The 67,314-nt window shown below is 40.3% G+C and overlaps 1 protein-coding gene and 3 long non-coding RNA genes across 4 annotated transcripts; 2 read left to right on the top strand and 2 right to left on the bottom strand.

Annotated features, from left to right (window-relative positions):
• Window positions 1-18,703: 18,703 nt before the first annotated feature.
• LOC115278113 lies at window positions 18,704-20,844 on the top strand. Its single transcript, XR_003902705.1, has 3 exons — window positions 18,704-18,905; window positions 19,664-19,737; window positions 20,645-20,844. It is a non-coding gene; the product is annotated as an uncharacterized LOC115278113 (long non-coding RNA).
• LOC115278115 lies at window positions 19,840-23,384 on the bottom strand. The gene is made up of 3 exons (XR_003902707.1): window positions 23,297-23,384; window positions 20,848-20,898; window positions 19,840-19,872 (listed from the first exon to the last, which is right to left on the bottom strand). It is a non-coding gene; the product is annotated as an uncharacterized LOC115278115 (long non-coding RNA).
• LOC115278114 lies at window positions 22,150-25,564 on the top strand. The gene is made up of 3 exons (XR_003902706.1): window positions 22,150-22,626; window positions 23,268-23,393; window positions 25,502-25,564. It is a non-coding gene; the product is annotated as an uncharacterized LOC115278114 (long non-coding RNA).
• Window positions 25,565-36,170: 10,606 nt separating this feature from the next.
• LOC115278000 (serpin B7-like) lies at window positions 36,171-60,383 on the bottom strand. The gene is made up of 8 exons (XM_029922422.1): window positions 60,363-60,383; window positions 55,133-55,318; window positions 51,854-51,904; window positions 51,156-51,272; window positions 45,767-45,884; window positions 41,557-41,699; window positions 39,334-39,480; window positions 36,171-36,569 (listed from the first exon to the last, which is right to left on the bottom strand). The coding sequence occupies exons 2-8, from the start codon at window positions 55,298-55,300 to the stop codon at window positions 36,171-36,173; spliced, it is 1,143 nt and encodes a 380-aa protein (XP_029778282.1). The 5' UTR covers window positions 55,301-55,318; window positions 60,363-60,383.
• Between the last annotated feature and the right edge of the window lie 6,931 nt (window positions 60,384-67,314).

Consider the following 67,314-nt stretch of genomic DNA (forward strand, 5'->3'; position numbering starts at 1 on the left):
AACAGAAATCAATGCGTATCATGGCCCATGTGGACACAATGTGGAAAATAGAATTATAGAGGCAGTTGGCCACACAAACCCCGAAACATAAAAAGGTAAAACAAACGTTTTGCTCCGGTAACAATCTCCATCTCCGAGGAAAAGTTTGAAGCATTTTGTTTTGGCTTACAAAAGTGAAATCAGCCACTTAGGTGGCTCAGTTCATTAAGCCTTCAACCTCGGCTCAGGTCTATGAGTTCGACCCCAGCATGGAGCTCTCTGCTGTCAGCTCAGAGCCTGGAGTCTGCTTTGAATTCTGTGTCTCCCTCTTTTTCTGCCCCTCCTCTGCTCATGTTCTGCCTCTCTCTTTCTCAAAAATAAACATTAATTTTTTTTAAGAGTGAAATTAGTGACAAAGGAGTGTACCTGGGTGGCTCAGGTCATGATCTTGCAGTTCATGAGTTTGAGCCTCACGTCAGGCTCAGTGCTGACAGCTCAGAGCCTGGAGCCTACTTCAGATTCTGTGTCTCCCTCTCTCTCTGCCCCTCCCCTGCTCATGCTCTATCTCTCTGTCTCTCAAAAATAAATAAACACTAAAAAAAATTTTTTTAAAACAGAAATCAGTGACAAAGGATGTTTCCCTACAACACTCTCCCACATACCTGTATGGCAAGTGATTCCCTGTCTTACATTTTGCATTGCTGTTCATTCCTGGCTCTTCGTGCAGTTTTCTTTTGTTTAATGTTTGTTGTTGTTCTTGTTGTTTGTAGCCTTGGCCCACTTCACTTCATTGCTAATTATTCTTTCATGCTTTTATAATAGACTATGAAAGCTCATTGGTACAGAGCTTTCCTTGCTTCCCATGGGATTCAGCACCTCGCATGCAAGGAGAAACAGATTGCATCCTGAGATCATTAATAATCAGACCTGGGGATGGTCCCTCAAAGAACAGAACCCTGAGTAAACCTGGACGCCTTAGGAGAACCGTTGCCATGTTAACATGTGAAGCCCGGCTCCTGAGCAGCACAGGTCTGTGAAGGCTGTTTCCTCACTATGAGTGGATTCACGTAAATTCGGAAACCATGGTGATTTCGCATATTATTTCCTTGGGAAGCCTAAAGCCAACTTTTTCTCTCCTCTTCCGAATGCTTGTCCTCTGGGTCTTTCTCGGATGCTTATTCCCTAAGGTTCCGCTCAGATAAAGCTGACCTAAGTTAAACACTTACCGCCAGGAGCATATGACCCGCAGTGTGCCTTGTCCTGACAGTGCAGAGACAGAAATAATCAAGCAATTCCACCCTTTACTTTCATCTCCTAGGATATTATGAAAGGGTTTCCAGTTGGGAACCCAGGGCACCACCTGGTAAGTCCCTTTGCCATTCTTTTTTTTTTTTAATGTTTACTTATCTTTGAGTGGGGGGAAGGGGCAGAGAGAGAGGAGGACAGACAGAGGATCCAAAGTGGGCTCTGCACCAACAGGAGAGAGCCTGAGCCCCATGTGGGTCTCAAACTCATGAACCGAACAGTGAGATCATGACCTGAGCAGAAGTCATCAGATGCTTAACAGTCTGAGTCACCCAGGCACCCCTGCCAGTATTTTCCCAGTCCAGCCTTCGAATGGCCCAAGCTCCCCCCAACTCCTTGCTGTCTTTCTTTCAGCCAGGACCCCTCACTGGTCCCTGTCCTCACCTCTGTTTTATCAGCCCTAAAGGACTGAATCAGTTCAGTTTAGCCTTCAGCCTCTTTTCATTTCCTCTTTGTGATATGCATTACTCAGCTTCTCCTGCCTGGAAGCAAGTCCATGAAGCAAGAAATCTCCCCACTTAGCAGGAGCAGAGAGAGTAGACGGAAGCAGGGGTGGAGGGAAGTCGTGAACACTCATTCATTAACAATCAATTATTGTAATTTCTATGAAATTATTGTTACTTTATTATTTAATTTATGTATTTAATCGATAAATCATTAAACAGTTTTAATCCAACTTAAAATGAAGATTTACATTATTTTCATGGAGAGTGTTTTATTACTGTCGTAAAACTCTCCCATGGGCACAAACAGCTCTGGAAAGTATCCGCCACTCCCGACTCCCGACTTCACCCCACCCACCTACCCGCGCAACTTGTTCAAACATGTTAATTCCTTCCTGACTCTCAGTTTCTGCTTCCATGTCCCACTTTGTGTCATTGCTTTTGGCCTCCTTTGGCATTGACAAATCTTTTTTTTAATGTTTTTTATTTATTTTTGAGAGACAGAGAGAGACAGTGTGAGCAGGGGAGGGTCAGAGAGAGAGGGAGACACAGAATTCAAAGCAGACTCCATGCTCTGAGCTGTCAGCACAGAGCCCAACACGGGGCTCGAACCCACAAACCGTGAGATCATGACCTGAGCCAAAGCCAGACGCTTAACCAACTGAGCCACCCAGGTGTCCCTGGCATTGACAATTCTTAAAGTTCCCTTTTTGCTTTTTTGGAAGAGGGGGGGAGAGGGGGCGGGGGGGGGGGGTTGGAAAAAAGTTCCACATCTGACTTCTAGTGCATCTTGCTCCTTGTTCTTTCTATAACCTTTTCCAGGGCTGAGAACATCCCCTAACCCTCACCACATACTTGGTTCCTTCTGTCTTGCTTTCTAGGCTACGATTTTATAGTACATCGTATTTATCTTTGTTTTGAGTAAAGCAAGCATTCGGTGAATATTGAATGAATTTAATTCAATTGAACTATTTTTCTCGGTCCTCACGCAAGCCTCCCAGCCACCCAAAGCCATCCTCCACATCCTGTGCACCTCAATTCCAGCACTTACTCTGTGAGCACTTTAGGGACCACCGCTACTTCCTTCCCACTTCTGCCCACAACCGTCTTCCATCGATGCTGTGCTGAAGTACCCGCCTCACGTATGCTTCCCCTATTTTCGTACTTATATGCAGACAGTATGTTTTTCCAGTGAAAAGAACACAAGCTTTGATTTGATTAATAACAATAACAATAATGCCACAGTGATAAATAACAGTTGTAGAGTAGCTACCATATGCACTCACTGTACTAAGTGATTAGCATGTCATCTAATTTAATCCATACAGTAATAAATGCATTTAGTACTATTGTTATTCTGTTTTAGAGGAGAAAACAAGCTTAAAAGACATTAAAGCCACACAGATAATAACGATCAGAGCTGGAACTCTCGTACTCTCTGGGCACAAAGTTAAAGATGTTCAGATGCCTGGATTGGGGCTTGGGGGGTGGTAGGTGTTAGGAGACACCCTTGAGAGCCCATGCTCAGCAGGGGATGAGGATCCAGGCCCCAAGGGCAAGCGCAGCACACGACGCACCATCGAGTTCAGTTCTCCTCTACTCTGTTGTCTCCACCACCTTTAGTGAAGTCTCATTAACTCCTCTGAAAATCCACCATCAATGTAATAATAAAAGAACAAAGTGATAGCTACTCCCATGGGCTCTACAGGAAGATAGTGGATTCCAAGCCTGGTTTTGTCACTTACTACCTGCGTGACTTTGGGCAAGCTACTTAAACCCACTGAGCTGCGGGGCACCTGGATGGCCCAGTCAGTTAAGTAACCAGTTCTTGACTTCGGCTCAGGTCATGATCTCGTAGTTCATGGGATGGAGCCCCACACTGAACTCTGCACTGACAGTGCTGAGTCTACTTGGGATTCATTTAGGTCTTTAATCCATATCTGAGTTTATTTTTTTGTGTAGAATGTAAGAAAGTGGTCCAGTTTCATTCTTTTGCATGTTACTGTCCAGTTTTCCCAACACCAGCTGTTGAAGAGACTGTTTTTCCAACTGGATATTTTTTCTTGCTTTGTTGAACATTAATTGACTGTATAGGTGTGGGTTCATTTTGGGTTTTCTATTCAATTCCACTGATCTATATGTCTATTTTTGTATCACTACCATATTGTTTTGATCACTACAGCTTTGTAATATAACTTGAAGTCCAGAACTGTGATGTCTCCAGCTTTGTTTTTCTTTTTTAAGGTTGCTTTGGCTATTTAGAGTCTATACAAGTTTAGTATTATTTGTTCTAGCTCTGGGGAAAATGCTGCTGGTATTTTGGTAGGGATTACATTAAGTGTGTAGATTGCTTTGGCTAGTATAGACATTTTAACAATATTTGTTCTTCCAATCCATGGCCATTGAATGTCTAAAGGAGTTTGTAACCACTAAACCAGCCCTGCAAGAAATATTAAAGGGGCCTCTTGGAGTGGAGAGACTGAAAGTGAAAAAGACAAGAAATGATCAGAGAAAATCCCCCAAAACAATGACAAAACAAGTAACAAAATAAATATATATCTCTCAATAATTACTCCAAATGCAAATAGACTAAATGCTCCAATCAAAAAGACACAGGATTTCATAATGGACAAAAAACCATGGCTCACCTATATTCTGCCTCCAAGAGACTCATTTTAGACCTAAAGTCACCTGAAGATTGAAAGTAAGGGGATGGAGTGATATTTAATGTGTAAATGGATGGCAAAACAAAGTTGGAATAGCAATACTTATATCAGACAAACTAGATTTTAGTAAGAGATAAAGAAGGGCACTGTATCATAATAAAGGGGACAATCCAAAAAGAAGATATAGCTATTAGAAATATTTATGCCCCCAACATGGAACACCCAGATACATAAAACAATTAATAACAGACATGTAGAAACTAATTGATAATAATACAATAATAGTAAAGGACTTTAACACCCCACTGACATCAATGGACAGATCATCTAATAGAAAATAAACAAAGAAACAATGGATTTGAATGATATAATGAACCGGATGGTCTTCACAGACATATACAGAGCATTCCATCCTAAAACAACAGAATACACATTCTTTTCAAGTGCACATGAGACACTCTCTAGACTAGATCAATACTAGGTCATAAATCAGGCCTCAACAAATACAGAAAGATTGAAATAATACCATGAATCTTTTCTGACTGCAATGTCATGAAACTTTCAAGTCAACCACAAGAAAATGTGGAAAGCCCATAAATACATAAAGGTTACACAACATGCTGCTAAACAGCAAATGGGTCAACGAGGAAATCAAAGAAGAAATTTTTTTTAAATACATGGAAATAAATGAAAATGATAAAACAATCATCCAAAGCCTTTGGGATACAGCAAAAGGGGTCTTAAGAGGGAAGTATATAGCAATATTGACCTACCTTAAGAAACAAGAAAAATCTCAGTAAAAAGCTAACCTTACACCTAACAGAGTTAAAAAGGAACAACAAATGAAGCCTAAATCCAGCAGGAAGGAGGAAATAATAAAGATTAGAGCAAAAATAAATGATATTGGAACTAAAAAATAAAATAAAGTAAAACAAACAAACAAAAAAACAGTAGAACAGATAAACGAAACCAGGAGCTGGTTCTTTGAAAAAAATAATAAAATTGATAACCCTCTAGCTAGGCTTACTAAAATGAAAAGAGAAAGGATGCAAATAAAATCACAAATGAGAGAGGAGAAATCACAATCAACAACACAGAAATACAATTATAAGAGAACATTATGAAAAACTATATACCAACAAATTGGACAATCTGGAAGAAACATGAAGAAATAGAAAACTTGAACAGATCAGTAACGAGCAAAGAAATTGAATCACTATTCAAAAAAACTCCTAACAAACAAAATCCCAGGGCCAAATAACTTCACAGGCAAATTCTACCAGACATTTAAAGGAGAGCATATACCTATTGTTCTCAAATTCTTCCAAAAAGTAGAAAAGGAAGGAAAATTTCCAAACTCATTCTACAAGGTCAGCATATCCTGATACCAAAACCAGATAAAGATTCCACTAAGAATTAGAACTACACTCCAAAGTCCCTGATGAACATGGATGTACAACTCTCAATAAAATACTAACAAACTGAATCCAACAACACATTTTTAAAAATCACTCATCATGATCAAGTGGGATTTATTCCTGGGTTGCAAGTGTGGTTCAACTGTTTTAAATCAGCAACATGATACACCACATTAATAAAAGAATGAATTAGAACGATACAATCATTTCAATAGATCGAGAAAAAGCATTTAACAAAGTACAACATCCATTCATGATAAAAAAAAAAAGAAAAGAAAAGAAAAGCCCTCAACAAAGTAGGTAGGTTTAGAGGGAATAGACCTCAACATAATAAAGCCCATATATGAAAAGCCTGAAGCTAATATTTTCCTCAATGGGGAAAAACAGAGCTTTTCCTCTACAGTCAGGAATTCGACAGGGACATCCCCACTCCCAACTGTTATTTAACTTAACACTGGAAGGCCCAGCTACAGCAATCAGACAACAAAAAGGAGTAAAAGTCATCCAAATCACATGGAAGAAGTAAAACTTTCACTATCTGCAGATGATATGATACTGTATGTAGAAAACCCCAAAACACCAAAAAACTGATACACAAATTCAGTAAAATTCCAGGATGCAAAATCAACATACAGAATCCTGATGCATTCCTATATACCACTAATAAAGCAACAGAAAAAGAAATTAAGGAATTGATCCCATTTACAATTGCACCAAAAACAATAAGATACCTGGAAATCAGCCTAACCAAAGAGGTGAAAGACCTGTCCTCTGAAAACTTACAAAACACTGATGAAAGGAATTGAAGATGACACAAAGAAATGGCAAGACATTCCATGCTCATGGATTGGAAGAACAAATATTGTTAAAATGCAGCTCATTGTACATAACATGTCAATAACGTTATAAAAATTATACATTTGAGATCAAGGAGATATGAAATTTTTCTCATTAGTTAGTGCAGAATTAAGATGTTCATTCACACCCCGCCAATTCCAGCATCTGTCCGACTCCTTCTACCACACAGAAGTCTGTAACTTAACCAAAAGCTGACGTTGGCTTTTGGTAGCTTTAATGCAACACCTGTCCTCTAGGAGTCAGTCTTGTGCCAGAAAAATAATTCAAACCAGTAAATGCATTACCTCACTTTGACTGTGAAAAGTAGCCTTAAGGTGTATTGGATGGTGTGTGTGTGTGTGTGTGTGTGTGTGTGTGTGTGTGTGTGTGTATTTAGTTTTGCATCATATAAAAAAAAACTGGTGTTTCAGTATGACACCCTCCTGCCCTATCACCCTCAAAAAAAAAAAAAAAAGCATTCCTTAGAGTGAGTATGGTGACAGTTAACATTGGACGAAAGAACTCTTTGGAGAAGTCTAAGAGGGATCTTAAATTAGGAACTCCTGGTTCCATGCAGATGTTAAACCAGAAGTACTTTGGAAAAAACAGGCACGCCTGGCTATTCAGGCTATTTTCTGCCAGAGGGGAAGGTTGGAACAACTTAGGGAAGGACACGCTTTCACGCAACATCTACCGTGTACCCGGGACTGTGGTAGGTACGTTATACGTGCCGCCATATTAATCCTAAGTGCTCCAAAGCTGCCGCCAGCCTTTCCTATTTTCACTGGAGAAGCAGAGAGCCAGAGAGGCAAAGTAAGTCTCCAAATTCCCATGGCAGTGGAGCCTGGCTTCGATCTCTGGTCCTGCTACCTTCAAAATGTCATCGATTACCACTGAATGATATTACATTTTTATTTTAACAAATCTTCTCAGGTATAGTTCATTTTTATGAATTTCTGGCCATGGCTGAAGTTTTCGGTACAGGGTTTTCAAGGGCCACTCATATCACATGAAAGGGCAAACAGAGTCATTGGATACGTTATTTAATGACTTTACCAAAAGCAGTAATGACCAGTTGTTTGAATTTGTAGATGAACCTAAGAGGAAATACATTCCTCTTAGGTCTGTAAGATAATGCATTTAGGATGTATCAAATCCAAAAATATGAAATTTAATAGAGATAGATTTTTTAAAACCTTGCAGAGATTTGCAAGAGCAATATGGAGGGATGATTTAAGCATTTGAAAATGGGGCAATATTTTTGAGGGTGTGGGTCTGTGATTCCCATGTCCTGTTGGAGATTGCTGCCCCAGACTAGCAAGGGAGTTACCCAGGACTCCCAATGAAGCTATTTGGAGGAAGCAGGAAAAGGGATAATTCAGAGTAAATATTCTCTCGGACCCCCATCCTACAAGAATACCCAGGATAAGTGATTGAAACTGGAACCAACTGAGACCCTAATCAACCAGGTGAGACCCAGATCAACACAGAGGGCCTGCGTATCAATAAAGGCACCTAGGATCCTCGAAGGCTTACTTCTCAGTTCCGCATGAGGCCATGCTGATGTTAAATTGCCAGTCACTTAGTCAGTCAGCTACATATACTTTATACAGCTTAGGATCATAACGCTCAGATAATCTGATCGAATTATCTAATTCTTCTCAGGTCAGTCTACAGATAGTATGTTCTAGTCACGAAAAGCCCCCTTACTGGATCAGCCTACCCTCTAAAATCTTGATTCCTGAGTTGAGGGCTTTGCCCTCAATGATCTTAATCCCTTTATTCCTTTTTTTTAATCCTCAGTCTTGGAAGTACTTCCATCCCTTCTCTGAGGCAAAGATGGCATTGGGGTTAACTAGAAATTTAAGAACAGTAGGGGTTGTTAGCAATGTGTGGGGACATTGCTGACTGTCACAACTTGGCAGGAAGTGGTGCTATTTGGTTATGGAGGGGCAATGGATGCTACTATAGCTGTATATCTCTCAATTCACAGGACAGTCAACCACAACAAAAATTCGTCTGGCAGAAAATGCCATTAATGTTGAGCGTGAAAATAGAACCGGCAACCCTTTTATGGAAAACCATTTGAGAAACTACAGAAGCAGCGAAGAAAACACTAGGGGGCAGTAAGAACTCATGAAATGTCACTTCCTAGATAGTCTGCAACCTGTTAATAAAGAGTTTCAAACTGATGCTAAAACATTTCTTGTAGGTATTATAAGAAGTAAGTAAACATATCAACATTTCTGAGAAGCATGTCTTTCACTGTGGGAGAATGATTTACGAGTAAAAAATGGAGCAGGGTGAGGCCCAGCCGTGCAGGTCTGGATTTGACATGTGGCTACCAGTGTAAATACACAACATATATTATATACTATACATCACATTATATATATTATATTTGTTATTATATCATATTTCTTATATTATGTTTGTTATAGTATGCTTATTATATTACATTTATTATATATATCATGTCATATCATGTTAATTTTCTCTCCCAAGTCTTCTAACTACCATTCTCTACTAAAAGGAACTAGAGCTTCTCAAAGAACTGGCTGGTTTCAGAAATTAGACCGGGAAAGTACAGAGTAGTCCTGGGATATCTTGTTGGACCAAAGAGTAAGGAAGTGCTCCAAACATGATGGAAACATGTCAGAATAACTTGGGACCTGCCTTGAGGGGCCTTCCAGTGGTTGCATGTAGGGCTGTTCGTGCATGACAAAGAATAACAAGCTAATGGATATAATATCTTAAACTAATTTAAACATGGTACAAATTAATGAAACAGAGAAGGTATTATCATAAGGAAAGCAACTCCTTTTTATAAGTATTTGTTGGTGTGCCTGGGTGACTCAGTGAAGCATCTTCAGCTCAGGTCATGATCTCATGGTGCGTGAGTTCGAGTCCTGCATCCATTGGGTGAGCTCTAACCTGCTTCAGGTAAACACAAGTCCAGCTTGGGGTAAGCCCCACTTCTCTCTCTCTCTCTCTTTCTCTCTCTCTCTCTCTCTCTCTCTCTCTCTCTCTCTCTCTGCCACCTCACTCATTTGTGCCTTCTCTCTGTCTCTCAAAAAAAAGTATTTGTAGAATAGTCACAGCGATAGAGGGAGGGCTTTTCTCTAGAAAAGTATATATTTTTCAATAAGGAAAAATAAGATATTGTACAAGTTATAGTCCATAGCTTTTATGGTTCTCTGTTCTGGAAACATTTCCTAATAGAATACTTGCTTGCAAACAGCAATTTAGAAAACCATTTAGATTATATTTCTCAAATAATATTACTTTCCATATGGAAATACATGGTTTTCTGCTCTGAAATTTTAATTACTCCCATAAAATTATTTACAAGTGTTTACTCCTGATCTTTTGGCCTAGATGTCTTGGTCTAAGACAGAGCCAGGTGAAGCTTCTTTTAAGTATTCAGCTCAATGATTTATTCATCATTTTGACAGATTTGCTCCCTTCATTCCTTGTTTTCGATTTTTCAATGTCAAGATCAAAGAGACTAATTCATAAGACATTTCATTTCAAATTTTATCTTTAATCTCATGCCAAATTTTTCTTAACACAGCAGCACATCTCTCCTAGGAGAGAGCTGTGCAGAGAACGGCCCTCAGGCATTCTGCTCTGGAAGGACAGCCGTGTGCGGGAGCTGAGGTTCTCTTGGGCGCCGGAGTCTCCTTGTCGCTGTGCTGAAGGTTGCCGGAGTCCAGCTCCAGCGGGTCCAGGGGTCCCTGGAAGGATGGACGGTGTCGGCACGAGAGAGTGCTGAGAGAGCCACAGATTTTATTCTTTGTTGTCACCAGGCAGACATCTCTGTTCAGTCTGGTTTGGTGTCTTTTTTATCGATCAAGCAATAACATGACATCAGAAAATAGAAATTGTTTACAGTTTCTAACTCTTAGTGATAAGGTGTTTCAATCATCAAAGGTGTACAGAGACAAGGTTTACAGAAGTATTTTTGTAGAACCATCCCAACTTATTCTTGGCATCAGTCCCCACATTTAAGAAAGTAACAAATCCATCTTATTTTGTACGGGTTGGGTTTTGGCCAATAATTATGACTTTGTTTTTAATTAACATGTTATAACCAAGTCATGTAATACACTTACAGTAAGGTTAAGTAAATTTTACAATCAAGAAAATAACAAGATGTTTTTAGTAAAAAACAGGATAATATACATATTATTTAAGTTAGTAATGCTGAAATTTAAACATAGGTTAAATTGTATATAGACAGGCTGGGAGTATTTTATCTAGCTCATCAACCACAAAAGAAAGAATGTTTGTTAACAAGTTGCTAGAGAAAGCCCTTTCTTTGATGTAGGCATAATGGGGGCCTGTGTGTGTTGACCTTGCACCTGGGCTTCTAGTTTCTTATCCATCCTCATAGCTGAAGTCAGTACAAGGGAGGGTACTTGTGACTCCAGTAGCAAAGGTATATGCATCAACTGATGTCCGGTCCTTGTCTGTTTCTTATCTCTAAGTTAGGCTCTTCTCCAGGCCAGAGTTAATCATAACTCTCTTGTTCCTAGCCCCCCTTATGTTTTGGGTCTGCAAGGCTCATTAGAAGAGCCTTTTGGCAAACATCTGTAACACTTTGATCTAAAATCCATTATGCAAGGGCAGGAATATGCCTTTTCTTATGGGGTAACTGTGTGGGGAACATCGGCCTGATTTGGAACATTCTGAGGCCTAATCAATAGCAACAGGCTTAACTTCACATGAGCAGTCGTAGCAGAAGGAGATGCCAGTTCCGCCTCTCATGGCAGGAGCCTTGCAATGTCTGCCATTTCCTTACTGTGACTGCGTCATCCAGCCAGGCCGGTGCGGCTCCCGGCAGGAGGTGGAAGGGGACATTTTTGGGGGGCACCATGTTCCCTAAGGATGTTCAAGCAACTGGAGGTGCTGGCTTATTGACTAAGTTCATTAATATTCTCAATGTATAGATCCAAGTATAGCTATACCTTAAGGGAGTGAGTTAGCTATACACAAGGTGAAGCATATAAGATACAAATTTTGATAAATAGAAATAAAGTACTTTTTATCAAGTATGAAGTAAGGGATTTCTTTGAACCCATTGTCTGTCCTATCACGCAGCTCCCTGGTCACTTTTGTCTGTCTGTGTATATTCCGCACCCGTTCCAGACTCTTTTGAAACAGATCTTTATTTGAAGTAAAGGCGTTTTTCTTTAATCCAGCTTATCTACCGGAAGCCGTTGTTAAGTTTTTTTTAAAACACATTTATTTTTTAAAATTAATGCTTGTTAAGACTAATTCAAAATAATACTTAGGTTCCTAATTTTTAAAACTTAGTAATTGATTTTTGGATGTGTCCTTTTTTCTTTTACACAGATGTTTTCTCCTCTTAATGGGTTGATAATTTTCTGTTTTATTTTGATTTGTCCTCTTTAGGCAGCTGGAGTTCACATAATTTTATTTATAATTTCCATCATTGGATGTTAAGAAATGTAGTGTATTCATGAGTGGTAGTTAATGCATATGATTCTCAGTGTGTCCTGTATGCAACGTGCTTATCTATCTATATCTCTTTTCAGGAAATAGAAATTGCAATCTAATTTGTAAAAAGTTTTTTTACGTTTACTTTTGAGAGAGGTGGAGACAGCACAAGTGGGGAGGGGCAGAGAGAGAAGGAGACAGAGAGTCTCAAGCCGACACCACGCTGTTATCACAGAGCCCAATGCGGGAATCAAATTCACGAAACTGTGGGGTCATGACCTGAGCTGCAACCTAGAGCCGGATGCTTAACTGTCTGAGCCACCCAGGTTCCCCACGATCTAATTTTGATTGTATTGTGTTTCCTTCTATCAAATGGGTCTTATCTGTTTAAAACAAAATATACTGGGACCCTGGGTGGCTCAGTTGGTTGAGCGACCAACTTCGGCTTAGGTCATGATCTCACGGTTCGTGGGTTCAAGCACAGCATCTTGTCAGGCTCCGTGCTGACCGCTGGCTCAGAGCCTGGAACTGGCTTCAGATTTTGTGTCTCGTTCTCTCTCTGCCCCTCCCCTGTTCACTCTCTGTCTCTCAAAAATAAATAAATGTAAAAAAATTTTTAATAATAAAATAAAACAAAACATATTAATTGAAGGTATCAAACTACTTATGTATTCAGTTATGATTTTGTGATTAAAGTTAAGCTCTCACACATGATAGTGGAAAGAAAAATGTCTTATTCTCACATTATGTTTGACATCATTTAGTATCAGCTTGGGGAGAGAGAGAGGTAAGTCTATATGGGAATTAGTAATATTCTAGTAGACCCAGAAAACATTTACTTCCCCCAGAGAAAAACAGAAAGAAACATGCTGACAAAATAAAAATGAAAGAGCAGAAAATGGCGGAAGAATCTCAGGACATGAAGAGTATGGAAATGCGTGTGTGTGAGGGGTGCAGTGGTGTAGTTTGGAGAAGGCAGAAATTTTGGAGGAATAAAATAATGTGTACAGAAAAGACCCAATTATAGGCCCCTATTATCTAAACAATTTCTTAATGCAAGTCTAATGATAAAGATCAAAATGGTTTGGATTTAGAGAAAAACACACTAATGCACCAGGGCACCTGGTCAGGTAAGTGACGATATAAGGCAATGGAGAATTCAGAAACTATAATCAATGGACTCATTTGTGAATAAATCCACACATTTGGCAAATTCATTTATGAGAGAGATGCCAAAATTATTTCAATACCTCTTCTTTTTATCAATAACACTTTTTCGTGAGTAGAACCAAAGCCACCATATTTTTTTTTAATGGCCAATTAGGCTTCTTGATTCTATTCATTGGGAGAGGAAGGGTTGCCACTCCATAACCAGAGCAGAGCTGGCTGCTGCCCCTCCAGAAGCACGTCCCTGGCAGCAAAAGGCTTGGTGAGGGGACTTGCCTCTCTCGTTTCCATTCCAGTTCTAAGGCTCGATACTCAGCCTCCGTCATTCTGTTTGAAGTAAAAGTGAGACTCCTAGAATGTTACAGTGTTACGTTTGTAGAAAATAGTTCACAAAACTGTGGGAGTCCCTCTTTCCCTGGTTGCATTTTCTTTTCCTTATTCTTTCCTTTTTTCTTTTCTTTTTTCTTTTCCTTTCTTTTTTTTATTTTTCCTTTCTTTCCTTTTCTTTTCTTTTCTTTTCTTTTCTCTTCCTCCCCCTGGATAACTAACTGATTAGGGCCATGAATATAAAAGTTGAAAAAAGAAAAAAAAAAAACCCCAGCATTAAAAAAAGGAAAGAACATAGTTAAAATGTTCCAACATACTGTGTACTTTGCTCCCCACCTTTGATTTTTTACTTCCTTGGCTTCTTTGGCATTAATTGTCTTCCTGTACCTCTTTGGCTGCCTCTGATAGTACTTCATAGGGAAACTCTGAGGACTCAAAGGCCAGCTTAAAAAATGGAAGCTGTTTACAGCAAACTCTGGGAATGTGTTATTAGCGTGTGCCAACCCCCATGGGTGTGCAAAGTGACTCACTGGAAAACAGTAAATTTTAATAGTGCAGCATCATCAATATTTCCTCAGTGGTTATACATTGCAGAATTTTTATTCAGTCCTGTCAAAGTATAATTGCTATATCCAACCTAAAGCAATTAAAATCTAAATTGTGAGGTGGCGGACATTGAGAAACAACCGCATTACAATGAATCAGCATCACTCAAATGACTCACCTTATGCAAAATTAGCCATCAAAGGGGTTAAGGGAAGTGGTTAATATTAGGTTATTATATCAGTAAATTTAAAGTAAATGGCACAACAAGAAAATAATCTTCTGTCGTAAACAAAAGGATCAAACTAGTTGTGAGTTGGAATGTGTCCCCAGCTCACTTAAAAGTGAGATACAACTCGAATTTTAAAAACCTGAGAAAAGTGCTCCAAACTGTTTCTCTGAAGCCTTCCCACCAGACAAAACTAGAAATTCAGAATGAAAAATGACACCACCAGAGTAAGTCAGGAATCAGCATTAGATGATCAAGCCTGCAGACAACATGGAGAAGGAGAAAGCAGAGAGGGACATAGGGAGAGAAACAACAAAAGATAAGATGAGCCAAAAAGCATTCTTTGGGGCCCTGGTACAGGGCCCCAGACAGCTATGCCCTTTGGCCGCCTGTAATTTTTTTATTATTTATGATAGAATTTTTTATTTTATTTTAAAATTTTAAATTCAAGTTAGTTAACATACAGTGTTATAATGATTTCAGGAGTAATTTAGTGATTCGTCACTTACACACAATACCCAGTGCTCATCCCACATGCCCTCCTTAATGCCCATCACCCATTTAGCCCATCCCCCTACCCAACACCCTGCCAGCAACCCTCAGTTTGTTCTCTGGATTTATGGTTTGCCCCCTCTCTGTTTTAATTTTATTTTTCCATCCCTTCCCCTATGTTCATTCATTTTGTTTCTTATATTCCACAGATGAGTAAAATCACATACTTGTCTTTCTCTAATTGACTTATTATGGCTTAGCATAATATAGTCTAGTTCCATCCACGTTGTTGCAAATGGCAAGATTTCATTCTTTTTTATTGTCTAATAGTATTCCATTATGTGTGTGTGTGTGAGTGTGTGTGTGTGTGTGTAGTGTGTGTAATATATATATACACACCACATCTTCTTAATCCACTCATCAGTCAACAGACATTTGGGCTTTTTCCATAATTTGGCTATTGTGGATAGTGCTGGTATAAACATGGGAGTCCATGTGCCCCTTCAAATAAGCATTTTTCTATCCTTTGGATAAATACCTAGTAGTGCAATTTTTTCAGGACCCTCCATACTGTTTTCCAGAGTGGCTGCACCAGTTTGCGTTCCCACCAGCAGTGCGGAAGTGTTCCCATCTCTCTGCATCCTCGCCAACATCTGTTGTTCGATGCCTGCATTGTTCATTTTAGCCGTTCCGACAGGTGTGAGGTGGTACCTCATTGTAGTTTTGATTTGTATTTCTCTGATGACGAGTGACGTTGAGCATCTTTTCATGCATCTGTTAGCCATCTGGATGCATTCTTTGGAAAAGTGTCTGTTCGTGTCTTTTGCCCATTTCTTCACTGGATAATTTGTTTTTAGGGTGTTGAGTCTAAAGTTAACAGTTTATCAAGCCTTTCCTTTTGACTCTCCCAGCAGCCTGGTTGAGGAAGCCAACTTGAAATGTCCATTATGCACAAGAAGGAGACTGAACTCTGAGAGGCAGAGGCCTTCCCCCAAGCCTGTCAGCCTCTAGGTGCACAGAATCGGGATTTCAACCAAGATCTCCTGACACCAAATCCACGGGTCTTTCCATTCCATTCTGGAGAGGGACTGGAGACAATGAGCCCCTAAAGGCCAGAAGAAAGAAGAGTATGAGGAGGAGGAAGTGGGGAATAAGAAGTGGAGACAAACAGAGAAGAAAGAATGAGCATAAGATAAAGCACACTTGCCTATGAAATGATTTCAAGTATGAAACTTCTTTGTAAACTTGAAAATCATTGATAAATGTTATTTCTAAATTGTGCCCATTTCCACATTTGCTTTCTGCTTCATTTTCTTCTACTGAGGCCCTGTCTGAGTCCCACAATACAAACTGGTAAATATGACAGGGTTTATCATGGTCAAGGTCCGAGGTCTTGTATCAAACGTTCTGGGTCTGGAAATTGAGTCCGTCACTTTTCATTTGTGTGTTAAATTACTAAGCCTAAGTCTCAGTTTCCCATCTGTAAAATACAGAAAATATGGCTCACTTGGTTAAGACTCCAACTTTGGGTCAAGTCATGATCTCACGTGAATTGGAGCCCTGCATTGGAATCTCTGCTGTCAGCACAGAGCTTGATTCGGATCCTCTGTCCTCTGTCTCTCTCTCTCTCTCTCTCTCTCTCTCTCTCTCTCTCTCTCTCTCTCTCTCTCTTTCAAAAATAAATAAACATGTAAAAAGATTTTAAATGCAGAAAATAATAATTCCTTCCTCTCAGGGCTTCTCTGTGTGCCTGGCATGTACCTCACGCCCAGCGAAAGTTATCTCCTCTCCCAGATACCACAGCTCAGCTGCAGGTGAAGGAAACTAGGGTTGAAGGACCAGCTTGGTAATCTAATCACACTGAACAACATTGTTTCTTTGGAAAAAGGCATTCTGAGTTTTAGCAACCAATGTTTATAGGTGTAAGTTGAAGGCTATCAAAGAAAAGAAGTGGTGTTGATCGTAATTTTTTAATAAGTACCATTAGTGGCATGCTATAATTTGTTTCATCAATGTAAACCAAACCAAGGAAGAATGGGCTGGGCATTCTACATGACATAGTTGAAAGAAAAGCATTGCTAAGAAGTATGGTTAAACTATTTCAGTTGCAACTATACTGAATGCTTTCTTCAAGCTCAGGCAATCCAGCTAATTTGAAGAACCAGTTATTTGAGTATAAATTCATTCCCTTCCTTAAGGGGTGGAGAGTCTGCCAAAGAAGAGAATCATCTTAGTTTCCTTGTGTAAGACTAAGGAGAAGAAAGGACAGTCCACCTTGAAGATTTCAGGATTTTCCACTTCGCTCATTTGGTTGTAACTATTCACTCTGAACACCCTCAGGGACCTCTAGCAAGGCCTTATGACGCCCCTTGGAGGCCAGGGCCTCCTCCTGCCATTGTGCCAGACAAGTTAGCCCTCGAGGGGTCAAAGACATTGGTCATTCCCAAAACTGCCCATGTGAAAGTTACACCTTCACGACAGCCGTCAAGTCTGAGCTGGGGCAGGGGCAGAACCACAGCTGTGTCTTTCATGTTCGCTGAATCTATCCAGTGTTTTCTGCTTCCCCTAAGTGATTTCCATGGTAACCTATGGGAAAGAATGCAGGAAGCAAAATCTGAAAAATTGTATTTAGAAAAACCCTGTACCCAAATGTGAAGCACCCTAAGGGCTGGATGTGAGGTTATGAATAGACAAAGCTACTTTCCTTTGCCATTTTGGAAAGCAGGTTCTATAAGAACATGTGGAGAAATTGGAGCCAGGTGCATGAACTGCACTTGGAAGATGTAAACCCTGGAATCTATGCCTTGACTTACCATCCAGGACTCACTTGGGAAAAAACTAAATCATCATAGGAAATTCCTACTTTCTTCCTTTTATGATCCCTCTATAATGAGCACATTATATGATTATAATGTATTATGATCTTTCACTTTCTATAAGTGCTCACCCTTTTGTCTCAGCCACACTACAAGGCAACTTTGGAAGCTGAGATCTTCCAATTTTGACATCAATTATAATTTGAGACTGACAAGTTTGCTTTTCTGCCTCAGCTCAAACCAACATTCCCATCAGTCAGTCATCCATAGACACTGAATTTATAACAAAGGAATTTTGTTAAGGATTAAAACCAAATAATCTTAAATTTGAAAAAAGGCCTTCAAGGTGCACTTCCCACAGCATTAGTGACACCAGTCCACATCCACTGGAAAAGCTTTTGTGCTGGTAGCCCAGTTCTTTATAAAACAGCCAGGCTCCGTGGTGACACAGCTCAGCCTATAAGAAAAGCCTTCTTCCCCGTAAGTCCCACCTATCGGTTTTAGTTTTCACTCCGGAAGCCACACATTATCCATTCCTTTTTCCAGAGGGGTATGAAATACCGTGACACAGCCAACGTACTCCCTGACAAAGTGCCCCTTTCCTCATTGATTCTTCACAGAACACCTTCTCTGGCTTCTCCTCCTTTCAGGTTGTCCTTAGTAGGAGGAGGCTTAAGTGTTCCATGACTCATTTAGACTATGTTGGGGATGGACTCCACCAGGAAGTAGGCAGACCAGACACTAAACAATACAATCTCAGGCAGAAAGAAAAAAAATTTTTTTTTGTTCTGGAAGTCATACTCATTTAAGAAACCAGGGATGACTGTCCTTATCCACAAAGATGCATTAATGTTAGGTATCATAACAGGAGAAAATTGGTTGACTATAAAGACCAACTAATCCCACCCCCATTCTGTCTTTAAGATCATTTCATCAAACTTGTGATTATGCTTCAGAATCTGCTTACATCACAGAGATATTAACATAATTCTAAAATGTTCCAATGTTATGGCCCAGGTCAAGGAGATTGAAGTACACCACAAAGCACTGACAATGTAATTGTACACCTTATATTAGATGGATGCTATTTCACTAACCTTTCCATAAGATTTTCAAATTGAAGAGCTAAAAGGAACCATAGGAATCATTTACTGGACTGTCCTCATGGTGTGAATGAAGCAAGGTTTGGAGAGGCTAAATGATCATCCAGCAGCTCGAGAGTGAGTTTGTGGCAAAATTATGGTCATATTTCAATGTGGGCACCTATAAATTCAACATTTGTTTTCTTTTCAATCTATGAGCTAATATGCATTCTGACTTCTACTAAGTTATTTTTGAAATCCAAATTTTTAGGTTATATCATTGTTCAATATTGTCTAAACATTCCTACTGAGTGTAGAAAAAGAAGAGATATAGTAAATAAAGTATGATTTTAATACATTTAGACCTTACATGGTAGAAATAATATGTAAATTGAGGCAGAAATATACAAAATGCAAGTATGCAGAACTAGGGCCAACTAAGAAAATACATTTGTCATATTTGAGGCATATAGTGAAGTAAAATGAACAAATTACTATAGGATGTTATTTCAATGACAAAGGTCATTTCTCTTTCTTTTCGGCCTCTGAAGGTGTTCTTCATACCATAACTACATAATTAAGATAATCTGACAGGAAAATCAGTGCTCTCAGTTATTAGTGTCAGATTTCTTGGGTTCCCAGATACCAATTTCTTTTTTATTACCGATATCAAAATTTTCTTAGTGCTGTTGTTTTTAATCATAAACTATGTGTTCTTTTTATGTTTCAACTGGGCTGATCTGAACCGTGATTGAACATGTTATAAATTAGCATCTGAAAATTAGAAGCTTAAACCCTTCTATATGAAATAAACTCATATATAAAATATATTGTATGTTTCCATATAGCAATATCTATCTCAATATATACATTACCTCTTGCTTATTTTCCCACAGTCTTGATAATACAAACAATGCTGGAATAAATGTAATGAAGGAAGGAAAGGCTTCTACCTGACTTCTGGAAACAGGTTTTATTTTAACTCATGGGGAGGAATGGATGGGCTGCTTCTGCAAACAGTCCACTTGCCACATGGACTTGACTGGACACGTTGACTTCTGAGAGAAGTGCTCAAATGTGTAAATGGACCAGTTTCTTGTTCACACTAGGGTGAAGTTAGAAAATACTTGAAAACAGGGGTCATATCATCACTCACTTAAGCAGCAGCTGAGGCTAGACAAGGGGGTCTTGGGTTTGCATTAGGACATGCAATTTCAGAAAGAAAAAAAAAAGAATCAAAGACTACTCATTCCACCATTTGGACAAGTTGAAATTTTTGCCTTTCACTGACTCTGAAAACGAGACCATGGTCAGAGAGCAGGTGCCACAGCATGTCACAATCATCTCATGGGTGTGCAGGACAACGCTGAAGCCCATGCCTTGGTTCGAGCTTGCCTGTTCTCCTCCACAAGATGGCCCAGAGCACACATTCATACAGATGTATTAATTTTAGTATAGTTGGTATCAGGAAAAAATGTGTCTACTGTATTTTGTAATGAATAAGAATTCTGGGCAAAGAAGTTTGGTCTTAGTAGCCCACTGTAGGTAACAGGTCACATCTTCTAGACAGTTATAGACACCCCCCCAACATAAATGAAAGAATATATTACATTGTTTCTCTGGAAATTACCCATAACAAAAAGCATTTAATAATAAATCTCATAAAAATAAGCCATCTTAAGTTACCTTTTCAAAAAATAGTATATTTTTGCACATATTTTGAGCACTCGCTGTGGTCCAGACATTCATACTGTCTGAGTAGTTTTGTGTTCCATTAAGTCAATCTGACACTAATCTCCCTTCCACACTTACTGCTCAAGGAAGGGAATAGCCTTTCTTCTTAAAGACTAATTGTCCCTTTCTCAACTTTTTGACAGTTTCCATTTCATCATCTTTTGTGTCTGCACCTCAGTGTGATAATTTGAAGGCAGCATGTGCAGGAGTTTAACTATCTATATCTATATTCTAGACTCAAAGGGCATGTGAAATAAATACCCTGTTTTACTGCCTTCAACTTTTAGCCCGCATCCTCATGAACCAAACATGAAAAAAATAAAAGAGAAGTCAAAACAGTGCATACCTTTGTGTTTTAAGAATTTGCAGTTCTTGTTAATTCATTCAAGTGAAGCATCTACAATGAGAAACAAAGACTTATTATCAAAGACTATTCAAATGCTGCTCTAATAAACCAGATGGTGACATAGGAAATCAATTGCTTGCCATAAATGCTAAGCTGTTTACATTTTTATGAACTTTCTATTATCCATCACCTCTTTTTCTTATCTGCTTCTTAGTTTTGTTCCTCATGGGGAAAAAAGACATAGTTTCAAAGAGGAAAGGTGAGTTTGGAAAACAAAATTTTCATGTACTCTTAAATAGTAGTGAGTGTTACAGTGTTAGAGATGGGCCGTAGGCACTTACGTGTGTGTGTGTGTGTGTGTGTGTGTGTGTGTGTGTGTGTGTGTATTTACCTTTAATAAACCCTGTGGTAGAATGCAAGATGAAGATTTTTAAAAAGTTTTAGGAGAGTATTTAAAAATCATTTATATTATTCAATCTGTTGTCACTTAATTGCATTCATCCCTACATTCCCAGTTGTGAAACACAGTAGAAATCTCATGAGTATTTGTTGAGCGAAGAATGAAATGATTGTGTGAATTAATGAAGGGATCTTAACATCATTTGCAGGCAGTTACTACCATTGGTTACTCATCAAGCATGCAAAGATGATGATTAAATTCATACAATAGGTCATTATTGTCCAATTATTTTCACAAACAGGGTCTGATTTGATGTTCACAGTATCCCTCTGACATTCCAGTAGCTTGAGTCATTTTCTCCACGAGGAGGAAGTTTCCTCAGTCCTATTGTCCAACCCAAGGTGTAACTTAGTTTCCTAAGACCTTTATCCAATGGCAGCTGAAATAAAACATTGCAACACTCCTCAAATATTTAAAAGAATACATTTAACATGTTTTGTAGAAATGTGATAAAGAAGCAGTTGGTATAGGACAAATATTTCAACCTTCTTAAAATACACATGGAAGGAGATACAATTTTTGTGCATGCCTTTAAAAACAGGAAAATGAGCAAATAAAGGAGCAATGGTAATAGAGAGGTAGACTTTAGCTCCAGGCAAGGAAGAACTTTCTACAATATTGAATTTTATGAATCTTTGTAAAAAAAAAAAAAAAAAGAAAGCCACCTGACACTATTAAGCTCCTCCTTATTGGAGGACTTCAAAGAAATGAGCAACCTCTTGCCTGCCTGCGGAAGGAAGCACAGAGTGGAGAATGGGGATTAAGTGACTCCGAGTTCTGAGCTTGTCTGGCAGTTTCCTACGTCCTATAGGACGTACTGATCCGTAATCCATGGGCTCTGCATGAATGGCGCCCCCTGGTGTAGCTTCCATGGCCAGCATCCTCGCCCTCTTCAAAAGAAAGCACAATTGTTGAACCTGGCGCTCTGAGCATCTGTCTCCATCTTTGAATGTTGTAAGAGAGAATCATGAAGAGGATGAAAATATGAGGGATTTTCCTCCATTTTCTACGGGAAGCAGCAAGAAAAAAATTTGAATTCTTTAGTTCTCTGCTAACTCAGGCTGCTTGGCTGCTAGAACAGACCATGAATTATTTCTGCTCCAGACTCTGCCTGATGCGTGCCCTCCGCACAGCGGGCCAGGCTGTCTCCCGCTGCGAAACCTGAAGCAAGAAGAAGCGTAGGTGGAGCCACCAGAGAGCAGGTCACCCCTCCTTCTGGGTGACAGGAAGAGGTGACTCTGTGCACACTTCTCCCATGACCACTTGTGACAAGCCCTCAGCATCCTCACAAACAAGTGTTCACTGAACATCTACTGTGGGTAAGACACTTGGGACCGAGTCTTCCAATGGGCAGAAATAGAATAAAATTGAACACAAGAGCTTTTACATTCAATTTTTCTTGAGTTGGAATTTTATTCCATTCAGAATTTGATGCCAGCTTTCGAATTCCTTTCCACTTTAAGGCCTGACTGGGGAGAAGCTTTGTCGCCTGAGTTAATCATTCCCTCTATAATAAGCAGGGAGATGATGAGGCATGTTGACCCAGGCCTACTAAGAAATGTTTCTTCCTGTCACCCCAAATTATTGGTTGAATTAAAGCACTCGTGATCTCTTTGAAAATGTAATTGTATAGATGATAAATCCTTGACATTATTCTTTACGTGAATCCCAACAGGAAGGACCTAAGGATGCATGTGGGTGGGGGAGGAGGTGGAGACTCTGTTCGGCCATGGGTCAGCTTTACCTGGCTCCGAGCCGTCCCTGTTCGGCCTCAGCTGTGCTCGCTTATCCCCTACCCCACAGACCAGAGCTATGGGAAACCTTGCCTTTTGAACCCTTTTTTAAAAGCCAGTTTGACAGATAACCTGAAATAAAGATGGCTGTTCCCTATGTTTACAGACTGGGGCATTTATGAAATCCCACAAGATGCTGCTTGAAATCCTCTGTGATTTTCTTCCAGACCTAGCTGAATGCGCGTCTGTGACATACCTTTTCCATCTGTGATGCGTTGTGGCCTCCAGCCCCAAAGAGCACCGCGGCCAGGATGGCGAAGAGGCTCAAGGGAGGAAAGAAGAAGGTCTCAGTGGTAAGGCCATAGCTCATCTCCTTGAAGACATCAAAGTATAAGAGGACACCTGGGGGGCTCAGTCGGTTAAGCGTCCAACTCTTGATTTCATGTCAGGTCATGATCTCCGAGTTTGTGAGTTCAAGCCCCACATCGGGGTCTGCACTGGAGGCACAGAACCTGCTTGGAATTCTCTGTGTGTGTGTCCCTCCCCTGTCCTTGCTCGCTCTCTCTCTCTCTCTTGCTCGCTCTCTCTCTTTCTCTCAATAAATAAATAAACTTTAAAAAAAAAGATATCAGAGCAGAACTTCTGATCTCTCACCTGAGTTCTGGAATACGGAGGCACATAACAACAAAAATGTACATCTAACCAGCACTAGTTAGCAGTTTATTTTACTGCTATTAAGGAAATAGTTACTTCTATTTTGTGAAATCAAAATGCTCTAACAGGGGCTTTATGGAAGCAAAAAGAACACGATTTCGGAAAAAAATGCCTTTCCATCTCTGCCACAATCAAGCTTTATGACCCCAGGAGAGTTACTTCAGGTCTCCTGGGCTATCTCTCCTCTCTGGCAGTGGCTAAGTGACCACTTTCTTAAGGATTCTTGTGAGGATTAAATTATGCAATAGCTATAAAGGACCCAGGACTGTGCCTGAAGATAGGAGGTGGAGAGATATGATGTAAATATTGTCATTATTATTGTCGTTCTTAGTTTAGTGTAGTTTATTTGGTTAGGGTAATGACAGAGGACAGGGTTATAGCTTTGATCCCAGTTAGACACATGACCTCACTGAGTCTTTCAAAAGTGCACAAAAGGACTGACTGAGTGAGAGAGTAAGGACACACCACCCAAAACCCATTTGCACCGTTGGAAAAATATTTCAAAGTGCACATCTGCCACTGTGGGTTGGCAATGCCATCAACATATGAAATGGAGAGCAGACTTTTATATATATTTTTAAGAAAGGAAGAAATATAAGTAAGCACATTAGAGTCCTGCAGAAGTATTATCCCCCTTTCTTCTATAAAACCATCCTCAGGGTGCCTGGGTGATTCAGTTGGTTAAACATCTCTCTTATTTCAGCCCAGGTCCTGATCCCAGGGTCATGTAATCAAGCTCCGTGTTGGGTTCTGTGGTGAGCTTGGAGTCTGCTTAAGATTCTCTACCCACTCTCTCTCTTTTTGCCCCTCTCCCTTGCTCATGTGCTCTCTCTAAAAAAAAAGTAAAATAAAATAAAAAATAATAAAATAATTCTCAAATATTTATTGAGAAGGCCAGTGCTCCCTGCTCTAGGGTGTCAGGCTGGCAGACTTTACTTTGACTTGATGCCTTCCGGTGGCCGCTCACAACCACACCAGGGCTTCTGAGCTCTGAATCTCTCCAAGGGAGTTATGCAAAGTCAAGTGAACGGAACATTCCTAGATGAAGGACGGTCTGTCATTCTTTCTTCATTCAGTAAATTCCCCCTTCCCCGGGGCAGTGTCTAGAGGAGTGAGTTTAGAAAATAATGGGGGGGGGGGCTTAGCATTTTTTGCTTCTACGGGTGCTTGGTGGAATCAGGTAATGGGCCCACATGTACTGTGCAACCATGTTCTGCATCTCTGTGCCCCGTGTAGGGCTGTTCTGAAGAACCACCCAGAGTCCACAGCCCCCCGGGATCCATGTTGGGACTGGGATGAGGTGCAAAATTTAAGGAAGCACTCACTTCACTGTGTGGACCCTCTGCTTGTGTGACCCTGTCCCTGGCAGTGAGCACCTCCTTAGGAATGAGCCACCCACTGAGCAAAATTTCAGGACATGCACCCAGGGTTATCAGGTCACAGGTCTGTCCCTAAGAATGAGTGTTTCCTTAAATTTTGCTCCTTTGGGAACCTTGCTTGCCTGTCCTCACTCCTGGCCCTGCTTGGGACTCCAGGTCAGGGTTTTGTGTACAGAAAGCTCCCGATCTGTGTTTCTGGTGGCTGTACTGTTCCATTATGCTACAGAAACTGAAGGGGTTTCCATTAAGATTCTGGAATTAGAGTGAAATTCTCCCTTTGTCTGCTGTTGATGTAAATGGAGTATGTTAGCCTTAGGAAAGTCAAAGTGTTTTAGAAAAATGCCTTCTTTTTCCTCTGTGTTTTAAAGGGAAAGAACTCAATGTGGTCCATTTCCTTAAGAAACACCTGCAAAGAAAAATACAGTTGCTGAGCTTGAGTGAAGATATCAGTAGAAAAGTTATCATTTCTCCACCGAAGTATTTAACTTACACAACGTTTTGCCAATATCCGGAAACCCAGAAGCAATTTTCCCCACCCAGGGGTGTGATTGCAATAAAACAGCCTTAAGAGTTCCTACACAGAGAAGATCAAATTTAAACAATTTGGCTAGCTAGGAAACCGACATTTCATAGGGACCAGAAATGCTACTGCTTGCTTGAAAGCCACCAACCACTCTCTTCTCATCAACATGGATGTAAAATCCTCTAGGACACCAGTATATTTCTGTATATTCTAGGAATGGAGTGGGGGGGGGAGAAAAATATGAGTCAGATGGGGTTCAAGTTCACAGAAAATAGAAATAGATGTAAAGACTAAGATCTGTTTCTCAGAGTTTGAGACACTGACCCGTTGGTTGTTGGTTTTTTGGGTTTTTTTTCTTTTTTTTTTTGCTACTTCATTCAAGTGTTTGAAAAGTCTACCTCCTGTTAACGCCCCATGGCCACCCTACAAGCAAAACCAGTCCCCTGGCTCTACCAGTTCATTCTTCAGATTATGAGACCCACACACTGCCCACTGCGCTAAGAAAGCACCTCTACCAGTTCATTCTAATTGTATCCACAGAATCTGAGAAATACAATTGCTGAAGGGACAACTAACTGAAATGGCCAATCACAGGTCTTGATAATAGAGAGCCTTTCAATCTGACAAACTTGAGCTCTAATATGAACTTTGCCTTCTGCGATGCATGTGAGTAACTTACTTGACTTCTCTGGACCTGCCCATAAAATAAATCTCTGCGTATAAAAAAAGGAGTCACCTGACAGGGTCATTGTGAGTGTGAAATATGATAATACAGATACAGCCTTTGAATAGAAAAATTATTCAATATCGTTATCTTCCCTCCCCCACTCCTAAGGATTATGGATTTAACTCAAGGAATAGCCATAGATTTGAGAAGGAAAGTATCAAGTCCCAAAATTAATTCTACAAATGGGACCACTGAAGTGAGCCTAGCAGGATTACATGATTTACTCAAGTCCACACAGCTAGAAGACATCCAGTTCACAGGGAACATCCAGTTTTCCTGATTCACTGTCCCCTCTAACTTACCAGATAGATACACCACCTAGAAAAAGAAGATCTAAATTTGGCACCACAGAGCACAGTCTCCTGTTAGGTGCTGCAGCCATTTACAAGCAAATTTCTCACTCAGCCTGAGTTCAGTCACCATGAAAGTCCCTCTCTTAATCTGGAAATAGAGATGGGTGACAAGAATGGCTCTTCAGTATTGGAAACCATGGCACCAAAGAGCTCCCTCAGTGAGTGTGAGTAGTGGGAAAGAGAACCACAATGTCTTGTTTTACATGTGTGCCTCCCTACCACCCCCCCAACCATGTCGCTTCTCACTGTCCTTTGCTTTTGATTACAACCAAATACTTTATCCTGTGGTTTCTTAGGCAAGCCATCAGCAGTTACCAAAATCATGCCAAAGAAACTGTACTTAGAGTTTGCATTTACCCCCTTGTCTTCAGGTTGGCTGAAATTCTGTTCCCTGTGCCCACAGCTGTGTCTACAAACACAGACACAAAGCACTCACCACCCAAAGTCTTCTCAGAATTTGGTTGCCCAAGTCATTTTTCTTTGCACTGTGAAGTGATTTAAAGTATTTATACGAAGAAGTAGAGAGTGAGCCAGCTGATGTATGCAATGTAAAACACACAGCTTCTCTGGTCAATGTAGTGACCCAAGAGATGTGGAAAATCTTTTTTTATTTAAAAAAAATTTTTAATGTTTAGTTCTTTGGGGGGGAGGGGCAGAGAGAGAAGGAGACAGAATCTGAAGCAGACTCCAGGCTCTGAGCTGTCAACACAGAGCTGGATACAGGGCTTGAACTCGCCAACCATGAGGCCATGACCTGAGCTGAAGTTGGACACTCAACCGACTGAGCGACCCAGGTGCCCTGAGATGTAGAAAATCTTAATGAAATATTTAATGCCGTGGATTTTATACAATAAACTGAGTGCTATTTTATAATTACAGAATATATTTGATATTGAAAAATTAAATATAATGTGGTGTATGTATAATACACACCCTCTGGCTATGATGACAAATTTTGGTGTTTAAAAGGCAGAAAGGAGGCATTTTTGTCTTGGGAACTGGAAACAGATTTCTTTCCTTGACTCCTAAGATGAGACACGATGAGGGAAATGTTGTTCTCTCTGGAACAGAGGCATCCAGAGATGAAGTAACTCTTGCTGAGTATTTCAAACTTCTCATGGCAAATATAGCCAGGATTCCCACTGGAAGCAAGTTACAGGTCAACTGTAGTTCTAACCCAGATGAAGACCAATATGGCATAAAATAAGAATGTGAGACATGAAGGGAATTTAAACAGGATTTCTTCAGAGATTTGTAATCCCCAATGAAGAATACTCTTTACACTGTGATCCAGAATAGGTATTCAAAATGGAAACAAGAGTTGTGCAAAAGCTACTTCCCCTTAGGACTAATGACTCATTCTGAGATTTCCTTTTCTAGTCTCTCCTTTGTGATGCTTTAAACACTGGTGGCAATTCACTAAATTGTTTTTGCAAACCACTAATTGGTCTCATCCCACAGTTGGAAAATGCTGATCTAGCCTAACTGTCTAAACTTGCAAAAGAGGAAATGAAGCCCTAAATAAGTTTAATATAACTAGGTATGCATTTAATACAGTGTTTAGAATGGATTCATGTTTTCAAATTGTTTAGCACAGAGAAGTAACTTACATAAAAGATAATTCTGGGCATTTGTGTTCAACTGTAGATTTTTTCTATATATTGATATTAGGCTTCCTGGTTGAGTTTATTCATTTTGCCTAAATTCCCTAACAACTTTGACCTTGATTTTACCCCTACAAATAAAGCCACTAGGCTGTAAATGCATTCTTCACTAAAAATAAGGCATATATTTTTGCCTTCTTCATAAAGAATAGCTCCTAATAAATTATTGTGTCACACTAATTGGGTGCAGTTGGAGTCAGATCCAGCCATTTGTATTAACTCCTTTTATCAAATTACATATACATATTCATACATTTTAAAAACTTTTACTTTTTAAAAGTGATACCCAAACTACAAATATGTGCAGAGGAGGAGGAAGTTAACTCATGGAAGAAATAGATTCAAGACAATGAAAAAGGAAATAAAGAAAGGGCAGGTTTTAGGTCTGTTGTATTTCCATCAAATGACCCCTGATTTGTGCAGGTAACATAAAAATAGACACCAATAAAGTTATACCAAGAAAGAAATCCTGTAGTTTCCTTTATACAACTTTACAGTGAATTGATAGAAATTTTTATAAAATTATTGTACATCCAGGAATAAAACTTGGATTAGGGTCTTCTCAAAACAGAATTGTCAAATGCGTCCCACATTAGGCCATTAGTGGCAGTGTTCATCTTCACCCTAATGAGTGTGAAAAGAAAATCGCACACAAGCCAGTAGAAAATATCCCTTTGCTCTGTTGGGTTCTCTGATTCTCAGAAGGTAAAGGGAAGAAATGAAGCAACTAAATTACTTATGACATTAGCAAGAGGCATCCCAGATACTCAGACTATATTCTCAAGAGTCTTCTCACCTCCCTGAAGCACTCCAACTGCAATCCTCCCTTCTGGTCAAAGGCTTATATAAAAGGGATGCAGGAGACATGGTGTCCCTTATTGAGGAGTGGAGAAGGGCATAGGGACTCTTGAGCAAGAGAAAGGGTTCAATACTCATGCTCTGGGGAGAAATGAACTTCTAAATGACTCTTAAAATCTTCTTTAGACTCTCAAAGAAATACATCTTGAAACATTTTGTTCACCGATATAGAGAACTTGACTTCTCTCATGGACAGTCCTAAGGAGGACTTGGATTCAAGGAGGAGGAGGGGTTCCAGTGAATAAAAAATTCTATCAACTTCACAGGACTTTCATCATCTATAGATGCTGTTCCTCAAGAGACCCAAGGAACAGATACTTTAAAAGAAAAGGTTAATAACTCACTGCTTGGCTGTTCACAGAACCATGGGGTTATTTGCGAAGAGATGGGTGGACGTGTTCGACGACTTCTGTGCTGTTGCTACCTATAAACACCACTAACAAAAGAGCATGTACTGGTTTCTCTTGCATACAAAGCCTCTTCTCTATAAAGAGTCTGATTAACAGGTAAGGGTGAGGCTGTGTGTGTTCCTGCCTATTGTCTTAGATGTTGAAATGGACCTATCATTATATATAGTTACCCCTGGAGCCCTAATTTCACACGAACTGTACCCATCTAGTGGACCATGGCTCTTGTATTTAGTTTCTTTTTGTTACAATGGATAGCTTCCACCCAGAATGCATTAAGTGAAGTATGTATAACAATGATTTTAAAATTTTTTAACATTTATTCATTTTTGAGAGACATAGAGAGACAGAGCATGAACAACGGAGGGGCAGAGAGAAGGAAGACAAAGAACTGAAGCAGGCTCCAGGCTCTGAGCTGTCAGCACACAGCTCAATGCAGGTATGAACCCATGAACTATGAGATCATGACCTGAGCCAAAGTTGGATACTTAACCAACTAAGCCACCCAGATGCCCTTGAGATATATATAGCAATGATTTTTAATCCAGCAGATCTATGGATAAGATTCAAGAAGTCTTTGAACTTAAATTTGTATGTATAAGTTCTTATATATACACGTTGTGATATTTTAATCTGACTCTTAAAGGAAGCATTTATTTCAAAATAAAGGATCATGACAAGCAAAGCTCCTAGTGGCCTCACACAGTACCCCTGTGTTTCATCCTTCCCCTTCTTTGGGGTCCACCCTCTCTGCTCTAGCTGCTAGATGTCATCATCATGTAAAGACTACTAAGCTGAATCTTCAGAAATCTTTATCTTTTGCCCCCAAATTCATTCAGTCATGAAGTCTTGATCCTACATTCATTTCAACCAAAGGCTACGTACGAAATCTACCTTCCTTCTACCCTTAAGACCTGCATTCCGGTCCAGACAATCACTGCTTCCCAGCTTGACCACTGTCCACTTCTCCCTGATAATAGTCTTGTAGCACTCTAGCCCAGCCACCACACAGCAAACGCAATCATTCAAAATGCAACCTTGAAAACATCACTCCTTGAAGCCTTTCCTGCCTTTGCACCAGACTTAGAACTAAGGCAAACCCCACATAGTGGTGCCCAGGGCCCCGGTCCTGCTCCTCCTGTCCCCTTTCACAGCCCTCTGCCCTCACATTCCACAGTGACCCCTGCAGCTCTCAGAGGAGCCTGTGGTCTTTTACTTGTGGGCCTTGGACATGCTGATGCCTCTACTGGACCCCTCCTCCCCTCTCCTCCTTGTCCCTTTACCTACTCATTCCTTCTAGTTTGAGCTACAAGAGTACCTTCCTCCAGGACGCCCTCCTGTCCTTCCAGCACTGGTTGAGAAGCCCCTACTGCACACTTCCACAGCATCTCTGCCCTGGGTCACAGAACTTACCACACTGGTAGGATTTGCAAAAATTCATAGTTCCATCCAGCCAAAGACTCAAACTCTTAGCAGCATTGACAAGTCTTGTCTGAAGAGACACACTTGGAGAGAAATTTTGCTTTTAAAAATGGAATGTTTTAAAAGTATCTAGAAAGTATTTCTGTCTGTCTTCTTTTCCCTCCATACTCTCTTTCCATTATGCTCCCTTTTCCTCTCCCTCTCAATGCACTGAGCATATCAAAGTACATTATTTTCTTTGTTCAAATTAAAAGCCAATAATAAAATTCAGTATTTAGAAAAGATTAGTCACCTTAGTTTCACTCGAAAACTTTCATGTTTCAAGTAGAATGGTATTCGTGCTTTTGGTTCACAGTGCCACAGACAAGAAACAAGGAGAAGTAAAGAGAGTATCAAAGAAATGTCCCATAACACAATTAAGTTCTGATAGCCAACACTTAGCCACTTGGAGGCAAACTCACTGTGGCTTCCTCTTCTTCCAGGTGCTGCCGGCATCTACAGGGAAGATTAAGCTTATGAATGCTCTTCTAGTCATGAGTCTTTGCAAATTCTAGATTTGGCAGTCAGGACAGAAATGAAATATTAGTGTCATATGATAACCAGATTACAGACACATATGCTGCCTTTCTCTGTGGATGACTAGAACTCAGTAAATGAAGGGGTTTAGAATGTGCAGAAGAGAAATTACAAAGAGAGCAGAATATATGTGTCCCTTGTCTCAGAGAGTTTATACTTCGGAGAGTTTACAGTTAGAAGAGTTCGTACTATCATTATCATTCCTATATAAACTCTCCAAAAGTTTATTAGGACAAATAACACATAGTCAAATTAAATCACCTAAATCATAAAAGTGTAAATGACCCAAATATAAGAACACAGAGTCATGTAATTATGGATTTGCCCAAATTTATAAGAGGTGTGGTGTTTTAGGAAAGCCTGAGGTCATCAGAGACACATGGTGTCAGTCAGTAGGATGCCAAAGAAGAAGTGAGCCCCGTGAGGTTGGGGTGTGAGATGAGGGGACCCTGAGAAGAGCCAAGGTGCAAGTGAGATTGATAATGAAGTCCAAGGCAGTGCGTTATGATGGAAAGAGCACACCTAATCTTAGGCAATTGCCCAACTTCTCTGATCCTCATTTTCCTTATGGAATAAAAACAACATTAATAATCATAATAGTTTCCACCTTACAGGACTGTAAGCTTAATTGAGATGGGGGTCTGTGAAAACATTTTGTAAATGATAAAGCAGTGATGGGGGGTAAAGAAGATGGCAATGTTGCTCTTCCTCTTCATTGAAGAATGGGTAGAAGAAAGCTTCTTCCTGTTCTAGCTTCCTGCAGAGATAGAAGAGCCAGCAGTGCTCTTTCACCCTTTTTTAAGAGCTTGCCTTTACATTGGCTTTGGCACATGATCGGTGGAACACAGATGCTCTCAAGGAGGCACTCATGGAGGTAGAGACAAGTGCTCACAAGGGTCCCCGCTATATGGCCAGAGTCTTAGTCTATACTACACTCTCTGATTTTTGCCTTTTTTGAGGACCTTTAGAGAATTTATTCATTTAAAATGAAGAAGGGATACTCACCATACCTACCATATGCCACACCCTGCCTTTAAAGGGCTTATACTCCAGCAAGCCAGATGCACACCTACACATGCACACACATGCTAACAGAACATAGCAAGAAATTTGAGCACAGCTTTCGTAAAAGTAGGCACGATATGTTCTGCAGGTCAGCTTGAATGGAGATCTCCCCAGGGAACACGCATATGGTCAGATTCTTGATTAATCTGACAGATATTATGTGAAGATGGAGAGAGTGTGCTACTCAGAGGGGACAGGTTGCACAACATGAAATAGTGGATTTGGTTTTCTTTAGTTCAAGGTATGTTGAGTTTAGAGTCTTGTCAAGGAGTGGCCAAACCAGGCAGAGAACAGGATAAGGAAAACTGAGGAAGGCCTGGAGTGCTACGCTAGAGTTTAGGCTCTATCCTTAGGTGGTAAAGAGCCATCGAGTGTTTTATAAGAAAGTGGCTTGCTCTCATCTGTGTTTCAGGAAGATAACTGGCAACTAGGATGAAAACAGGGACACCTGAGTAGCTCAGTCAGCTGAGCATCCAACTTCAGCTCAGGTCAAGATCTAGAGGATTGTGAGTTCGAGCTTGCATCGGGCTCTGTGTTGCCGACTCGGAGCCTGGAGTCTGCTTCAGATTTTGTGTCCTCCTCTCTCTCTCTGCCCCTCCTCCACTGACACTCTCTCTTTCTCTCCCTCTGAAAAATAAATAAACATTAAAAATTTTTTCTTAAGAAGGAAACAGAAATCTTCACGACTTTGGGCTTAAGAGTGAAAGGGAAATACAAGTTGCAAGAAGCAAGAAGAAAAGATCAGCAACAAACAACAGAAGTAGTTTGAGTTTGCTTAAACTCAAGCAGTGCTCATGGGAAGAAAGAAAAGAAGATAAATTCAAGAGACATTTTAGGGGTGCCTGGGTGGCTCAGTCAGTTAAGCGTCCAACTTCAGCTCAGGTCATGATCCAGTTTGTGAGTTCGAGCCCCGCGTCAGGCTCTGTGCTGATAGCTTAGAGCCTGGAGCCTGCTTCAGAATCTGTGTCTCTGCCCCTCCCATGCTCATTCTCTGTCTATCAACAATAAAAAATGTTTAAAAAAATTTTAAAGACATTTTAGTGGTATGACCAGTGAACAGTTCCAATGTGAAAAAGAAGGAATATACAATGATAATCTTGATTTTTTGAGCTTGAAGTTTTAGATAACATTTGTCCTTAACTAAAGGTGGGCCCCCAAGAAGACCATGTGGAGGCTGGTGATGTGTTGTGGCCGAGACATGTATTGTCTTACTCTAGGACATTCAGGTGGATGTTTCAGGAGACAGTCGTGAATCTGGATGAAGCTACACACAGAAACAGGTGTCATCAGCTATTATGCAAGCCAGGTGGGATCATACAGAGAAAGAATTTTGAGTAAGAGAAGAGCAGCTTTGGAAATACTTATGGTTAAATAAACAGATTGAGAAAAACAAAACATGACCCTAAAAGATAAAAGTAGTCTTTGTATGACTTTGTATGACTTACAAGATCAATGACTTGATGTTATACCAAAGTGGTCCCTGAGGTCTCATTTCCATCTCACATCACACCCTTGAGACTAACGACTACCTTTATTCAAAAGACACATCGAGTGCCTATTATACATTAAGTATTGTTCCAGGGTAGGTGTTGGTCACAGAAACTAATCAGTCATGGCTCCTGCCTCAAGTAGCATGAAGCTCAGTGCTAACAGAAAAGTTCAACAGCTATTACCTCTGTTGCCCCTGAGCCAGAGATGTACTGACAACACTTAGACTTGTGAAAGTTACACCAAACTAAGCTTAGATCATGACTGGACAAGGCAGTCCTTCTCTGTGTGTCTGGGGTCCTTAACCATGAGATGGACATATGGGCAGGACCAACCAACCACAACTACGAGGAAACTTCTACCAGTTTTTCCATACGATTCCCTTACAGACCTGACTCTCATTCCCCCTGGTGCTTGCTTCACACCTCAGCAGCTGTGAGTCCCACAGAAAATGCTGTCAGCAGAGAAGGGCGTCCATCCTGTATCTCTATCACCTAAGAGCAGAATCTAGAAGAAGTATGTCATTTTTCAATGCAATAGGTAGAAATGAAGTTAATCAAAAAATTACTTCCTAAAAAAAAATACCACTGAATATCAGTTAATTTCACTCCCCCCCCCTCATAAATATCTCTTAAAGACATTATAGTTACTTCAGGCATGGCAGGTTAGTGATTAGTTATTTGGTCAGAGGCTTTTCTACCTCTCTCAAATCATGTGACATTGACTCTTCCATGCTATATTCATGGACTTCAAAATATTTGTTGAAAATCAACTCACCGCTGGGGTGAATATTATGCACCTCAGTTCCATGCTATAGATGGCTCCGGATTTACATAATTCCTATTCAGATGAAAGTCTTCTGTGACAACATAATTCAATAGGTTGTTAGTGTTTGTAAAATTCTAAGTGAGGTCAGCTTGGTCTACTCATTCTCAATGTACTTTGGATCTGTTTTGTAAAGTTACTTGTGTCTTATTATAAATATTCATATATGCAAATCATTTTCCAAATGAACTTAAATCTTAGTATTTAAAATTACCTTATTGGCCTCTGTGTCTATAAAAGTAACTTTTATGTGTAACAATTTAGCAACACTGACCAGATCAGATTCATACTATAAAAGCATTCTTTCTTGCTTATTGGCCTTGGCCTACCAGATAAAGAAAGTGCTGGTAGTCTCATCATTGGTTAGAGGAGAACAATCACACTGTCCAGCTTTTTGTATTTATTTATTCTGATAAATAAGAGAAAAAACTTGTGAAATATGCAGCACATGAAATATCTACTGTAAATAACAATAGCAATAGCGAAAAGATATTTAATATTTGAAAAACTATGTACATATTAAGTCTCTATCAAGGGGGAAAAATCTGTATCAAGGAAAGACCAAAAGACATGAATGTGAAGTTATTAATGAAATATTTTAGTTGTCCCTTAATCCATCTAATTAGTCACTGGTTTCAAATCATATGCATGAAAGTCAGCTCTAACGTCTTCTTAGGTCAGGAAGGAAAGTTATCAGTAGCTGGATTTCCTTCCAAGCTCATTAACCATGAAACCAGAATACCTGGGATAACTACAGAGTTTCAGACGCAATCCCCAGGGCTGCTTCTGCATTCTCACTGCCAGACCACCACTCTACAATTCCCCGACAGTGCCCAGCTCTGGGTGCAAGGGGCTACTGGGGAGAATGGTGGGGATGAGTGGGGGTAGAAAGAGAGTGAATTTAGAAATGGGTGAGGCACATGGTAGTAGCAGAGAGGCTAAAGCAGGATCAGGACAATCAACCAGGTGTCTATGAAGGGTCAAGGCACCCAAGTTACCTGCCTGACCAATATGAGAAGGAAGTAAATGCAAGGGAAACACCATGTGCTTCGATCACACTCAAATCTATTCTCTTGTGGTGGTTCCTTGATGTTGCAAGGAACTACTGTAATAGAAACCAATTGGATTTTCAAGGGCAAGAGACTTTGCCACTAAACAAGATGATGTCATCCTTTCTGATGACAAAGAGGAATGGGTGATCAGCTCTGAACACCCTGGACTCAGGGAGCTGCTTTTCTACTATGTTGTTCCCTGTGGCAGCAGCCGCCTCTGTGCCTTCCTCAGTAACCTCTATGTATGACTTGTGCATCATTTTGGACACATACAGACGACCTCCTGAAGCTATACCAGAGAGATCAGCTCTGGATTCATCAAAGATGTCCTTCAGCCCCAGGGCTCTTAAATGGTGCTTGATTTCATAATTCTTCTCTATCTTGAACTGAGGTAGAAACACCTCGACATACTGAGACCTCATTTTTCTTGGATTGGTCCATTCCATTAGATTCCGAAAGGTCAGCTGGTTTTCGATCTGTAGGAATGTTAAAAAGGCAATTTAGAACCATATGCTCAAGGGACACCTGGGTGGCTCAGCTGGTTGAGCATGGGACTCTTGATTTTGACTCAGGTCATGATCCTAGGGTCATGGGATTGAGCCCCACATCAGGCTATGCACTGAGCATGGAGCCTGCTTGATATTCTCTCTCTCTCTCTCTCTCTCTCTCTCTCTCTCTCTCTCGCTCTCGCTCTCGCTCTCGCTCTTGCTCTTGCACTCGCTCTTGCTCTCTCTTTCTCTCCACCCTTCTCCCCTACTAGTGCTCTCCCCCTCTCTCTGCCCTTCCCCTCATCTCACACACACACTCTCTCTCTCAATAAAAAATAGAATCGTATGCTTAAGAGACAGATGAAACATCATCAACTACAGACAGTTCTCCATAATTATCCTTCCCTAGATATTTGTATGTAAGTATGTGAATGGATTCGGGAAAGTCTGAAAATGGGAAATTATTAATACAAATAGTTGAAGCACTCCTTATTAAATCACATGTTTAATTTGCTCTGCTATGACAAGGTGTGACTTGTATTTCTAGTTGTTTCTGCTCTCTGCTCCCAAATGAACAAATATAGCCACAAATACAGCCAAAGTGGAACAATGGGCAAGTGAAGGAATCAGGGTACCAGAGATCATCAGAGGAAGAAAGGAACTCAGTGGTCATTTAAGTCAGCATTTCTTGACCATTTTCCATCACTAAAGACATAGAAAATGGTAATGCTTGCACAATTTGTGGGAAAAACCAAATGGACCCCAAGTGGCCCAAGGCAAGAAGCCTAGAGCTCTAGCTTCCAGGGTAGGCTGATCACTACCTTCCAACACAGTCACCAACACCACCTGGGGAGCTTGGATCCAAATCCACTCTCCTACTCAACACATGTGACCACTGAAGCCCAAACACTGTGAGGAAATGTGCTGAACTGCAGAGCGGGGCACTTCGGTTCACAGCTGGGAGCCCACGGCTCTCTCTCCAGCATCAATCTGCTGCCCCCAAATGATTCATGAGTAGAATTCACCAACTCCTAAATACCGAGAATTAATTGATCAGAGACTAGTCACGTGTGCAATGCTTACAAATATTATATACAGACATTTGTTCTCAAATTCAGACTCACTGGAATCCTTAAGAGTTTTTCACAGCTATCCTTATCAAGAACCTAAACTTATATAATCAAGTTTAGTCTAATTTAAATTTTATGTGTATAAACTATCCGATTCATGGTAGTCTATAATAACTTCTCATGCTGACTTAGAAGTTTTTCCTCTTTTAGCTCACTGTAAAGACAACTTCCTCATCATTATTTTGTTATGCAGGAAAATGTAGGTACACAGTACATTTATACTAATCTGACTGAAACATCATTAGGAGAATCCATGACATAAAAGAAAAACTCAGACAACAAATGCAAGAACAAATCTATCTTTGGAGTTATCTATGGTTTGTTTTATATTAGTTACTTTTTCTATTATTGTAGATTATTTGAAGTTAAAATAATTCATGTGTGCTAAAATGTTGGTAAAGATTATTGAGTGAATTATTGATTTCATAGGAATACCAACATTTTATATTGTCAGCTTTAGATTTAATAATAGCAACTTTATGGCATTCTTCTTGCCCTTCATGTCAGAAAAAGTAATTAAAATGAAAGTAAATGAAAATCATAATGATTCAGTGGTTTTGTCCCTGTAGAAATTATATTTCCAATGTTTTAAAGTCCAAAGTTTCTAAATCATGGCAAAATATGGAATGAAAAATAATGCCTCTGGGTAGGAGAAACATTTTTTCATATTCTTTCTACTTTCCAGTTATTTTATAAGCAACATTCATTATTTTATGAACCAAAACACAAAAATATTTAAGCCTTAGTTGTAACTTTTTAGGGTAGTTGACATATGTGTACACCCACACATTTGTACACATGTATTTATCAGACCAAATTCCATGAGCCTTCTTTCCCTGTCTCACATGGTTGTTGTGTGGATCAGAGGAGATAACATGAACGACGCTCAGAGCACATGGCCTGGCACACAGTAGGTGCTCAATGAACAGTGTCTCTTCTTCCTTTTGATTGGAAGTACAGAGAGCAACCTAAGATCTAGGCTTCTGGGATTTCATGTCACAGGCTTAGGAGCCCAAATTCACAGGGAGGAAAAGAGGAAGAAGGGCTGGAAGAAAATCAGAATATGAGACATGGTGATGCCATGTGGCCTTGCAGGGCCCCTTTGATGCCTCTCTTTGTCCCTTGCACTGTGCTGGTACATTGCCCTGGCTACATCCATCACAGGGCAGTCCATAACCTCTGCTTTTCCCAGAGACACAGCAACTCAGAGGGAGACCATACATTTTAATGCTCAAAGGCCCAGGACTTGAAAACCCCACTGTATCACTCCTGTCAAAAATGCTCACTCTATCGAAATTCCAATAATACATGCAAGACTGTTTTGATGGCCAGGTGCAAAAACCCAAACGCATACTCCTTTCCCTCCAAAGCTGAGGTTTGAGAAGGTTCCAATTTCATAGCTATTCAACTAAAATTTAGGCTAAATTGAAGTCAATCTCGCATTTATAATCATGTATAGCACAGAGTAGGTACTCCTTAAACATCTGTCAAATAAATGAATAAAAAGGTGAATCTCAGATTCTTACGACCTGAAATTGTAAAGTTGATGCATAAAAACGCAATCAATAATATCTTAAAAATCTTCTAAGTCCCCAATAGTGAAAGTGGCAGTAGGAACTTACTTGGGACAGGTCATTCTCGGGCAGCATGATGTACATGCTTATGCCACCATGATACTTGAGCTCAACAACTTGCATGGGCGGGTCCCTAATGACAGACAAATTGAACTTCCGTTCTTGATGCATCATGGTGATCGCTTTCCCAGGACACTGAAAGTCAAGTCACAAAAATATTTCATAAGCCCACCTTATTTCAATTATACAATAAGAATAGTTCTTCAGTCTCTGTCCAGTCGATTCAGTAGATTTTTCCTGACTTGTTGCCAATAGGGATTGCATTGCATTCGTTCACAGCTTAGTGGTAAAAGCACAGACTTTGAGATTAACTCTCTGGGTTTAAAATTCCCAGCTGTGTGGCTCTGGGGGAGATACTTCACCTCTCTGTGATTTCATTTCCTCATCAATATAATGGGGATAAAAACAGTCTCTACTGCATAGGGCCATTGCAGAGATGTTGTGGGTTAATATACCTAACACTTGGTACATTGCCTTGCACTTAGTGTTTTACTTGAAAATATCTATATAATAAGTAATGAATAATTATTAAATAGAATTCTCATTGAAAATGAATGCTATAGATTTTTTAATAAGACCTAATCTAAAATTGTGTGATTTTGATAGTACTGGTCTGTATTTTACCTCCAATGAAAGAAAACATCTGCAGTATTCATAGAGATATTTTTTATTTCTTTTTTTATTTTATTTTTTTTCCATAATATTTTATTGTCAAATTGTTTTCCATACAACACCCAGTGCTCTTCCCCTTAAGTGCCCTCCACCATCACCACCACCTCTTTTCCCCCCTCCCCCTTCCCCCTCAACCCTCAGTTCATTCTCAGCTTTCAATAGTCTCTCAAGTTCTGCATCCCTCTCTCTCCCCAACTCTCTCTCCCTCCTCCGCTCCCCCTGGTTCTCCATTAGGTCTCTCCTGTTTTCCTGCTAGACCTATGAGTGCAAACATAGAGATATTTATCACTCATTCATTGATCTTTGATTGCTACCAGCACTCGGCACTCCTATACCTAAAACTTCTGATGTGGAAAAATGCATAAAGAACATTTCAATAAATAAAACTAAGTTTCAAAGTTTAACCTGAGTTTCTCAGCCTGAACATAAAAGGCTGAGTAATTGAAAGAAACTTTACAGGTCAATAGTGGAATCACCTTATTTGTGAGGGTATGAAAGTCTATGGTGGTTAAGGTGACTTGCCTAAGAAAACGCAGATTCTGTGACATGAGGCAGACACCCCAAAACAGTCCTTCTGACTCCAAAGCCTTGATGCTTCTACTGTACCCTAAGATTATTGTGTACAAATAAGTAAAAACAAAAAAACAAACAAAAGCCACAAAAATATATATTTTACAAAAGTTGGTGAGGACTGACGCTTGGAAATGTGTAACTTCACTAAACATAACTTCTTCCTCTATAAAAGGAAATGCATCCTCACTTTGACTCAGGAAAAATTTTTGGTATTAAATGACTAGAACTGTATACCCCACAGTTAGAATCAGAAAAAAAATAAAATAGGCACCCTTTTGGCCCATTTTCTTCTTTTTTAAAAAAAAATAGTTTATTTTCAAATTGGTTTCCATACAACACCCAGTGCTCTTCCCCACAAGTGCCCTCCTCCATCACCACCACCTTTTCCCCCCAACCCCTTCCCCTTCAACCCTCAGTTCATTTTCAGCATTCAATAGTCTCTCAAGTTTTGCATCCCTCTCTCTCCCCAACTCTCTTTCCCTCTTCCCCTCCCCCTGGTCCTCCATTAGGTTTCTCCTGTTTTCCTGTTAGACCCAGGAGTGCAAACATATGGTTTCTGCCCTTCTCTGCCTGGCTTATTTCGCTTAGCATGACACCCTCAAGGTCCATCCACTTTCCTACAAATGGCCATATTTCATTCTTTCTCATTGCCATGTAGTACTCCATTTTCTTCTTATAGCCATCCAACCAGAATATCTTAAAAATGAATGCATGCTTTATTACCTTTCTCAATTTTAAATATATTTTAAGAAATATCAATTTCTGGGACACCTCCAGTTGTGATCCATAAGGTGCATTACCAGGAGAACAGAAAGTGGGTTTTATATGCAATGCACCATGTAGGTAGCAGTAGAAGAAAGAAGTAAGGAATGATGAATCCATCCTTTGTCTATGTAAATATCATAATTTCTGCAAAGGAATACCATTGGCAAAAAAAAACAACTTAAATTGAATAGATTTCTGTACCTTGGGAGATTTGAAACGGCAATTTAGGGTTTCGTTCTTGGAGAAGGCCGACTCCCACTTGCCCTTGAAGTAAACAGCGTTCACCAGCACCATGACGGCTGAGGAGCTGATGCCACCTTCTTGAAAGATGTTCTTGATTTTACCTTTTGAAAAATAAGTGGAGAAAAAAATGTTAATTTTTAATGTAATTTTTCTAAAAAGACAAGATGAACATGAATTTTTCCTTAGGACATAATTCAAATAAAAACAATGCTATCTGTCATAACCTATGAGCAGTCACTCTGTCCAGTGCTCTCCAAACACTTTATGTGCAAGATGTGGCTTAATCCTCACAAAAGTCTCTGTGGGGTAGACACTGTGATTGCTTCCGTTTTCTGTCGGGGATGCTGGAGCACAGGGAGGTTAAGTAATTTGTACGACATCCCACAATAAGAAAGTTATGCAACAGGATTCCAACCCAGAAAGAGGATTCAGAGGATTCCTGAAGGACCTTCTTGCCGGTAAGCACCAAACTACCTTTACCACCTGGATGAGGCCACAGAATTCTAGAATTTAACTCCATTCTGTTGAGAGGGCTAATTCCTTCCTTCATTCCACATTAACAAGATTTTTGCTGGATGTCAACTCTATGCTCGATGCCTGAGTCACAACCGTGAAAGACAGTCTTTGCCATCATTGGACTCACAGTCCAGCACAGGGAGCTGTCCACACCGGTGCCATAGCCATGTGTTTGGTGTGCTGTGGGAGCACAGACTAGGGGCGCCTCTCTGGCTTGGCCTTCTGCTTAAGCTAAGGGTGAGATGGGAGGTGGGGGGAAGTTGCATATGGCAGAAGTCCTTTATTCAAAGACCTGGAAGGCGGGAAGAGCACAGTGTATCTGGGGAAACCTCAGGACATTCTGATGCATTAGGGAAAGTAGAGTTGGAAAGGTTAGAGGGAGGGGCCGACTAATGAAGAGCCTTGAATGTCTGGCAATAATTTTGGATTATCCTGAAGGCAATAGAAAGAAAAATATTGCTGAGGATCTATTGAAAGATAAGAAAGGTCATGATGGGTCAGGTTTATGTTTCAAAATGAGTGCCCTGGTTGTGTGTGGAGGATAGGCCAGGGGCATTAAGACCTGCGTGAGTTTGGTGGAATGTTGGCAGCATTCTGAAGTATTGGGAATTGAGAACCAATGCTTATCAAAATGGGGATAATTTTAAGATAGATTTGAATAACAAAGGAAAATAAATAAATAATTGATCCAGATGGAAAAGGGTATTAGCAATCTGATACCCTTAAACACTAAACACTAAATAGAATCCCACTCAGTTATTAGAAAAAGCAATTGCAGGGGCACCTGGGTAGCTCACTCCGTTAAGCTTCTGACTTCAGCTCAGGTCATGGTCTTGTGGTTCGTGAGTTCAAGCCCACATCAGGCTCTCTGCTGTCAGCACAGACACACTCAGATCCTCTATCTCTCTCTATCTCTATCTCTCTCTGTCTCTCTCTCTCTCAAAAATAAATAAGTAAACTTTAAAAAAAAAGAAAGAAAAAGCAATTGCATATTTTGTCTTGTTTTGTGAATAGTATATTTGAAATATGTGGTGGCTAGTGGTCATAGCCACCTTCTACTGAAGTAATGACCAAAGAACAAAAAGCAAATTGAAATACTGTATTCCTATTCCCAGGATTATAGTATCTTGAATGTTTGCATTTAAGAATACAAGTCATGTCTCATATTTGTGAAACAGAACCAGACTCAGCAAGTACATGTATATTGTTTAGAGTATAAATCAAGGTCAGCCTTTGGTAAAGAAATGACTAAGTTTGGAATAAATTGATTAACAAAATAGCAATGAATACATTTCTTTATTTGTTTTGAAATAACCAGAACATTTGTTACAATTCCGTTTTTATCTGTCCAAAACACTTACCCATAAAGCAATGTACTTTTTCGGGAAGATACTACCTTTGCCACATATATTATTTTGATAAATAGAATTTTATTTTTTATATTTCTTTTTATGTTTTTTTAAAATTTATTTTTGAGAGAGAGACAGCGCGAACAGGGGAGGGTCAGAGAGAGAGGGAGACACAGAATCTGAGGCAGGCTCTAGGCTCTGAGCTAACTGTCAGCACAGAGCCCGACGCGGGGTTTGAACCCATGAACCGTGAGATCATGACCTGAGCCGAAGCCAGACGCTTAACCGATTGAGTCCCCCCAACCAGTGCCCCAATAAAGATAATTTTAAAATGAAAGATTAACTATGAATCTTTTTGAAGAAAGAATCATATAAAAATACATTTCACATATGGTAGGATGTCATAGTTTTAATCAGATTCTTCAACCCAAGAAGAAAACAGTAAGATATTGGATTAATTGTTAGAATGAAATGTTACATGGTGGCCACTGAAAATAATGTCCTATATACCACTTTTAGTCTTTGTTCACTAACCAGGAATAAGATATTGAGGATAACTGAGCATATTAGTTCAGCTTCTCACTAATTTCTGAAATGGTCATAATAAAATCAGTATTTGTCTCACAAGATTATTTCCAATCCAAAGAAAAAAGTGTAATAGACAAGATTTCTAAAAAGTATAAAGCATTCTAATTATTAAGATTACTCAAAACCACATTGTGGACAAATACTAAAGCAATTTTCTTTCTTTTTTATTTAATAATATATTTTATTTAAACAATATGTCTCAAATATTATCATTGCATCGTATAATAAGGGTATGTTTACATTATTTCATACTTGGTCTATGCAATTAAATGGTTATGAAAAATTGCAAAGTAGCCTGTAAAAATGTTGGAGATAGAACATGAAGAAAAAAACCTAGTCACAGTTTATGTAAACATAAACTAAGAACACAACTATGTCAACTTATTCCTTGTGCATAAGGCCAAGGGCTAGAATAGAGCCTGGGAAAAAGAAGCCAGTGATTTGTTGAGGTGTTAGGATTGTGAGGAATTTTGCTTCCCATTTTTATTTTTACTTTTTTTAATGTTTTATTTATTTTTGAGACAGAGCATGAGAAGGGGAGGAGCAGAGATAGGGGGAGACACAGAATCCAAAGCAGGCTCCAGGCTCTGAGCCAGCTGTCAGCACAGAGCCCGATGGAGGGCTCAAACCCACAAACGTGGGATCATGACCTGAACCAAAGTTGGCCACCTAACCGGCTGAACCACCCAGGCGCGCCCCCACCTCCATTTTTAATGTGATTTAAAAAAAACATATAAAACTTATCATCTTAACAGGTCAGTAGCATTAACTATATACATCTTGTTGTATATCACATGTTCAGAACTTAATTCATCTCACAAAACTGAAGCTCTAAATGCATCGAACAACTCCCCTTCAAGCACCACCCCCCAGCCCTTGGTAATCAGCATTCTATTTTTTTAAATTGAAGTATGATTAACATACAGTATTATATTAGTGTCAGGTATATGATATAATGATTCAACAATTCTATGCATTACTCAGTGCTCATCAAGATAAGTGTACTCTTAATTCCTTCACTTATTTCATACTCCCACCTGCTTTCCCTCTAGCAACCATTAGTTTGTTCTCTGTATTTTAAAGTCAGGTTGTTTGTCTCTCTTTTCTTTGTTTATTTTTTTTTCTTAAATTTAACATGTGAGTAAAATCATATTTGTCTTTCGCTGTCTCACTTATTTCAGTTAGCATTATACTTTCTAGATCCACCTACATTGTTGCAAATGGTAAGAACTCTTTTTTTATGGCTTAGTAATATTCTTATCTATCTATCTGTTTATTTATCTTTCTATCTAGATATAGATATATATATATATATATATATATACCACATCTTCGTTATCTCTTAAAGTACTGATGGACACATGGGCAGCTTCCATAACTTGGCTACTGTTAATAATGTTGCAGTAGCCATAGGCATGCATATATCTTTTCAAATTAGTGTTTTTATTTTCTTTGGATAAATACCCAGGAGTGGAATTGCTGGATCATACTGATAATTCTGTTTTTAAGTTTTTGAAGAGCCCCCACACTGTTTTCCACAGTGGCTATACCAATTTGCCTTTCCACCAACAGTGCACAAGCAATTTTCAGTAACAGCAATCATTACATTGGATTAGGAGGAACTGTCTTATAGAAGACTTCCAGCTCTAAAGTTGACCAGTCTCTGTATTCACATGTCACTGACAAATCTCGTAGAAAAATAAGGTTGCACTCACCATGTGTCTCATTTTCAATCCATTTATTAATTTTGTATCTGGTATCTTCTACATCATTTGTAAAGTCAACTCGTTCCACTTTGGCATTGTATAATTTTCTAGCATGCTCAATATAGTTCTAGAAACATAAATAATTACAGTAATAAGTTCACTAATAAGTAAGTCCATAAGTAATACACAGTTCTTGTATTTACACCATTAACTAAACATGTAACACATCTGTTTTTGAACTTGTCTCTTTATTTCCACCATCTTACTTGAGGACTCATTCCTCACTCAAAGATGGGGAAGTATGGCTAGAAACATGAAATTAGGGCTGGAAGGTGAGTTGGAAAACCTAAAACAATATGCACAGCAAGCACGCTATTTGAACGTAAATTCATCTGAAATAGATGAGGGGAGACTAACAGATTATGACTAAAGTCCACTCCCTTGGCTTTATCACTGCTTTCTCATCATTAACACTTCAACAGCCTCCTAGCTTGTGTCCCTTGATTGTGTCACCCCTTCATACTGAAAGCAGTAGGAAGGGTTCCAGGCTACTTCTGTACTTAAGATACAGCCCAAGCCCCCTAGACTTGGCCTGTATTTGAAAGAAATTAAGTTGGGGTGCCTGGCTGGCTCAGTCAGAGTAGCATGTGACTCTTGAGTCCCACATTGGGTATAGAGCTTATTTAAATAAGTAAAACTTAAAGAAGATGTGGAGTTGACAAGGACAAGCAAAAAAGGTGAGCCCCCCAGGCAGAAGTAACCCTCAGGGGAATAAGAGAATCTTTGCACACTCATAAGCCCAGCAAGAGTTTGTGATGCCTGAAGCCTGAGGTGACCCCGGGGAAGTGGAGGACACCAGCCAGGACAGAGGAAGAGCATGAATGTCTTGTCTCCCTTGATAAGGAGCTTTCATTTTATTTTATGGAGAGTTCTTGAAAGGGTTTAAACAGGAGAGTAATATAATTAAATGTGCATTTTATAAAGGTGACTCTGAAATCAGCATAGAAAAAAAAATGGGCCAGAGATTGAGGCACTTGTTAAAATGTCCTTATAGTTTACCCTGAGGGATATAGAAAGGTCCAGAATTGAGGCAGGGAGTAAACTCAAATTGGAAGTTGCCTGAGGTCAAAACTCTAAAGACCACTCATATTTCATAGAAGGATAGAGGAAAAAGGATTAGCCAAGGAAATGGAGATGAAGGAGAAGGTAGAAAACCAGGAGAAATCAATGCCATAGAAACCACGAAAGAGGAAAGTTTTGGGGAGCTACAAGTTTTGGGCTTTAGTATTTAGTGGAATACTACAGAGGCAGATAAGATAAAAACTTGCAAAGTGCCAATAGCCTGGTGTCCATTGGAAACCAGTGGTCACCTTGGTAAGAGCAGTTTTCGGTAATGTAGAAGGTAGACGCTGTAGAGATTGAGCAGTGAGAGAGGGTGGAAAACGGATTCTGACTATACATATTTTTCAAACGTAGATTGTCAGAGTGAGAAGTACAAAAATGGGAAGAGAATCATGGGGTAATGCTTAAAAAAAAGGAGAGAAAAATTTAGAAGTTGTGTATCTGGAGCACATTTATATGCTATGGAAAAGAAGACAGTAGAGTGAGAGATGTTCCAGAAAAATACTGATAGAAACATGTCACCAAGGAAGTGGGGGTAAAGAGGCAAAAAGAAATGGAGGAATTATCCATTAAGCAAAGTATTCCCTCTAGAAATGAAGGGAAAAGGGAAAGGGGGCAGGGTGTGAGTTGGGATGATGGCCTCTCTTTTCTTTGTCAAGTAGAAGACAAGTGGAGATGGGAATTTATTGCTTGAAAATGAAGTCATTATTCTAAGGTGGATGTGCTTCTCTCCATAGAAGAGAAGCCAAAACATAAGGCACTTCAAGTCCAATTCTTTTTCTCTGTATACAATTTGTTCCATGAATGTATATAAAGTGTTCATCTTCAACAAAGAGCCACACTGTTGCTTTGAAAATTCCTCCATTAACTTTAAGATCAAATTGCCTATCTAGAACTAAAATTTTCATGGCTTCTTGTCTCACATTTAAATCTTTCATCCATTTTGAGTTTATTTTTGTGTATGGTGTAAGATAGTGGTCTAGTTGCATTCTTCCACATGTTGCTGTCTAGTTCTCCCAGCACCATTGGATAAAGAGACTGTCTTTTTTCCATTGGATACTCTTTAGGGAGGCAAACCGTAAGAGACTCTTAAATACAGAGAACAAAATGAGGGTTGATGAGGGGTGGGGGAGAGGGAAAAGTGAGTGATGGGCACTGAGGAGGGCACTTGTTGGGATGAGCACTGGATGTTGTATGTAAGCCAATTTGAAAATATTTGACAATTTGACATTTTAAAAAAGAACTAAAATATTCATCCTATGTATATTACAACATGTACTTTCATTTCAGTATTAAATTAATTTTCTATTTAAACAAAAGAAAGTTGAAAGTGCTTATGCCAGGTATGGAAGCTATTTTTTAGTACACAACAAATGACTGGAAGATTTAGGATCAAGTCCCAGCCTGTGATTATGGCCAGGTGGAGAGCAGTGGGCATGGGGGCGGCGAGCAGAGCCGTCTCTTCCCCCTGGCTGGTCCTACCAGGATCTCAGAGCAGCAGCTCTGAGGATCAAAGGAGTGTCACCCTGAGGTCTTGAGAGATCCCTGATGACCCAGACATCCATCCACCCAGAGGCAGTGGTTGATACCCTGTTACTGTGGTGATTCTGGTGACCAGGGGAGGCAGCAAGTGCACTGCGGAAAGCCCAGACATATTTCCACTAAATCCCACGGCTTCCCATCCTCACATGGGCTCCCCCAGCACTGGGCCCTTCTCCTGCTCCAGGGCCAACTAGAAAAATCTAAGGCATCAGAGACCTGGAGCCCATGGCACAGACCAGGGTGAAACTGATGGTAGCAATAAGAGGTTGTTGGGAAATTGAGAGAAGCAGCAGAGATTTCAAGAACTTTTGTGAGGAATGGGAGAAGCAAATGACCCTGACCACACAGCTGACTATTGGACAGCACTGACAACACCTCGCTAGGCTGGGAGCCCAGGGTGTTGTGGTGGTGACCACACACATAGGCTTGGCACAGCTGTCACGTAGCAGCTGAGGCACACCTGATGAGAGAAGTCATGGGATTGATCCAGGGTTCTGCTAGGGGAAAGAGAGAACTGATAGGTTGAGAGCTGATGGAGAGAGGGAAAAATTGCAGAACTCAGTGCAGTTGAAGAATGGGTAGAGTGGGCACGAAATAATGAAAGACTGAGAGTATGGAATGATGTGGCCACTAAAGGGGAAATTCGAGTTGCAGATCTCAGGAGTGGTACATTCTGGGTGTTGATGAGTTTCAGGGTGTGGCTTGGGCATTTGTTACTGTAATGGGATAGAGAGAGGGTCAGGAGGCTATCAGGAGGGAAGCTGATCTCGAAGCTGGGTGACACAGGACACTGAAGTTACCCAAATGATAGCGGCGCTTGGGGGTGTATTGGAAAGACATTCTCAAAGGTCTGACCAAGACAGACTTAGCACAGACTTGGGGAGGAGGGAGAAGGTATCAGAGATTGTGGTTAGGTCTTCTATGCCACCACACTTTTTGTAAATATAATTTATACATTATTATTATCTTCATCAATTCTAATAGACTCATCCATATTCGAATATGAGTTTAAAACCTTGTAACACAAAATGTAAAACATTTGGAGATGATAACTGAGAGCTAACAATAGTTACATTTTTAATCAAAAGTCATTTTTATTGGGGCACCTGGATGGCTCAGTCAATTAAGCATTGGATTCTTAATTTTGGCTCATGTTGTCTTATGCATGACTTGTGAGTTCAAGCCCTGCATTGGGCTCTGTGTGGACAGCATCGAGCCTTCTTGGAATTCTCTCTCTCCCTCTCTCTGCCCCTCCCCAACTCATGCTCTGTTCCTCTCTCAAAATAAATAAACTCTTTTTTTAAAAGTTATATTTTATTTTATTTTTTATTTTTGAGAGACAGCATGAACACAAGCAGGAGAAGATCAGAGAGAGAGAGAGAGAGAGAGAGAGAATCTTAAGCAGGCTCCACACTCTTGGAGCAGCCCATAGGAGCTCAGTCTCATGAACTGTGAGATCATGACCTGAGCTGAAATCAAGAGTCAGACACGCTCAAAAAGTAGTTTTTAAAATAACTACCTCTACCTGTAAATGTTTGGGAGGGAAAAGATGACAGTGTCTTTATTTTCCATTTTCATGGACAGATCTCACATTCACTGTGCTTCTGGGTGCCCAGCTCCCTACATACACCAAAGGCCGGATAAAGGAACATGGAAATGTGCTATAAATAGTAACCTGATAGACACCCCAACTTCCAGTTTAAGAGAGTTGGCAGTCCCTCAGGAACTCGGCAGTATGTATGGGAAAAGAGACACAGATGTGGATCTGAACACACAGGGTGGCCCCTGTAAAGCTTATGTGGGATTCTTCTTGGAAAGATTAAAACACTAAGTGGGCTTGGATGTGGTGTTGGAAGGGGGCAAAGAATCCGAGTGGGTGACAGACAGCCAAGATAACGATGGCTGGGCGGAACACAGAATGCTGGCAGAGACACAAGTGGAGACCAGCCCAGATATGGCACCGAAGCCAAGCTTTACAGTTGTCTGACAAGTGGAGAATTAACAGGGAGAACAAACACACCCTGAACATCACAGGCACTGCCTCTGCCTCAAGAGTACTAACCAACTTCTGGTTGTCACAGCGACAGCAGCTCTAATGCATGGGTGGAGCCCAGTGGTATAGAGAATACAGTCTGGGTCTCACTGGTCTCTGGGTGAATGGAACGCGTGGCGAATGGATTGATAACACAGGCACCACAGAGCAATATTAGCAATGCACCTGCTGACCTCAAGTGAGCCACATGACTGCCCTCAGTCCAGCCTGATCTGCTCCTCTGCCAGTGTCTTTATCTGCCTACATCCCCACAAGGGGCTCTTTAGGTAAGTGCTCACCCTGCAAAGTTCCTGCTGGCAGAAGAGATGACCTCACCTCTGGGGATGCACGGGGATGCCAGAAGACACAGAGCTTACAGGAAAAGTGGGTAGACTTTTTCCACTGCCCACGGACAACCCTGCCCACCTCCCACCCAATGATAGCTCTATCTCCTCTGCTTTTGGAGCCTCTCAGCCTGGTGACCCTGAATGTGGAGATCACTCAACTGAACATGTAAAGTCGTACTCTGGAAACAGTGATATTTCGAAGACATCTGGGAACATGATTAGCAGCTATAAGAAACAAAAAAAATCACCACCGTCTGGCTCTATAGAAAGACACAAGCCCTTTAATAGACGATGGATCGAACAAGACTATGATCCAGCATGGAAATAACCTTGTGACATGGGAGACTGCACTTACCTTACGAAAGTCAAACACTTTTTCTGCGAAAAGGCCATTGGCAATGCTGAGCTCATAATCCCTATGGGATGTGTTTATGTCGGAGAGAACTCTTTTCAGTTGAGACTGAAGGTCTGGCTGGTATTGAAAAGATTTGTAAAAAAAATGTATTATGGGACTGCGAATATAGCCACACTCTCATTTACACATGAAACAAAACACGCGTGTTGTTCCCCAAAAGAACTGAAATAGAATGATGCTTGTAAATGTCGTAATGCCACGGCGATTTACAACTTCTGTCCTTTCTCAGAATAGTATCTGTGATCAAAGTTAATTAAAAGTTTTACTAAAACCATTAACCTTAGAATGAAATTATTTACAGCAGATAATGAATCTGCCCCATATGTGTGCTAGAGAATTCATTTTACCTCTAAGTTGGCCATGGAAATCAAAGGATAAAAGCAAAACATTTAGTTCCATACTGTCTCGCCAAAATCCAGCCAGCACACAAGTGAAATATTGGGAAATTAATAATTAACAAGTAAATGATCAAAACTTGTACTTTGAGATACCACACTATGGCAACCTGAGGGAGACACATTCTATTGCTTTGAGAAGACAGGGCGCCTAAGTAAATACATCGGCGAGATAGTCATTTCTCGAATTTTAGTCCCACATTCCCTTTCCCTAGAGGAACTGGAAGAAAGTAATGTCTTTACCTGCGTGCTGGAAGAGTTGCCCCATCCTGAGAGCCTGGTGAAGTGAAGTATCTGCAGACAGAGAATGAGGAAGGCAGTGAGCGGGTCCCGCTCTGTGAGAAGGGACCCACAGAACCAAGCAAGGAAAACACTTGACCGTTAATGGCTGAGTCTGTGTGTGTGGTTGGCAGTGCACTGGGCAGCTGTGACAGGACAGCTGCCCTTCTGACACAGCTAGGACACAGATGACTCGTTGGGGAAAGTGGCACATGCCAGCAGAGTTAATAAATTGATGGTTACAGAATGAAATGGGTTTGATAACTATTTTGGTAGGCTCGTTCTAGTGGAACAATTTTACAATTACTCACTGATTAAACGTAGACAAGGATCAAAATGAATCAAATAAAAAATGGAAACTTTGGGGAGCCTGGGTAGCTCAGTTGGTTAAGCGTCCAACTTTGGCTCAGGTCGTGATCTCATGGTTCATGAGTTTGAGCCCTGCATCAAGCTCTGTGCTAACAGCTCAGAGCCTGGAGCCTGCTTCAGATTCTGTGTTTCCCTCTCTCTGCCTTTACTCAACTCACTCTCTCTCTCTCTCTCTCAAAAATAAATAAACATTAAAAAAAATAGAAACGTTATTTACCTGCGTGGCAGGCAAGATTAGGGCTAATTACATAGACACCAAGACGGAAAAGGCAGAAGCAGTTACTAAATATCTAGGAAATCCTAAATGTGAAGCTAAATTGGAACTTGAGAGATGTAATTTCAGATCCTGCAATTATTTGAAATTAAGTCATTTTAGGTGTTTCCTTTTCCAGTGTGGCTCTCATAATCCCATTGTTCTCATAATTGCTATTCTGTCCAAGCTTAAATTTCTATTGCATTTTATCTGAATTTCTGCAGGCCCTTACATCCACAAGATCTGAAATGCAAAACAGCTTCTCAGCCAGGAAGTGATAAAGTGTACTATGCATATGATACTCATTAATGCAATTGTCAGGAGCAAGCTGAATGTGTTCTGCCTCCCAGAAATGGACGGAAGATTTTCCATAAGAAAGATGTAGGTTTTCCTGAAGGGGTCATAAGTGCTATGTTTGAACCATATCCTAGTGGGAGGTGGAGGTAGGGAGAAGGGGTGAAGTCCATTACAATTTATACATGGGAATTTAGTTAAGTCAGAATTGCTATCAGTGCCGTGTGCACACAGGCTTTCAACTTCAAGGCTTCAGAACCCGAATCAACAGCCCCATCTTACGGAGTAGGAGAAAATGGAACAGCTCAGTAAGATACATGAAGATGTATGAAGGCTATGAGTGTCACCATTAGTCTTAAAAGATCACAGGGAATTGGAGCCTACCTCAATTTCTACATCCTCTTCATCTAGGATAATAATATGAGGTGGAGTGAGAGGTAAGGAAAAGACAACACGGCACATTTGATATACAAATTGGTAGTCAATTTAAATTCACTAGTGGGGTCTTCACAGACATCAAGCCACCATGCCTGGCAACTGGGGGGTCATCTCGTCCCCCCCCCCCCCGGTTCTGTGCCCTTGCAGAGCATGAAAAATACCAGGCTCCTTTCTCATTTTGCCTTGGCATTGGATAGACTGGTATTTGGGGATATATGGATGTACCAGAAATACAAAAGATCATGGTACAGGGTCAAGACTCAAAAATGCTAATGTCTTTCCTGAATTAATTTTGTAGAACCCAAGCAATATTATAAAAAGCGTTTGAATCCCCAGAAGTCATCCTTATTAATTAATTTTTGAATAAAGCTTTAACAAGCACACACATTGAACATCAGTCTTCAATCATTTCTGATTTTACTCTCTTTTGATAATAATCTGGTTGTCTCTTCCGATATTCCTAACTGGCTTTTAGGAAACCTGACTGGTACAATATTTAGGTGGTACCTCAATGTTTTTATAGTTTCAGTTTATTAAAGTACTAACTCCATAATAACTGAGGTTTTGTAAGAATGTACTTCAGGCCGCATTTTGGGTCGGTGGCTTTAGGGAGAATGGTTCTCGACTGTTTCGATTCTGCCTCCTGGGGGATATCTGGCAATTTCTGGACACATCTGTGCTTCTCCGGACTGGAGAGAGACAGCCGAATGGGACTCTGCCAAATCTCCTGCACCGCGCAGAAAAGCCCCTCACAACGAAGAACTATCTGGCTCAAAATGTCTGAGGGTTAGAAACCCTGATTTAGAAGATCACCTTGAATTTGAATCATAGCTCTGCCACTTACTAGTCAAGATGGCCGGGGAACACACAGAATCAGGGTAATAGGACCTACGCGGACATCACTGCGAGCAGCAAATAAGATGATCCGTAGGGCTTAGCCCAGAGGGGCTCAACAGACTGTGCTTGTGGATCCCTCCGGCTCCCGGAAAAAACGCATCCTGGACCCGTGGTTAGTCCCTAGCAGCCAACACTCACTGAACTGTCCAGGGAGAGACGTGAATTATTCCAGCTTAAATCCCCTGCACAAACACTCTTTAACGAGCACTTAGCTGTGAAAGGTTACAATATGGACAGGCTTCCTCCAGCTCCAATTTAGGAACCAAAATCACGGCGGGGGGAACCAGTGGGCAGAAAGCAATACAAAGACCTCCACGCGCAGCCTGGACAAGGTGCCTCACCTGCCACCGAACTAGTGCAACTCCCGAGAGGAGTATCACTTCCCCGGCCTCCCTGGCTCGGTGTAGTGTACCAAGGTAAGTTTAAAAGCCCTTTCTCCAGCTGTTGGAGACAATGTGATTTACCATTCAGGTAGGCTGCTGCTATCTGGAATGTACTATTGTGTTCATTTGTCCTCAGGTCACTCACGTTTAAATTGGGACTCTGGTATCTCCTGGTTGCTCTTCTTTCTCATCTACTCCTACAGGCACTGGTTCCCAAGCTTTCATCCCACCCCCCACTCCCAGAGAGTTTACTAAGCCACAGATTGCTGGGCTCCGTCTCCATAATTTCCGATTCACTAGGTCTCCGGTGGGGCCCAAGCATCTGCATTCCTAACAAGTTGTTAGCAGCTGATGCTGCTGGTCTAGGAAACACGCTTCAAGAACCACTTGACCAAGAATCAAAGTCACAGTTTTGAGAATATTCCCGTTGTCTCTCATCTCAAACACAAGTGCTACAGAGGTATGTGTGTCCTTCCACCTTGGAGGGGGCCTCGTTGAGATGGCCTCAGGTACAGGGGACCACTGCCGCCCATATGTTCTTGCAGGAGACAACTTGCCCTAAGTGATTAATTGCAGGAACCACGGGTGATGGCACAACCCGGGACTGACCTTATCAATCTGAGAAGCACAGTCACCACGTGCACCCAGACGGACCAGGGCCAGGGCAGTGAAGATGCTCAGAGAAGAGAAGAACACGTTTCCACTCCCTGGACTGTTATCCATCTCTCTGAAGAGGTTGATGCAAAAGTTCGCGTTTGCCACAGCAAGGGAGGCCATTGTGGAATGGTGGGCAGCCTGGAGGACACAGAGAAATGGATGAGTTCTGAGTACACATGGAGGTTTCTATATTCATTTGTTTTTTCTATCTGAAGCTGCATTTCTTCAGCCTTGGAGGTAACCGTCAAATCGCTTCAAACAAGAAGAAAAAGTTTCCTCTGGTCCAGTATCCTTGTTACCAACACTCAAAAACGATCTCTTGGGACAACATCACGATACACTCATCTTTTTTACATGGATAAAAAGTGCAGTGTCTCTCTGTTTCTGCCTCTGCTCTCATACTCACGTCCAGGACGTATTTCCACTTCTCCTTGATGGGGCCTTTCTGTCATCAGTGGCCTCTGATAGTTCTGTTCTCAGCTCCTAAGCCTACCATTCAGCAAATTACCTCAACTTCCTAAGCTGAAAAGGAGCAAAAGTGCTCTTTGCAGTAAAACACATACTAAGACATTAGACAGTCTGTGAAAGGGACTATAATCCTTGCTTTCCTTTTTTTAATAATTTTTTAAATGTTTTTAATTATTTTTGAGAGACAGAGACAGCAGAAGCAGGTGAGGGACAGAGAGAGAGGGAGACACAGAATCTGAAGCAGGCTCTAGGCTCTGAGCTAGCTGTCAGCACAGAGCCTGATGTGGGGCTTGAACCCATGAACCATGAGTGCATGACCTGAGCCGACGTAGAAAGCTTAACCGACTAAGCCACCCAGGCACCCTAAATTCTTGCTTTCTAAATCTGTAGTTTTAAAAATGGTTAACATTTGGAGATTGAACACATAATTTCCTTCTTTTCAGTATAGCCGTGTGCTTAGAGTAATCCTACATCCTAACTCTTTTCAGGACTGCCCAATTTCAAATATTATGCATCCTTGATCTGTATTTATTATTTTCACACACTTTTCTAATTTGAGGGGAATAAAAATGTTATTAACCACATTATGTATCACAAACATGCACATGACCTTCTAATACAGAGGTCTATCTCTTACTGGAGAACTGAAGGTGTAACAGCTAATTTAGAATCCAGGATGAAAATGAGAATGTCTTCAAATTCTTGATAACGTTTTTGAAATATAGAGAACTGCCACCAGCATGGAATTCTTCAGGAATCTGCTTTGGTATTTCTTTGCCGACTTTTTCCACAATGTTCAGACTGATCCCCAATCCCACAGGTGGGGTTGTCCGGACTAAATGAGTTATCATGGATCCTCCAAATTATTCTCCTTGAATATTCTGTGACATTACATCGAATGGTGTGTCAGGTTCCAAGAGTCCCTTAAGGGACCCCACTCCTAACCCCAACCTTGTTGCTAACAGTTGTGTGATCTGGGTCAAGTCTTTCACTTCCTTAAGCTTCTAAATTCCATCTCATTCAGGGTGGCTTAGTTGGTTAAGTGTCCAACTTCGGCTCAGGTCATGATCTCATGGCTCATGGGATGGAGCCCCGTGTACGGCTCTGTGCTGACAGCATGGAGCCTGATTGGGATTCTCTGTCTGTCTGTCTGTCTGTCTGTCTCTCTCTCTCTCTCTCTACTCCCCCCACTGTCTCTCAAAATAAATAAATAAACTGGGAACCCTGAGTGGCTCAGTCAGTTAGGTGATTGATTTCAGCTCAGGTCACAATCTCAGTTTATGAGTTTGAATACCACATTGGGCTCTGTGCTGATAGCTCAGATCCTGGAGCCTGTTTCAGATTGTGTGTCTCCCTCTCTCTCTCTGACCTTCTCTTTCTCTCTCACTCAGAATAAATAAACATTAAAAATATTTTTTAAACAAATAAATAAATATTTTTCTTCCTAAAAGACAACAAACTGGACATTTCCAGAGTGTTCTTGAAGAACCATATTCAGCACTTCAGATTATAAAAGAACATCACTGAGGCACAGGCCATAAATGATGCTGTTTTGCAAGGTCAAATTCAGCTTTCATAACAGGTCCCCACTCTTCAGTTATGCCCCCAGAAATACAGGATGAAAAAATCATTCACACTCCAAACACTCTTCACTCCAGAAAAAAAATCTATGTTTTTTTACTAGCTATCCAAAAAATGGAATGATTTCCTATCGGATCCATGTAAACGAGGGAGAAAAGCAGTAGCAGCTGAGATTTTAAGAACAGAAGAAACCCCTTCCTTCCAGCAAAGGAGAGAAGGAACCAGAAAAAGGATACAACACAGGCTGAGAGATGCCAGAAAGTTTTAACTGGTGAGCAGTACTGGTGGGGGGACAAAGGCCCCAGACATTTTAGGAGCTCAAAATCACATTGGAAAGACAAGTATTGCCTCTAAAATATTTTTTTAAATGACAAAATTGAAATTAATGAACATACAAGCAAATATCCTTAAATTGAAACATAAGTTGATTTTTTTACTCATAAGAATTTCTTTAATTTTAGGGAGAAGTTGTGTGCTAGACTCTGCCCCTTCAAACAATTTCCAAGACTTCGTGTCAATTGCCAAAAAGCATACTAAATGAAATTACTCACTCTTCGGAAGATATTTTAAAAGCAAAATTATAATAATCATTTCCAAATACTTACAGTGAAAATTAGAGGACTGTGGGTTTATTTTGAGATAGTCTATAAAATATATTTGGTATATTCAATATAATTTGACATGAATTCATTTAAGACATGAAAGATTGAAAGATTTAAAAATGACCCTGTTTGGGGACCTGTCTGTGTGGCCCAATGGGGTCTGGAAGCTACTTTGTGGTGTATACTAAAGTAGTACAAAATGTCAGGGTACTTTTCTTTGGTCAAGCCCCAATTCTTCTAGATGCTTTACAAAAGTAAAGGGTGACGGGAGTGAGGGGAGAATCTTTTCATGTTTTTTTAGATAATTTCTTAAATTATTTTCTAAGCGATAACCATGACTATTCATTTTCTAATTTTTTAATCCTCCTGGTGACTTTTCACAAAACTATCATCATATTGAAGAGAAGTGACACAGTAATGTGTTTACTGAGGCAACTGAGTACACGTTCTTATGAGTTACATGAATTTTATGGCAGAGAAAAACCATCCTAGATAAATTTTTTAAAATGAGTTGAGATTTTCTGAGTCCTAAATTTTCAAGCAATGACTTTTAAAATGATAAATGGTGGGGTGCCTGGGTGGTTCAGTCGGGTAACCGACTGGCTTCGGCTCAGGTCATGATCTCACAGTTTGTGGGTTCGAGCCCTGCGACAGGCTCTGTGCTGACGGCTCGGAGAGACTGGCACCTGCTTTGGATTCTGTGTCTCCCTCTCTCTGTCTGCCTTTTCCCCATTTATACTCTAACTCTCTCTCTAAAAAATAAACTTTAAAATAAATAAATAAATAAATAAATAAATAAAATGAGAAATGGTACCAGATCTCTTATCCTTACGCATTCCTGTGCAGACATGTTTACGCACTTTGAAAATAAATACCAGAGCATGCTCCACTTCACATAACTTGTTCTTATCTTTCTCTACGCAGATGCATGGTAGTTTCCAGAAATGAAAGCAAGATTCTTTCCTTCTCTTTTGATATAAAGTCTAAATCCCATTGGCAAATAGATAACTATATTGAAGGTCGAATTACTTTTTATACGCTCCCAAGATTCCATCTGGTGACCTGAATAAACATTAGCATTAGTACCAAAAGTGTGATTTTCCTTTCTCCAATAATTACTTTGTATAGCAACTTTTAAAGAAATAAACAAGCACCAACAGAAATAAGTTAAATTCAAACAAACCATTCACACATATCCAGTGACTTGGGTCTCAGTTAAATAATTGAAGTTGAAGAAGAAAATAAATTACGTGAAGCCACAGAAGATGTCAGCAGGATACTATCCATTATACTGTGGTCCAGACATAGCAGTGAAGGAATATTCTTTCCGAATCATGAAAGAACTTGGCTTCGATTAATTTTTAATTCCGCTAAAAATATACTGTATTCTTACATTCTTTACACAAACATTTTACTTTAATGAAAATAAAGACATGAAATTTATAATTTACAGGTTAGCACAAACGAAGATTCATGAAGGTTTTTTCAGCCCCAAATATCCAACTTGAGGATCTAAAAGTCCACAGAAGCCCAAAGCCCATTTGCTTACTTAATGGTATATTTCAATCCAAGAAATGTGTTATCCCTTTTTTCCTACATTTTTTATGTCAAAACAAAAGGATACATATGTTCTCACAAATGTTTATTATTTTAAGTCTAATAAAAGGCAAGAAAAATAATTTTTAAATAAAGCCTAGGAAAAGCTAGGGTCCAAACACACAAAAAAAACCATGAAATTATAATGATATTTTATGGATCTAAACTTACTATACTTGATTGATAAATAATATACCTTAAATGACCGATCAAAATATTACCTAATCTCAGGATAATTTTGTCTATATGAGGAAAAGCAATCCTATTTCATGGTACAGTAGTGAAGAAAATAAAAACTATATTTACTGAATTAGAATACACATACTGGGGGGGGAAAAGCAGTAGGCAGTAACTACTATTGAACAAGCTTAAGTTTTATTCCTATCATATAAGTCAGATGTAATGCTATCACTAGTTACTTTCCTACAGAAGTATTTTCAAATCTATTTCTTTTAAACTATGGTTTCAAATTTTGATAACTCCCTCATCAAACACCTTGCTATGTGATTTTTAAAGTTCAGTTCTAATCTCAAAACTTGGTAAATTCCAACCATACATAATAATGCCTTAAAGAACACTGGACATACAGAATCTAGATTTGTATGTAATTCCCCACATGCTATCTATCTAATTCAAAATGGAATATGAGGTCTTCAGCTTGTCGCTGGTCCCCTGCTGGATAGTGCCTGCCATCCTCCCCATGACACCTCGAAAAGTCGGCCACAGACAAGCCATAAGATAGAGAAACTGAGGACAGAAGTAGGCAACGGTTTGGATGTTGTTTGAGGAGTTTAGACCCCCAGGTACAGAGAAACAACCATTGTTCTCTCTCACTCTCTCTCTGTCTCTGTCTCTATCTTTCTCTCTTAGCCTCTTTGTCTCTCTCATTCAAAGTGTCTGCCAGACTTTAAGTTGTGGGTTTCAGAAATATTTACCTTACTCTCTTCATAGAGGAAGTTAGCAGCTGGTTGGATGAGTCTGAGAGTTCCTTGCATTACTCTGAAATATAAAGCCTCTGACTCAGACACTCCCTACTTCCTTTTGTGATGACCATGGAAATTTTAAATAATGGCATTAAAATGCAATCATGTTAAGGCCCTTTAAAAAGCAGATGAAGAGAAATGTGTATGCTCTACAGATCCAATTCGAAGTAGCCAAAACAGATAGGGTTTAAAATCAAATTTTAGCATGAAATGTTATCTAATTTGCTATTAACATCACTTCATATTTATTCATGCATCGAGGGATGCCTGGTATTTTTCCATATGGAAAGGCATCTTTTCAAATTCAGTCACTGATTTTTGTTATCACTGTTCGTTGGATTCCACCTCCTGGGACTTGGGTATCTAACAAGAAACATCACAGAGCCTCACCTTCAAGGATTTCTACTCCAGCGTGTATAAAATTAAGTGCACGGAGGGGCATCAGTTCCGCCCTAAAGGAGGGGACAAAGAGCTGGAGGACAGCCTGCAGACAGCAGGCATTGTTCTGGCTCAGAGACTGGGGATTTCCGTGTTTGAGAACGGCAGGTGAGCTCGCCCTTTCAGGAGTCATCGGGTCTTACTTCGCGTGTGTTTCTGACTTTGCCTGACACGTTATTCCTACAAGCGTTCGGCCGCCCTGCCTTCATTTAGTTGCACGCTTTAATGCTAAGAGGGAATACCCTGATCTCCTGATCATGAAAGTTCTCTAAGGTGAATGTCCCGTCGCAGGGATAGATGTGTTAGAACACATTGAACATACGGGGTGATACCCACCTCCCCCAGAAGTGGAAAGAGCTGCTAATAGGAACCCTGGAAACTAAACAAACAACCAAGAAAAGGGGAGGGTGAACAAAATTGTTAACTAATGGGAAAGCACAGATTCCACAATGAAATGTATATCCTACTATACCTTATAGCTCAGCCGTGGGTAATATTCTCTTAGTTGTAATGATTTAAATACCAAGTATTGAGCTAAATAAGACTTACGACAAGTCTCAAAAGGATGCTGGGAGGAAATTGTAGGGGGTGGGTAGGGAATAGGGAGCCCAGGAGGCACATCATCCTTCCATGAAAAGAAGTCTACAATACTCCATAAAAGTAAAATGCATAACAAAACAACAAGAACAGAAACAAAAAAAAACAACAAACAAACAAGCGACATTAGCATGGTTTTGAGATGTCTGAAGGAAGACACAAGCCAGCATTCAAAGCATCTGAGATTGGCGATAAGTATACACCCCTGAAATCACTGCCACAAATCAATCATAGTTTAATGAAGTGGTTTTAAAAACAAAAGCATTAAGAGTTGTTTTTCCTGTTATGGGAGAAGCAGGGTAGGAGGGGGTGGGGGGCAGGGAGGGAAGGCACTGCTGGTCTCCTCCATCAGCTCTGCGGTCTCCTTGGTCTCCTTTAGACCCCTCGCTGCTTAGATCGTATATGAACTTGGCAAATAGATGAAGGATAAAATACTAGACCTAAGGTTACATTTCAGCCCAGCAACTCTACTAGCTGTGTGACCTCGAGCAAGTAACTTCACTTCTCTGAGTCTGCATTTTCTCATTGGTAAAGTATGAATTCAGATCAATTCTATTTTTATTTTTATTTGAAAACATATGAATGCATGTGTACATACATAGATACTATATACTCTACCATATACACCAGCATAGCATTTGCTGCAGGATGGGCCATCGATAATTTTAACCCCCACGGATCACTTTGCCTTTGCTATATTGTATTACATGTGATTACAGACAATATAAGAAGTTGGATCACTTCAACTGTTTTTATATAGCATTCTACCTTCCAGGATCTGGGGTTTTACGGCTACTATCCCTCTAGTGTGATGGTTCCATCCCTCTGAAAATAATGCAGTGTTAAATAATATATGGAGATTTTGGGGGGTGCCTGGGTGGCTGAGTCAGTTAAGCATCCAACTCTTGATTTCAGCTCAGGTCATGATCTCATAGTCTCATGGGAATGAGCTCCAAGTCAGGCTCTGCTGGGCGTGGACCCTGCTTGGGATTCTCTCTCTTCCTTTCCATCTGCCCCTCCCTTGCTCTCTCTCTCTCCCTCTCTTAAAATACTAGAGAGATTTTCATCATAGGAGCATTGGGGAAGGGTTTTAGGAATAGTGGGCAGTTGGGAGTGAAAGCTAAGAGTCAAGAGTAGGGGAGGGGACCACTGTCAGCATGGAGAAGGATATGTGGACAAAGGAAGACGGCGCTCAATTGGTTCCAGTTTGCCTGAAAGTCCCACATCCTGGGACCCCTCAGTCCTGGTGGGGTGCAGCAACAGTCCCCAAACCACTGTTATCTAGCACACTCCAAAACTGTGCCCCACACCAGGTCCTTGTCATTGATTTCAAACCAGCTTGAGACACACATGTGTCCCTGGCTCCCAAAATATGTCCCCATCCGCCCACTGATGCCTGAAGTCACCGTGACAGGACACATGGGGTCCCAAGCCACAGTCAGAAGTAAGGCACAGAAGAATACACACACTACAATTCCCTTTGTGAAAAGATCAGTCCCCCCAAAATTGCATTTTTAAGGATGCTTACACAGTGGGCAGACTACGTTAACAAAATGATTCCCTTTACTTAGCTCTGCTTACCTCTTGGGGAAGGGAAGTTTTGTTGGTAAAAGAATGAGGAGGGAGGTTTCAGAGATTCTGAAAATATTCTATTTGTTAAATTGTATGCATATATTGAATGCACTTTTATGTATCCAAGTTATATTTCATAATTTTAAAAAGTCAATCAAGATACATAAAGAAATAAACTACCCCAGAAATCGGATAATGTGCATTGGATATAACTGATAACTGATCTATTCCTGAGAGCAGATTTTGATGGAAGATGATGGGCTGGGGTCCCTGAGCCCAAGATAAACAGAGCGGCAATGAGGTAAGGCATAGGATGTCAAATAAGACCGAGATACCAGATAGACATGGTACATGATGAACACCAGGGTCCATGTTCCCTCCAGCAACCCCCAGACCTAGCAATCCCTCCAGAGAAGCAACCTAGAAAGATTTCAGGCCTTTGCCTGTGATCATCGGCCATTTTTCTACATCTTTCTTGGGATTCAGCAGGGAGCTGTCCTCTCCCCTACAGCGGCAGGAACAGCAGCAGCCTTTTGAATATGTAAATCAATAACGCATATTCACACCCACATCCTGGTGTGCAGATGCAGTGATAAGAATCTGATCTCCTTTTCCAAAGTGATACATTCTCACAAAGAAAATGTTTCCATGCCACTCTGGACTGTTCAGCTCTCCATGTGTTCCTACGCACTTAGGAAGGAGACAAAGAAGCTGAAAGCCTGATTGACCACCCTCTAATAAAAAGGAACAAGCATTGCTAAGTAGAATTTTTTCTAAAACCCTTAGGATTAGCTTTAAAGCCTGTCCATGGGTGCAGTCTACACCCTCCCTGCCCAAGCATCTGCTTATTGATGTGTAGACTTAGCTTCTCGGATGGATCCCCAGTGACTCAGAGTAAGCACTGTCTATAAAGAATCTAATAAGCATTTAGACCTTTCCACCAGGTTTCAGAATAGTATCTGACTAAAGACGATCATTATGGGATTCACTCTGTATGTGAGTCAGATTTAAAGGTGTAATTTGCCCATTTCTATTCTTTACAATGTCAGTGGTTTTAATGTAAACATACAAAAAAAAAATCAGAATCTACAGTATTTATCAGCCTGTCTCAAAACATACTCTCTGTGAGAGGGACATAAGTAGATTAAAAAAAGATAGCAGGGACTCTGTGAGTTTTCTATAAAATTTTATCATACCTTGTCAATGATCTCTTGCAATCTAATTCCTTTCAACCCTATCCTGTGTAAATGTTCTTAGCTTAACGAACTAAAATAAAATTTAATACAAGATTTTTATCATTCCTCAAACTCAGAAGTTCATCTGGACCCCAAACTATTTTCACTGGTTTCTTTTTATGCTTTCCTCCACCACCTCCCACTTTCTCTTTATCCCAGTTTTTTCTAACCTGAAATTTTCCAGAAACACATCTGTTGGATTTGTAATCTCATCTGGCTTCTCTAGATGCTTACCTGAACTGAGCAGCCTCAGATAGAAGCTGAAACTTGGGGTGTAAATTCATTCTTGTCACCCAGCCAGACTCTTCCCCACCCTTCTGACCTAGCAACAGAAAGCCACAACTGCAACACCTAGATCCTCCCTACTATAATCGTGGCTAGAGCTCATTGAAATGGGTTTGCCCCTTGCATAAGTGGCTACCTGTAGACAAAGGTAGGCTAGGCTAGGACCAACTGGGTGCTGACATCTTTACCATCAGGACATCCCACACTGGGACACACATTCCAGTGTCTGTGCTAACATCACACGGTTGAGCTCCTTGCTGTACCCACCTGCATCTACTGTGCACAGAAGGGACTGCAAGCCTAGTTCTTCAGGCTGAATATTTTCCAAAGAGTATCCAATGTTTCCACAAAAGACTGGATCTTCTATTGTAAAGAAATATTGGAATATGAAGGAGCCATAATCTTACAGTGGCTTGTCAGTTTTGTCTAGTTTAGTTTCTTTCCCAAGAAGAAGGGAATCCAACTAGCTTATCCAAAATCAAATGGATCATTTACTCCCATGATGGTTTATGAATAATATAATAGTAGAGAAAAAAGTCACAATTAATCCGTGAAACTTGATTTTGATTTAGCAGTTTCAACAAATTTTCTGACAAAGGAGGCTGCTGTTAATACAGAAAACAGGATTTCCTGTTCTCTGTATTCTGACTGCACAGACCTCAAATATATTGAATCCAAATTCTTTCTATCATCTACCCATTGTAGGCAGAAAGTACTTCCAAGTGGTGAAACAGTCGATAGGTAAAAGGTAGGAGATTCCAGTGACACATAAACTGGCTAATCCTCCTGGAATTACCAGGAGTCAACCATAATTAAGGTTCTTCTCACCATTGTTTCCTTTTCTACTTTAACCCAGACAACTCTCCTACTACCGTGCTTGCAACAGTCTATTTAGAACTAACCAATCCCAAAGTGGCATAAGTCTGAGAAGGAAGTTCAGCCATGGGAACTGGCATGTCATGTCAGTTCTTCCCCTTTGCAACACATCAACAACCCAAATTTCCACAGGCCTCACTCGTTCATGAGTACAGATGAAGTTTTATCAATTGTAATAACCTAAACTTGACCATCTGTTGCCCCCACTTGTTTACCCAGGACTGAAGCCTCCTAGGATGTTTGAGCTTTCCCAAGGAAACAAGTTTGCTCATCAGCTAGAACCACCACATGAGCTTTCTGTATTTCTTGTCTGTTCTGGTACCTTTCTCAGTATCTTCAGCCTCCAGGATCCTTGAGGCTCCCTCTGGATCCCTCCATCTGCTGCTGGTGCTCACTGAGGGAGCACTGGTGTCCCCACAAAGAATACTTTTCTGGTGCCTAACAGTTGTCAAGGTGGGGTTTTCAACATCTTCATTTGGTCCCTTGAAGAAACGGGAAGAAGACCCCTTCCCTGCTCATATTATACTTGATTACCAGGCACCTGGCAGAGATGTGTCTTCCAGGATTTGTCATCTCAACAGCTTCTTTGGCTGATGCTTCTCCTTAGGGCCAGGTGAATAGAAGAGGTTCTGGTTTTTGTTGTTTCACTCACCCACAGTGCCCATAAATACGTATGCATAAACATCCTTTGATAGGCTCCTTGCCTCAATTAAACTAACAATTATAAGTCGGCACTTTGGGGGACTACCAAGCCATCATATGACCCAAATATGTCTGCACTTCCTTTACTGTTACCACTGCACTTTCTATCCTTAACATTTCATACAAAGGCTTTATCTGAAGCATGTTCATCTGTTACTGTCCTTAGATGAACTGCTAGGCATATATTCTCTTTAAAGGCATAATATAAAGTGAATAATATGCCCATCTTTCCCAACAGAATTCTGGGAAATAAAACAAAGTAGTCTCTCTAGACCCAAAGGCATTTCTCTCTCTTCCCTCATGTATATGACAGTGTCTGATATTTCATTCCACCTTAATAAATAGTATTGAATTAATGAAAGGGCCTATGGTGAAATATATGTTATGACAGAAAAGCTAACAAGTGAGAGCTCTAAGGAAGAAATAATTAATTGGAAGTGGGAGTCTTAAGTAGGCCTCACAAGTGAGCAAGCATTTGATCCAGATCTTGGGAAATGAAGATGAGAGGCACTCCAGGGAAAGAGCAGCAGGAGCACAAGCCCATGGGAAGTGCAGTACATGGCATGCTCTCGGAATAGCTGGCCAGCACCTAGCAAGGTGGTGTGGAGGGCTTGAGGCCCATAGGCTCTGTCACCTGGATGGGTGATGATGTCATGAACAGAGACAAAGAGCCCAGCAGGTGGAGTACATGACAGAAAAAGAAGAGGTAACAAGATCTGGTTTCGATATATTGAATTTGAGATGCCTATGGGACATCCAGCTGGAGAAAAATTAGCTAGAAACTCAGGTCTGTCTATGAAAGAGGTGGTTGGTGATAGAGATGCTAGTTTAGGAATCTTTGACACCTGGATTGTCATTAAAACCATGAATGAGATTACCAGACAAAGAGGGTCCAGAGCAAGAAGAATAAAACCTCATTGGGAAGGCTCCCTGGGACATTTCTCCATTTATAAAATAGGTGAAGCAAGATCTAGACCTGTAAAGAGACTTAGAAAGGCCAGACTATCCACTGTGGTGAGAAATTAAATATCTGAAGAGGAGCTAAGGAGCAAGGTTGTGTGACTTCTCTGCAGTAGAAGCAGGAAGCCCGAGGACAGCACAGAGAAAAAAATATATAATTGGGTTTTGAATTTTAAATGCAGATGAGATAGATTCAAATTTAGTGTTAATGAAAGTGTGGTTGAAATGGTGAACCACAA

The sequence above is a fragment of the Suricata suricatta genome, chromosome 14 (genome assembly GCF_006229205.1).
Source record: "Suricata suricatta isolate VVHF042 chromosome 14, meerkat_22Aug2017_6uvM2_HiC, whole genome shotgun sequence".
In the NCBI taxonomy this organism is placed as follows: Eukaryota; Metazoa; Chordata; class Mammalia; order Carnivora; family Herpestidae; genus Suricata; species Suricata suricatta.

Bases quoted from the DNA above. Each gene is read 5' to 3' on its own strand.
- LOC115278000 (XM_029922422.1), bottom strand. From the start codon at position 55,300: ATGGCCTCCCTTGCTGTGGCAAACGCGAACTTTTGCATCAACCTCTTC. The intron at 41,700-45,766 runs GTGAGTGCAACC...ATTTTTCAAAAG, and splicing joins GATTGAAAATGAGACACATG to GTAAAATCAAGAACATCTTT. The intron at 39,481-41,556 runs GTACAGAAATCT...CTTGACTTTCAG, and splicing joins GCCGTTTCAAATCTCCCAAG to TGTCCTGGGAAAGCGATCAC.